General features: G+C 33.7%; 1 protein-coding gene and 2 long non-coding RNA genes across 3 annotated transcripts; all 3 read right to left on the bottom strand.

Annotated features, from left to right (window-relative positions):
* Positions 1–19774: 19774 nt before the first annotated feature.
* LOC140006249 (uncharacterized) lies at positions 19775–22824 on the bottom strand. Its single transcript, XR_011813884.1, has 2 exons — positions 22594–22824; positions 19775–20001 (listed from the first exon to the last, which is right to left on the bottom strand). It is a non-coding gene; the product is annotated as an uncharacterized lncRNA (long non-coding RNA).
* Positions 22825–27873: 5049 nt separating this feature from the next.
* On the bottom strand, positions 27874–30923 carry LOC140006248 (uncharacterized). Its single transcript, XR_011813883.1, has 2 exons — positions 30693–30923; positions 27874–28100 (listed from the first exon to the last, which is right to left on the bottom strand). It is a non-coding gene; the product is annotated as an uncharacterized lncRNA (long non-coding RNA).
* A 34877-nt stretch (positions 30924–65800) lies between these two features.
* LOC140006494 (large ribosomal subunit protein uL16-like) lies at positions 65801–68762 on the bottom strand. Its single transcript, XM_072048463.1, has 4 exons — positions 68553–68762; positions 67179–67680; positions 66630–66711; positions 65801–66017 (listed from the first exon to the last, which is right to left on the bottom strand). The coding sequence occupies exons 1-4, from the start codon at positions 68560–68562 to the stop codon at positions 65949–65951; spliced, it is 663 nt and encodes a 220-aa protein (XP_071904564.1). The 5' UTR covers positions 68563–68762; the 3' UTR covers positions 65801–65948.
* Between the last annotated feature and the right edge of the window lie 3327 nt (positions 68763–72089).

Here is a 72089-nt window from a genome sequence, read left to right as displayed (position 1 = left end):
AAAACCTCCAAGCATGATTCATTTGTGCAAGAAAAGTCTAAGGAGTATACATGATACATTTGGTAGGTGTTTAGCACCAAGAAATTCATTTGGTAAGGCCACAACGAGTCTCACATCTAATCTGTCCAAATCTAAGGTTTTCAAGAACAAGGCAGTCACCGTATTTTGATCATAACTCACTCAATTTAACTTGGATTTGGGCATGGTTGATACTGTTAGAAAATACATTCATAGGGATAAAATTTCACAGAAGAAAACGTTTTAAGTTTCAGCATGCAACTGGCTCGAAATTAAGCCTAGAGTTGCAGCATCATCAAATCATTTCGGCAGAACGGAGAAACAGGGCAGCTAAATTCAGAAGAGTGGTGCGGTTCACACACATGGAACCAGAACGTGCATTATATACCGTTGGAAAGATGGGTATGTCTAGTTTCAAATGTCGCTAACGACACTTGATTTCGATGTCGGAGTACGGAGTTATGGACGAAATACGAACACTGGTCTGGTTACGACGGCAACCGTTTCCAGATTACCAGCTTTGGGAAATAAATTCTTTTGATCAACCAAAACTCAACATTTTTCAATGAAAATTTGTACACAACTTCTACAACATATAAACAACACAATCAAGCCATTAAATCCTCAAATTTCTGCATTAAAGTGGCCGAACAAAGCAGGGGCAAAATGGTCAGATTTGGCCTTTGCACCCAACGTGAGTTTCCAGCAATTTTCCTTCAACAAACCACTAACTTAAACACTAATCCGACATTATAAACATCATCAAGCACAAAATCAGCAACAACACAAGAGTGGGAATTCATAGAGCCCACTTTTCCAATTTCTCCAACATCAACCACAACCCATATGCAAATTCAAGCTTATAAGTGTAATTTAACTTCCATAGGACAAGTTTAAGGTATTAGATCATTACCTACTTTGATGGTTGGTCAAGACAGAAGTTTCGGCCCTTTGAAGCTTGAAGAAAACCGTGGATAGCTCCTTTCTTTTGCAGCTAGATGGACTTCCCAAGTGTTGAGCTAAGTGTAGTTAAATTTTGGTTGAATTTGGTGGAGGTTTGAGCAAGATTTGGAGGTGAAATTTTCAAAATTTGAAGGTGTTTTGCTTCAGCTGTTGCTCGGCCAGAATGAGAGGAAAAGAGGGATGTTTTGATCTGATTCATTTGCGTACAAATGAAGTTTGACGTCTAATATTTTAAGGGCACAAAAATCAACCGCAAAAGGTGCGTATACACGCGCGTTTTATGCTCGATTCCTCTTAAGTTTGTTGCACTAGTGCACTAAATCTCTAGGGCACTTACATTCATATAAATATTATTCATTCTTAATTGTCCCAAAATAATGGTCGAAAGTCCCTCAATTAAGCGCGCACGTGAAAACACGTATTTCCAATTTAGGTGCAATAAAATGAAACCTTCGAGAAATTCTTATAACGATCATACCACTAACTATCACTTGAGTACTTAAACCTAAATTTACCTATTTTAGGACCATTGTACATATCCCCAAATTTTCGAGCTTAGTGTACTCTCAATTGGCTAAAGTGTTTAGACACGTTTTCACTTTTTCACTAAACAAACTTCTAAGAAAATAATTTTTGAAACGAGATACTTTAAAAATATAACGAAACTATAAAACCATGTACTTAGGTCTAATAAGGATAGAAAATAATATTCGGGGCAAAAATCCAAATAGATAATTAATTGAGCCAAAATTAGGGGTTTTTTAAAATAATAATTTTACGAGTCCTCACGTGAATTGAGTATTAATTCCTCCATTAACCTTTCTTAATCTATTATTGATCGTTCTTAATTCTCCAATATTAATACACTCCCGATTCAAGTATAGCCTAGAAAAAAAACGTGCACCCGTCGTTCCGGACTAAACAAATTTTCGAAAAGCGAATTTTTCAACAAAACGCTTTAAAAATATAAAGAGGCATCATTCCATATAAATGGATTTAAAATGGTCGAAATAAATAATTCGAAGAAAATGAGTGAATAATCATTTAAATATTCCAGTAATATTCTATAAAAATAAGAAAATTTTCGGGTCCTCACAAAGCTTTTGGGAGATATTTCATACACATATCCACCAACATATATCAAGCATTATTGCAGCAAAATAACATCAAAATTTTGAAATTAACAAGAGAGGAACAACCAGCAAATTTCGGCCAGCAAGCATTTCTCATCCTCTAGCTTTCTTTTTCAACTTTCAACTAGAACTACACTATATCTCATCAAAGCAAGTAACAAACAAGCAATTAAACACATAAAATTCTCAAGGCCTCTACCTATCAAGCCACCTCAAGTCCACTACCTAATGTCAAGGTTTTTGTGAACCCATCAACAACCCAACAACTAAACTAACTAAACTAACTTACTACTAAGATTTGAGAGGAAAAGTTGAGGGTTTCTTGGATGAATACCTTGCTGCCAAGATGAAGACTAAACACTAGGAGATAAGCCCTCAAATCACGAAAGTTTCTTCCTTGTTCAAGTCCTCTTCCCAGCTTGTATGAAGAACCAATGAAAGAAGTAAGTGTGGAGAGTTTTCTTGGAGCAGCAATGGAAGAAGCTAGCTGAATTTTTTGGGGAGAAAATGGGTGAAGGAGGATCGGCCAAGAGGAGTGGAGAGGAAGAAAGGTTTGGTAGTAGTTGGGTGATTTGATGGAGTGACAAGGTGAATGACATAAAGGTGTTTGAATACTCCAAAAGTCAATAACCGATTAGTGAGCAATTAGTGCTCCTAATCGAGTTTAATATAACTCACTCACCTCTAAACCCTCCATTAAATTTTCTTAATCTACAATTGATCATCCTAAATTCTCCAAGATTAATGTACTTTCAGATCGAATTTGCCTCAAAAAACGTGCAATCGCTATTTCTCGCTAAACGAGCCGCAGAAAATTAAATTCGCTAACTAAACGTTTTAAAAACATAAATGAGACATTGTTCCATGTAAATGGATTTAAAATGAATGAAATAAATTTATTCATAGTAAACGAGTGAATAAATAATTAAATAAACCAGTAAAATAAAATAAAGTAAGAAAATTTGAAAACTCAGGTCCTCACAGGATTGAATATTTTTAAAAGATGGTAATGGCATTGATGGAAAATTTCATAAAGAAAAATCATTTTTGTTTAAGATAGGTTCAATTTCAACTAATTTCAAATTTTATAATTCATCATCATCAACATGAATTTAGAGACTTCCTATATCCTTTTTGATCTGGTATTGTAAATCATTTGTCATACTTTTCTTATGGAGTTGTATATATCAAAGGAATTACTTATCTCATAGTGCATAAGTACAGTACAGTACATACCTCACAATTTTTTTTTTTATAGATATTTCATTTAAAGTTTTGTTTCACTCATTATTGTCGTTTAGAAGATCAAGTGCAGTACATGCTGCTTTGAAAGTCGATTATACAACCTCATCAATAGTTCTAATATGTTAAAAATTGTGAAATCCACGAACTTTATGAAATAACTTTCGTAAATAATAGTGTTCACTATAATGCGGATCTGTATATAACAGCCTTCTAATTCACTTGTTGTCAAATGTGGATCCCCATTGTTGTATTATTTTTTTTCAGATCTACTTATATAACAACTCCACAAAGGTCAAATTTCTACTCAAAAGATCTTTTCTGTCGGTTTCGAGCCATTTGGTCAACATTATTTTATGTATATTTTTATGATCAAAAACATTATAAAGATGATCATCATCATTGAAAATCAAATTAATGATCAAGAAGATGATACCGCAATCTAATCACAAAGGGATACTATCTTTACATTTTGAAAACAAATATCCTTCAGTATGATTCAATTAGTAATAAAAATCAACAATTGATATATTGTTTAATATTATCAGCACTTTTATAATGACTATGTTCACCTTTGTTTAAGAGTACAATATTATTCTCAATATATACATCTACTCTAACATCTCCTTTATTTATGTACTTGTATAGATGATCAGTGATTTCTGATCGTATAATTTTGTTATATTGATATGGTCATCGAACATGATAACCAAATTTTGATTATAAGAAACAACTCATCAGTTGTCAAATGTGAAATCATTGATAGTCACCCTCTTAGATGGATCATCTTGACGTCTGTATGATAAAAATTTATTTTCATCAATGATAGTTTTATTATATAATCTTTTTAAATTTGATTTAGAATACTTCTCATTCACCATACACGAAACATTTGGATTAATATCATCATAAGATCTATGTAACATACACTTGATAATTGTATCATACGAAAGAATAATTTTTCATTTAAATCTAATTCAAACAATCGATGTTATTTATAAGTGAAAAGATTTCTCTGTGCCACTAATTCCATACTAAAAAAACCCTCTATAATTTTGTTGGTATGATTGCATTATAATGTCATATGCTTTCAGTAGGTTCTCATTCAATTTAACATAAAAATTATCGAACAAATACAGTTCTGATATACATTCATAATCAAATTCTTCTCCTCTAAATTTACTCACAGAAAATTGAGCATTTTTAAAAGACGATATGGGCATTGGTGAAAAATCTCGTAGAAAGAAATCATTTTTGTTTGAGATAACTTCATTTTAACTAATTTTAAATTTTATAATTCTTCATTGTTAACACGAATTTTGAGGTTTTCTATATTCTTTCTGATCTAGTATTGTAAATCATTTGTTATACTTTTCTTGTAGCGTTATAGATATTAAAGGAATTATTTATCTCATCGTGTATAAGTATAGTACATTACATGCTTCACAATTTTTTTATAGATGCTTCAGTTAAAGTTTTATTTCACTTATTATTGTCATCTAGAAGATAAAATGCAGTACATATTGTCTTAAAAATCGGATATATAACCCCATAAATAGTTCTAATATGTTATAAACTTTAAATTCCACTAACTTTATAAAATAACATTAAAAAATAATAGCGTTCATTAGAATGTGAATTTATATATAGCAACTTTCTAATTCACTTGCTGTCAAATTTGGACTCTCATTGTTGCATATTTTGTTTTCAAATCCACCTATTTGAGAACTCCATAAAGATCAAATTTCTAATTAAAATATTTTTTTGTTGGTCTCAAGTCATTTGGTTAACATTGTTTCATGTATATTTTCATGATCAAGAATATCATAAAGATGATCATCAATATTGAAAATCAAATTGATGATCAAGAAGATGATACTGCAATCTAATCACAAAAGAATACTATCTTTATATTTCGAAATCAAATATCTTTCAGTATGATTCAATCGATAATAAATACCGACAATCAAGGTATTGTTTAATCCCGTCAACACTTTTATAATGACTATGTTCACCTTCATTTGGGAGTACAACGTTATTCTCAATATGCACATCTATTCTATCATTTTCCTTATTTATGTACTTGTACAGATATTTAGTGATTTCTGATCGTACAACTTTATTGTATCAATATAGCCATTGAACATGATAACCAAATCTCGATTATAAGAACAACTCATCGGTTGTCAAATGTGAAACCATTAATGGTCCTCTTAGATGGATTATCTTGATGCCTGTATGACAAAAATTCATTTTCATTAATGGCAGTTTTATTATAAAATCTTTTTGGATGTAATTTAAAACATTTTTCATTCACCATACACGGAACACTTGGATAAGTATCATCATAAGATCCATGTAACATACACTTGATAATTGTATAAACAAGTGGATCAATATTTTTGTCTGGTATTTCGACACAAATGATATCATCATTTTATTCTGAAATTAGTGACTGATCATCTAAAATTAATGTAAGATGGATATGAGTATATAGCAAATCACATATTTGAAACTCAACAACAAATATGATTTTTAGTATATAAAAATATGATAACATTGAAAAAAATCATAATTTAAAATTAAGCAGAATTTTTACATACAAGTACTTTTTCAAATAGATGATTTATTTTCAAAACATCCATCATTTTTTCGTCTTATTTTGAAAACTCGAATAATAGTATCAGGTCTATTTTCAACATTTTGTCTCAATATTCGTGTTAACTTTGATTTACTTTCTACCCAATTCAAATTGTAGGTAAATGTGATGATAAAATCTGAATTTTTTACTGTCACACAAATTGTCATTGTATCATTAAAATGTCATACCATATCTCAGAATCTACCTAAAAATAATAATGGTAGAATAATTTCTTTTTCAATTGCTAATGCATCTATATCTCCGGCAATAGTAGTATCTTCTATGTCTTGATATATATCAACACTCAACGCGGATTGATGAATTTCATAAAATTTAACCTATTTTTAATTGTTACATAATAGTCAAAGACAAATTGTTGGAATAGTTTGGCACATTTCAAAAATATATATCCCTCATTATATCGAAAATATGAATGCAAAAAGTATTGAATTTACGTAATGAGAAATTTTCTTTTCCTTTTAAAAAGAGTTGAAAAGTTTATTCCATAATGTCATTCATCTATTCCATAGGAAAATAGTAAAGGATATTGTAGTTACATGTATGATGGCTGTCTCCTTGATTCTTTTTCTGATTTTCATCTCGAGTGATGAGTACAATAGTACAATGTGTAACATGACCACTGTCCTCATCTATAATCAAAGCAGCAACTTCATTTGCAGTTGATTGGATGTACTGTCTATCGGTTCAAGTACAAATTAAGTATACTTGCAGATTGGAAACACTTTAGTTTCGGAGTATATTTCTCGCACTCCAAAAAAACTTGTACATATAGATTGATCTCATCGAGCATATTCTATAATCTCTCAACTACTAATGCCTCAACTCTAGTTTATATTTCAAGAACATAAGAACCATGAATTTAAGAGTTTAATAAGACTAACAATTCTTAATAGTAAAAAAAAATGAGAATAAAAGTTACATTAAAAGAATTCGAAATGCAAAATTAATGAATACATTCATGTGATCGATATATCAAATTGGAATGATCCTAATATTGAGAACATGGTGTTTGATGTAGCTAAAGAATGGGGATTAATAAAAATTTTAATTGTGGGATTTCTACTAAGGCACTTCAAATTTAGGAATGCAGCTCGTGAATTTTTTGAATTGCCACCTACTAAGAAATTGAAATATACCAAAATCAACTCTCCAAGAAGAAATATTTCTCTTTGAACAAGCTTTTCCTCAGAAATTGAAAATATTCACGAGTGGAATGACAAACTTACATTTATATATGTTTTTGATGAAAAGATCCAGTGATTTTGGTCTCCAATTTGTAGGAAAGAAGTGTTGAAATATATAAAATTATGCAAAGTACTTGTCAAAAAAATTGCTAAAAATTCTCCTAAGACTGTTAAATACAAAAGAGATTGATAAAAAAAATACGTCAATTTAAACTATTATCCTAAATATTTCCAACCTGAATTTGCTATTGATATAGGCCATCACTCCAACATATCAATTATCATCATCATTCCTCAAAATATGATAAGAGGTTTTTAGGTTTGAAAATCAGAAAGTGATCCATGAATACATGTCTTTGCAATAAATTGAGTCTTGATAATAAATGTTGGTGATGCTCTAAAAATCATGATAATGGACGCTATAGGAGTTGGTGACTGTTACCAAAGGTCACAATAGCATTTTAATGCAATTTTTTATAGATACAATATCTTGTGCAATTATCGGACCTTTTGAAAAAGTGCTTAAGAGCACTGGAGAAGAACTACCCATAAAGAGTGTTTCTACTTGAAGTATGCAGCACATTTTTATTCAAAAGTTCATCATGAAAAAGATGATATTCAATTTGCGCTGATATGAGATTTTGTATTTTGATGTTATATTGTATTATCGAGTGTTTACATCGCATACTCAAGAACAAATCATGTAGTTTATATTCCAAGAACGTAAGGACCATGAATTTATAAGTTTAATAAGACTAACAATTTTTAATAGTAAAAAAAAGAATGAGAATAAAAGTTACATTAAAAGAATTCAAAATACAAAATTAATGATATGTTTTAAACATAAAAGAGAAGACTCGAATTTACCATCATCATGACCATTAGATGGTGGCGTTGGTATAAGAAGAACTTCAGTAGTTGTTGAGTGATTATATATACCATCTAACATTATATCATATAAATAGGTAATTTAAAAATCTGCCGTCGTAAAAAAGTTTAATTGTAGGATAACCTCGAAAATATAATTAGATTTGCATTTATCATGATCATTCAAAATCGTTGGTGAAATTGATGGCTGTTGAACATGAGAAGAGGCATTGTAATCATTACGTTGATCCAGAAATGCATTAAAATATACTCCATCCGTCCCATTGATAGTGTCATACTTTCCTTTTTTATCCGTCCCAAAATGATTGTCACTTACTAAAATTGGCAATGAAAACTCTCACACATTTCCGCTCCATACCCTTCAATGTGACAGCCTTTTCTTATCTTTTAGTGGGCCCAATTATGCACTTCCCAAGTACCAACACTGCACTTGATAGATCGTGATTCTCACATGAAATGCAAACAACAATCGTGCATGACACTTTCCTCTAAAGTAGTGTGGAGACTTTTTATTCTTTTGGGTCCCACATGTCTTATCACAACTTATGACCCCTTTATCATTCAATCACGTATGGAAACATTGAAAGTCAAGGGGTATTGCCGGAACTTAAACACAAATCATTTAAAAGTCTTGCACTATTGATAAAAATTACAAGTTTCGAAGAGCGACACAAATTCTGGGACGGAGGGAGTATATTAAACTAAAAAGCAATATTATTGTATCATTTTTAAAGTGTGATGATGTAACATATTCTACAAAGATATAAATCAAAGAAATACAATAGTTAAAGAAAAAATTGCATTAGTAATTAGATATACAATTGTATCGTGATCAAATGAATATAAAATTAACATGATATCATAGATAGTAGTTATGAATATAGATTGAGAGATATCCTGTCCAGATAGAGGGTTTCTTATGAAATATCAATTTTATATCCATATAGATTGGTGAATTCGTCTTGTTGCCAAAAGTCCAACTTCTGCTCTGTTTTATGTCTTTCATTTCGTTTCTCTCCATTCAATCACCTCTACTACTGACCTAACTTCCTCAACAATATTTGCACTTTGTTGACGCTGTTCAAATAGACTCTTACAAGAGGAAAAGAAAAAGGTGATAGATATTAACGGCTTGATAAGTTAGTGACAAGTACCATTCTAGTTTTGTAAATTTCAATTGCCGATTTGAAAAAGACAACAATTGCTTTGAATTCAAATAATATCAAAGCACTAATAAACGAAGGTCATGGTATCAATAACTTGTCTGAAATAGACTTTAAAATTTTGTCATAGAAATTCATTTTACCACCTGAAAAACGGTTTAATGTTGACAATATTTTAAAAGAATACATACATGTGATTGATATATCAAATTGGAATGATCATAATATTGAGAACATGGTGTTTGATATAGCTAAAGAATGGGGATTAATCCAAATTGTTAATCATGGGATTTCTATTGAGGCACTTTCAAATTTAGGAATGCAGCTCGTGAATTCTTTGAATTGCCACCAATTAAGAAATTGAAATACACCAAAATCAATTCTCCAAGAAAAAATATTTCTCTTCAAACAAGTTTTCTCTCAGAAATTGAAAAGATTTACGAGTGGAATGACAAACTTATGTTTATGTATGTTTTTGATGAAAAGGTTCAAAAGTTTTGATTTCCAATTTGTAGGAAAGAAGTGTTGAAATATATAAAATCATGCGAAGAACTTGTCAAAAAAACTACTAAAAATTATTCTGAAATTGTTGAATACGAAAGAGATTGATAAAAAAAATACTTAATGCTTTTGGGCGCAGAAAAAATTAATTTAAATTATTATCTTAAATGTCCCCAATCTGAATTTGCCATTGACATAGGCCATCACTCCGACATATCAACTGTCACCATCATTCCTCAAAGTGTGATAAGAAGTTTTTGGGTTTGAAAATCAGAAAATGATACATAGATACATGTCTTTCCAATAAATGAAGTCTTGATGATAAATGTTGTTGATGCTCCAAAAATCATGATAATGGACACTGTAGGAGTAGCGAACATTTGTAACTATTACTAAAGATCTTAATAACATTTCAATGCAATTTTTTAAAGATACAATATCTTGTACAACTATCGTACCTTTTGAAGAAGTGCTTGAGAGTATTGGAGAAGAATCACTCTATAAAGAGTATCTTTACTCGAAGTATGCAACACATTTCTATTCAAAAGGTTATCGTGGAAAAGACGATATTCAATTTGCGCTGATATGAAATTTTTTTACTTTGATGTTATATTGTGTTATTGGGTGTTGCATCGCATATTGAAGAATAAATCATCTAGTTTATATTTCAAGAACATAAGAACCGTGAATTTACGAGTTTAATAAAACTAACAATTTTTTATAGTAAAAAAAAGAATGAGAATAAAACTTACATTAAAAGAATTCGAAATACAAAATTAATGATATGTATTAAACATAAAAGAGAATGCTCGAATTTACCATCATCATGACTATTAGATGATAACGTTGGTATAAGGAGAACTTCAACAGTTGTTGAATTATTGTGTATACCATCTAACATTATGTCATATAAATAGGCGATTTAACAATATGCTATCGTAAAATATATAATTGTATGATAATCTCAAACATATAATTAGATTTGCATTTACCATGATCATGCAAAATCATTGGTGAAATTGATAGCTGTTGAATTTGAGAAGAGGCAGCGTGTTCATTACTTTGATCCAGAAATGCATTAAAATATATATTAAACTAAGAAACAATAATTATTATAACGTTTTTAAAGTGTGAAGATGTAACATATTCTATAAAGATATAAATTAAAGAAACACAATAGTTAAAGAAAAATTGCATTAGTAGTTAGATATACAATTGTATCGTGATCAAATGAAATAACATCATATCATAGACAGTAGTTATGAATATAGATTGAGAGATATACTGTCCAGATAGAGGGTTTCTTATGAAATATCAACTTTATATCCAGATAGATTGATGAATTCGTCTTGTTGCCAAAAGTTCAACTTCTAATATGTTTTATGTCTTTCGTTTCGTTTCTCTCCATTGGACCATCTCTACTACCGACCTAACTTTTCAACAATATCTGCACTTTGTTGACGCTGGTCCAAATAGGCTCTTGCAAGTGAAAAAGAAAAAGGTGATAGATATTGACGGTTTGATAAACTAATGGCAAGTATCATTCTAGTTTCATAAATTTCAATGGCCGATTTCAAAAGGACAACAATTGCCTTGAATTCAAATAGTATCAAAGCACTAATAAACGAAGGTCATGGTGTCAATAACTTGTCTGAAACGGACTTTAAAATTTTGTCATAGAAATTCATTCTGCCACCTGAAAAACGATTTAATGTTGACAATATTTAAAAAAAATATATACATGTGATCGATATATCAAATTGAAATGATCCTAATATTGAGAACATGGTGTGTGATGTTATTGAAGAATGGAGATTAATTTAAATTGTTAATCATGAGATTTCTACTGAGGCACTTTCAAATTTAGGAATGCAGCTCTTGAATTTTTTGAATTGCCACCAACTAAGAATTTGAAATATACCAAAATCAACTTTTCAAGAAAAAATATTTCTCTTCGAACAAGATTTCTCTCAAAAATTGAAAAGATTTATGAGTGACATGATAAACTTATGTTTATGTATATTTTTCATGAAAAGGCCCGGGGGTTTTGGTTTTCAATTTGAAAGAAAGAAGTCTTCAAATATATAAAATCATGCAAAGTACTTGTTAAAAAACTACTAAAAATTCTCCTGAAATTGTTGAATACGAAAGAGATTGATAAAAAAAAACACTTAATGCTTATGGGTGCTGAAAGAGTCAATTTAAATTATTATCCTAAATGTCCTCAACCTGAATTTGTTATTGATATAGGCCATCACTCCGACATATCAACTATCGCCATCATTCCTCAAAGATTGATAAGAGATTTTTGGGTTTGAAAATCAGAAAGTGATCCATGGATACATGTTTTTCCAATAAATGAAGTTTTGATGATAAATGTTGGAGATACTCCAAAAATCATGATAATGGATGCTATAGGAATATCGAGCATTTGTGACTGCTACCAAAGATCACAATAACATTTCAATGCAATTTTTTGTAGGTACAATATCTTGTACAATTATCGGACCTTTCGAAGAAATGTCTGAGAACATTGGAGAAGAAATCATTCTATAAAGAGTGTCTCTACTCGAAGTATGCAACACATTTCTATTCAAAAGGTCATCGTGGAAAAGACGATATTCAATTTGCTCTGATATGAGATTTTTTACTTTGACGTTATATTGTGTTATTGGGTGTTGTATCGCATATTAAATAATAAATCATGTAGTTTATATTTCAAGAACATAAGAACCGTTAATTTACGAGTTTAATAAAACTAACAATTTTTTATAGTAAAAAAAAAGAATGAGAATAAAACTTACATTAAAAGAATTCGAAATACAAAGTTAATGATATGTATTAAACATAAAAGAGAAGGCTCGAATTTACCATCATCATGACCATTAGATGGTAATGTTGGTATAAGGAGAACTTCAACAGTTGTTGAGTTATTGTGTATACCATCTAACATTATGTCATATAAATAGGCGATTTAACAATATGCTATCATAAAAATGTATAATTGTATGATAATCTCAAACATATAATTAGATTTGCATTTACCATGATCATGCAAAATTATTGGTGAAATTGATAGCTGTTGAATTTGAGAAGAGACAGTGTGTTCATTACTTTGATCTAGAAATGCATTAAAATATATATTAAACTAAGAAACAATAATTATTATATCATTTTTAAAGTGTGAAGAAGTAACATATTCTATAAAGATATAAATTAAAGAAACACAATAGTTAAAGAAAAATTGCATTAGTAGTTAGATATACAATTGTATCGTGATCAAATGAAATAACATCATATCATAGACAGTAGTTATGAATATAGATTGAGAGATATACTGTCCAGATAGAGGGTTTCTTATGAAATATCAACTTTATATCCAGATAGATTGATGAATTCGTCTTGTTGCCAAAAGTCCAACTTCTACTATATTTTATGTCTTTTGTTTTGTTTCTCTCTATCGGACCATCTCTGCTACCGACCTAACTTTTCAACAATATCTGCACTTTGTTGACGTTGGTCCAAATAGGCTCTTGCAAGTGAAAAAAAAAAAGGTAATAGATATTGACGGCTTGATAGACTAGTGGCAAGTATCATTCTAATTTCATAAATTTTAATGGCCGATTTGAAAAAGACAACAATTTCTTTGAATTCAAGTAGTATCAAAGCACTAATAAACGAAGATTATGGTGTCAAGAACTTGTCTAAAATGGACCTTAAAATTCTGCCATAGAAATTCATTCTACCACCTGAAGAACGGTTTAATGTTGACAAACTTTAAAAGTATACATATATGTGATCGATATATCAAATTGAAATGATTCTAATATTGAGAACATGGTGTGTGATGTTATTGAAGAATGGAGATTGATTTAAATTGTTAATCATGAGATTTCTATTGAGACACTTTCAAATTTAGGAATATAGCTCGTGAATTTTTTGAATTGCCACCAACTAAGAATTTGAAATATACTAAAATCAACTCTCCAAGAAAAATATTTCTCTTATAACAAGCTTTCTCTCAAACATTAAAAAGATTCATGAGTGACATGACAAACTTATGTTTATTTATGTTTTTTATGAAAAGGTCCAGGGGTTTTGACTTCCAATTTGAAAGAAAAAAGTGTTCAAATATATAAAATCATGCAAAGTTTTTGTCGAAAAAACTACTAAAAATTCTCCTAAAGTGGTTGAATGCGAAAGAGATTGATAAAAAAACACTTAATGCTTATGGGTACAGAAAGAGTCAATTTAAATTATTATACAAAATGTCCCCAACCTGAATTTGCTATTGATATAGGCCTTTATTCTGACATATCAACTATCACCATCCTTCCTCAAGATGTGATAAGAGGTTTTTGGGTTTAAAAATCAGAAAATGATCCATGGATACATGTCTTTCCAATAAATGGAGTCTTGATGATAAATGTTGGTGATGTTCCAAAAATTATGATAATAGACGCTATAGCAATATCGATAATTTGTGACTGTTACCAAAGATCACAATAGGATTTTAATGCAATTTTTTGCATGTACAATATATTATGCAATTATTGGACCTTTTGAAGAGGTGCTTGAGAGCACTGGAGAAGAACCACTTTATAAAGAGTGTCTCTACTCGAAGTATGCTGCATATTTTCATTCAAAAGGTCATCGTGAAAAGGACAATATTCAATTTTCGCTTATATAAGATTCTGTATTTTGTTGTTATATTGTGTTATCGGGTATTTGCATCCCATATCGAAAAATAAATCATGTAGTTTATAATCCAAGAACATAAGGACCATGAATTTAAGAACTTAATAAGACTAACAATTTTTAATAGTAAAAAAATGAATGAGAATAAAAGTTACATTAAAAGAATTCAAAATACAAAATTAATGAATACATACATGTGATCAATATATCAAATTAGAATGATCCTAATATTAAGAATATGGTGTTTGATGTAGCTAAAGAATGGAAATTGATCCAAATTATTAATCATGGGATTTCAACTAATGCACTTTCAAGTTTAGGAGTGCAGCTCGTGAATTTTTTGAATTACCACCAACCAAGAAATTGAAATATACCAAAATCAACTCTGCAAAAAGAAATATTTCTCTTTGAACAAGCTTTATCCCAGAAATTGAAAAGATTCACGAGTGGACTGACAAACTTGCGTTTATGTATGTTTTTGATGAAAAAGTCCAGGGATTTTGGCTTCCAATTTGTAGAAAAGAAGTGTTGAAATATATAAAATCATGGAAATTACTTGTCAAAAAAACTATTAAAAATTCTCCTGAAACTATTGAATACGAAAGAGATTGATAAAAAAAAAATACTTAATGCTTATGGGTGAAGAAAGAGTCAATTTAAATTATTATCCTAAATGTCGCCAATTTGAATTTGCTATTGACATAGACCATCACGCCGACATATCAACTATCACCATCATTCCTCAAAGTGTGATAAGAGGTTTTTGGATTTGAAAATATGGATACATGTCTTTCCAATAAATGGGGTTTTGGTGATAAATGTTGATGATGCTGAAAAATCATGATAATGGACGCTATAGGAGTATTGAGCATTTTGTGACTGTTATCAAAAATCACAATAGGATCTCAATGCAATTTTTTGCAAGTAAAATACCTTGTGCAATTATTTGACCTTTTGAAGAAGTGCTTGAGAGCACTGAAGAAGAACCACTCTATAAAGAGCTTCTCTACTCGAAGTATGCAATACATTTCTATTCAAAAGTTCATCGTGGAAAAGGCAATATTCAATTTACGCTGATATGAGATTCTGTACTTTGATGTTATATTGTGTTATCGGGTGTTTGCATCGCATATTGAAAAATAAATCATGTAGTTTATAATCCAAGAACATAAGAACCATGAATTTAAGAACTTGATAATACTAACAATTTTTAATAGTAAAAAAAAGAATGAGAATAAAAGTTACATTAAAAAATTTCGAAATACAAAATTGATGAATACATACATGTGATTGATATATAAAATTGGAATGATCATAATATTGAGAACATGGTGTTTGATGTAGCTAAAGAATGGGGATTATTCCAAATTGTTAATCATGGGATTTCTACTGAGGCACTTTCAAATTTAGGAATGCAGCTCGTGAATTTTTTGAATTGCCACCAACTAAGAAATTGAAATATATCAAAATCAACTCCCCAAGAAGAAATATTTCTCTTCGAATAAGTTTTCTCTCAGAAACTGAAAAGATTCATGAGTGGAATGACAAACTTACATTTATATATGTTTTGATGAAAAGATCCAGGGGTTTTGGCTTCCAATTTGAAAGAAAAAAGTGTTCAAATATATAAAATCATTCAAAGTTTTTGTCGAAAAAACTACTAAAAATTCTCCTGAAACGGTTGAATGCGAAAGAGATTGATAAAAAAAACACTTAATGCTTATGGGTACAGACAGAGTCAATTTAAATTATTATACAAAATGTCCCCCAACCTGAATTTGCTATTGACATAAACCATCACTCCCACATATTAACTATCACCATCCTTCCTCAAGATGTGATAAGAGGTTTTTGAGTTTGAAAATCAGAAAGTTATCCATGGATACATGTCTTTCCAATAAATAGAGTTTTGGTGATAAATGTTGGTGATGCTCCAAAAATCATGATAATAGACGTTATAGCAATATCGAGCATTTGTGACTGTTACCAAATATCACAATAGGATTTCAAAACAATTTTTGCAGGTACAATATATTACGCAATTATTGGACCTTTTGAAGAGGTGCTTGAGAGTACTAGAGAAGAACCACTCTATAAAGAGTGTCTCTACTTGAAGTATGCTTCATATTTCTATTCAAAAGTTCATCGTGAAAAAGATTATATTTAATTTGCGCTGATATGAGATTTTGTACTTTGATATTATATTGTGTTATCAGGTTTTTGCATCGCATATTGAAGAATAAATTATGTAGTTTATATTCCAAGAACATAAGGACCATGAATTTAAGAGCTTAATAAGACTAATAATTTTTAATAGTAAAAAAAGAATGAGAATATAAGCTATATTAAAAGAATTTGAAATACAAAATTAATATGTCTTAAAAATAAAAGAGAAGGCTTGAATTTACCATCATCATGGCCATTAGATGGTGACACTGGTATACGAAGAACTTCAATAGTTGTTGAGATATTATGTATACCATCTAACATGATGTCGTATAAATAGGTGATTTAACAATATGTTGTGACAAAAAAGTATAATTGCAGGATAACCTCGAAAATATAATTAAGTTTGCATTTACCATGATCATGCAAAATCAATGGTGAAGTTGATGGCTGTTGAACTTGAGAAGAGGCAGTGTATTCATTACTTTGATCCAGAAATGTATCAAAAAATATATTAAACTAAGAAGTAATAATTGTTGTATCATTTTTAAAGTATGATGATGTAATATATTCTATAAAGATGTAAACCAAAGAAGTACAATAGTTAAAGAAAAATTGCATTAGTAGTTATATATACAATTGTGTCGTGATCAAATGAATATTACATAACAATATAGTTGTTGTTAGTTTTCATAACTTATAAAGTAACCCCACATAATTATATTTTACTATATGTACAAATTAAAATATAAATGGGAGAAAATTCACATAATTAAAACAATAAAATAAGCAATAATTAGTTGCATACGTATTCACTTGTGAATTTGTATCATAATTAAAGTGAGATAAATTATTGTTCAGGTACTGTGAATGTTATCATACAAAACAAAAGTGTATGCAAAGATTTATAAATATATTTACAAAAATATGTTTTGCTACATATATTAATTAAAGTGTAAATGGGAGAAAGTTTGCATAATTGAAGCAATCAAATAAACAAAAATTTGTTGCATATGTATTCACTTGTAAATTTTTTATCATAATTAAAGTGAGATAAATTATTGCTTAGGTGCTATGGATGTTATCATACAAAGCAAAAGTGTATGAAAATATTTAAAAAGTAAAGGAAAGTATTTTAGATTGACAAAATATAGTTACTTCCATGATGAAGCATAGTATGTGAATTTAGTAATAAGAATTGTGAATCTTAATTTAATATGTCTGACAGAAAAAGTTAGTATTATTGCATTATTGTCACATGATACATAATATGAGTTTGCCACGTATTGATCATGTCAATTAGGTAAACAAATTTTGCTTTCAATTATTTGAAATATTTAAATTGAGAAAGTTAATTTTTTATGCAGCTTTTTTTAAATGAAATTAATATATAGGTATTAGAATTTGGAAAGATTTTTTTTTTTTTACCTTCTGTCATTTCTTACAATATATATACTATCATTTTTATTTGTCAATATAAACTTGTATACGAGTTTGCCACTTATTGAGCATGAGTGAAAATAAAAATTTTTCTAGGGGATGAATCATGCCATCTTTAGAATGATAAAAGATGAACCATAGTTTGAATTTATAGCACATTTAAATTTGACCCAAAATATAAAATAAAATTAAATAGAGTACCATCAACTATGATATTTGATAGAAAAGAAGTTGAACGATGGGGGACAAAAAGCTTGGTTGAAGGATGGGTCCTCAGTGGATTGAACATTTTAAGGAGCAGTAGTACTTGTGTTTGTTTAATCCAAAATACACATGGATAGATGCGCAAAACTCTATGATTGAGATTTATAATTACCCATGATTTTGGTCTTTAATTGGACGGAACAAGAATTAAACACATCGGATTGAGGACCACATCTTTGTTTTGTAGTTGTTGCTTTAGCTTTGTTTTATGAACAAATATGCATGATTCAGTTAACAAACAGAAGTCATCATGGCATGGCATTGTTCAACTTAGAGGATTTTATTATCCTCTGTCAATAAATGCAATGATGGTTATATCCTAGTTTTTGCCATGAAATGTCAATAAAAGTGTTCATTCTCATTTTATAGCCAAAATTAGAACACCTATTAACGACGGCCTAAATGGTTGTTTTGGAGTATTTCTAACAAGTCTTTTAAGTTATTTAATTTTAGTACTTCTGTATTTGAGAGGAACATTCTTTTTTATGTATTTTGTACTATTATTATTCAACCAAAAATGTGTAATAGTTGGATACCTATAAATTTGAGTATTCCATAATTTGAAGAAGAAAAGTCAAGAAAATGTGACTGTTGCTAACATCTTTGTGAGTTATGAAGAAATAGAGAGATCTAGTTTGTTAGCATCATACTTGATATTTACTACTTCATTTGAAATTGACTATAAGCCTTTTTTTTTTTTATGGTCCAATCAGGCAAGTTTAACAAACAAAAAAGGACCAAATTTTTAAATACCTATTAGAATTGTTTGTGAATTACAATATAATATATACATTTTTAAAATTTTGAGATCATTTTGCCAAAAACTAAACTCGCTAAGTAAAATGTGATAAGAGTTAAAACAATCTATTTTTTTTAAGTCTTTTATATAGTCCACTCCAATTAGGCAAGTTCAACAAACAAAAAAGGGTCAAAGAAAAACATGTATCCAAGAGAAGAAAAAACATATTTTGACACATCATGAGAAATAAATAAATAAATGTATGCATAAAATATTTATTCAATAAAAATAAACTATATTTTAAGATTCCATGATAAATAAATAAATGTATGCATATCATGAATAATAAATAAGTTAAATTAAAGGACTCCAAAAATTGAATACAAAATATTTGCACACAGATGCCAATCATATTTGACAAATAAAAAAATGACAGGTAATTTGATGGCTTCGACATTTTAATAGGTGTATTTGCGATTTAATTTATTTCCTTTCATGTGAGATTTGTCTTTCTTGGAAGTGAACTTATTGAACCTTTTGGAGTACTTTAGTGAAATCACTGGGGTATAGACTGTGACGCCCCCACTTCTCCCAAAGGCGAACCAGAGGGTATCTGCGGGACGTCTGCCCAACTCTCGCCAGGACTCAAGCAGTATCCATTCGAGCTTAAAGCAAAATCATTCAATAACACTAGATAAGTAAAAAAGTGCGGAAAACTTCCAAACTTAACAATATACATAACGCTTATCCAATCATTACATTAAATTTTCAAAAAGTACATCAATACCCAAAATATACTACAACCGGGTACATCAAATATTCAAACCATATAGTAGGTTTCCGAAGTACAACCAATAAGAGGTCTAACCCAAAATATATTAAAACCCTAAGCCAGAAGTATATCAAAAGAGTTCCTCCAAGTACCATTCCATGCCAAATCCTGTTAAGGAAAACAAATCTACGGGGTGAGCAAAACGCTCGTGAGGCCAAGAACACACATGCAATCACATAGTCCAAACAACAAGCCTAATTAACAGGTCAAATAATAAAGTACAAGTAATTGCCAAATCAAATGAAATGTAAACAGAAACAATTCAAGGATATGGTAGCTCTCAGGAGCTAAGTTCCACTTGCATTGCCAGGGTTATTCGTATACCTTCCCGCGATGACTCTCCGTCAACCGGGTTGGTATTTCCAATCCGTAGTTCTCCACTTACTTCCCTCCATCCATCATTTCACCCCCTCGGATCCGTAACCAACAGGCATGTAAAGGCGATACTATACCAGTATGCCTAGCAAGATCTCAAAAGATCAAGCTTCAGGTCCCAAGATTTACCAAGTTCTCCCGATCAAGACCTCACGATTGGCTGCGAGATTACGAGGTATAACCATTGGGTTTTAGGCGTCCCCACAAGTCAGGTTTTCAGAAACAAATCAAGTTTTAGTCGATGAGATTTCTCTGCACTCGACTTTAGGTCATGTACATGTAAAATCCATCAATTTCATGTAATTCATGTAGCAGGTCATGTATTGATCCAGGTAAAGGAGATAAAGTGCTGTAAAGTACACGCTTTTCCCAACAAGTACAGTTCAAGTAACAATAGGTTCAAGTAGAGTTCATGTAGGCAACAAATCTCAAGCGAAGTGCAAGTGAACATGCACTTGGCACTCACCAATACAAGTAATGAGGAAGAAATGTCCCTCGGAGCTTTAGGCGTTCACTGTAGGATCCTCTTGAAGGTTCTCGTGTGCGCCTGAGCAAATAATAATGGACTATCATTCACAAACCCCTACTATTAAAGAAGATCGTACCATAGTACAATCTTAGAAAGTCTAGTGAAACGAGCCTAAATTATCCTAAATCGAGACTCTCTAGTGGGGTTTCAAAATACAAGAGAAATTTAGTTTCATCTTGGAAATCGAGTGTAAATCATTCAGGTAATATCGAAGGAATAAGGAGTACTTGAAAACTCCATTTCCTTGAAATTCGGAAAATTTCAGTTTTGATATGATACATTAGGAAAATCGTATCTCACGTTTTACAAGTCAAAAATTGGAAAACTTGGTACCGTTGGAAACCTCTTCCAAGGTACTAAAAGTTCCTAGAATACACTTTTCTAAGATTCCAAATGAAAAACATTCAAAAACAAGCTCAAAGTCTCTGTTTTGGTTCCTAAGGCAGATTTAGGTTGGTTTTTGGCCAACTTTGAAAATTCGGCAAAATTCACTTGATTGGAACTAGCTTTTGAAATTTGGAACTCTTTTAGAGTCGCAATCCAAATTTACAGCAAAACAAGCGGAATGAGAAACGGAGTTTTGAGTACTAAGATATGGCAACTCGAAGTTACCAAAATTTCCTTGTGAAACATAGGTTTTTCAAACTCAAGTCATGAACTTTGGTAATTTATTTGAGCCATGAAACGGCCTCGGAATAACACCATAATTAGCAGTATAATACTACCATATAAGGGTTGTCTAAATTTCATGGAGAAATAACTTCGGAATGGTGGTCAACCAAACAACCAAAGTTTCGAAAATCCTAAGGCAAAACTGTCTTGAGCTTTTTGTTTTCCATTCCAACCATTTGGCCAAGGAAAAATCCTTCAAAACATGATTCATTTGTATAGGAAAAGCCTAAGGAACATTCATGGTACATTTGGTAGGTGTTTTAACTCCAAAAACTCAATTGGCAAGTCCATACCAAGTCTAACATTAATTCTGCCCAAGATTAACGGTTTTCAAAGACAGAGCAGGTTTCGTATTTTGATCATAAATCATTCAATTCAACTCGGAATTGAGCATGGTTGGTGGCTTTGGAAAATACATTTATAAAGCTATAATTTCACAGAAGAAATCATTCTGAAATTCAGCACATAACTAGCTCAAATTCGAGCCTCAAGTTGTAACTTCTGAACTTCATTCCAGGAAAACAGAGAAACAGGACTGTCATTTTTAAACGGTTGGTACGGGGTACTCGGGTGGAATCAGGGGTTGAATTTTATACCAAATGAAAGCTGGGAATGTCTAGTTTCCAGTGCCGCAAACGGCACTCGATTCCGATATCGGAGCGATAAATTATAGCCGAAACAAACTGGCTGTCTAGTAGTGACGGGAATCATTTCCCAGTTTTGGCAGATTCTAAAACTCAACATGCACTCACCCAAATCACGTAAAATTTTGAGAAAACTTTAAACATAACCTATATTTCATGTTTTCATCAGAATCAAGTCAATTGGAATTCAATAAAATACACTAAAATGCATGAAATTAGCAGGGCAGAATCGGCAACATCACATGCAGCTCCTCATTTGATTTCCTTTTCATTTTTGCCACTTAACTCTACTAAATTAGCACTTAATCAACACAATCAGCATCCAATCCTAGCTAATCAGATCATCCAAGTCATTGTGGGATTTCATAGAGCCCACTCACCAATTTCTCAACAATTTAATGCTGCCCATGAGAATTCAAGAGCTCGTGAGTGTAATTTAGCTTCCATAAACCAAGAATTAAGTAGTGGATCATTACTTACTTTCTTAGAGAGCCAAGACAGAGATTTTTTGTCACTTTGAGCTGGAGAAAAACCGTGTGAGTTAGCTCTATTCCTAGCTGATCTTGATCACCAAATGATTTGAGAGTTGCATGTGAAATTTGGAGGAAATTGAGCAAGGAATTGAGGAGAGAGGGTGGAGGAATTTTCTGGTTTAGCTTTCCCTTGGCTGCTCGGCTGTTTGTGCGTAGGAGAGGAATGAAATGCAGATGATATGAGCTTCTAATGGTAAGCTTATACGTGTGGCTCAATTGCACTTAAGCTGTCCACTAACTTAGTGCACATCCACGTGCGTTTCGGCTCGATTCCTCGCGAGTTTATTTCACTAGTGCACTAAACCTCTAATACACTTGCATTCATATTATTATTATTCATTCTTAATAGTCCCAAAATAATGGCCTAAGGTTCCTCAATTACTCGCGTGCGTAAAACGCGTATTTCCAATTTAAGCGCGAGATAATGAAATTTCTAAGAAATTCCTATAACGGCAATATAACTAACTAACCTTTGAACACTTAAATATAAAAATACCTATTTTGAGATTAATGCACAAGTCTCCAATTTTTCCAAGCTAATTGTATTCTCGAATCGATTATTTATTCCAGTCGCGTATTTACTATTTTCACTAAACGAGTTTCCAAAAAATTAATTTTTGAAACAAGTCACTTTAAAAATATAATGAAGCTATAATTCCATATATTTAGGTCTAATAAGGATAGAAAATAATATTCGGGGCAAAAATCCAAATAGATAATTAATTGAGCCAAAATTAGGGGTTTAAAAAATAATAATTTTACGAGTCCTCACGTGAATTGAGTATTAATTCTTCAATTAACCTTTTTTAATCTATTATTGATCGTTCTTAATTCTCCAATATTAATACACTCCCGATTCAAGTATAGCCTAGAAAAACGTGCACCCGTCGTTCCGGACTAAACAAACTTTCGAAAAGCTAATTTTTCAACAAAACGCTTTAAACATATAAAGAGGCGTCGTTCCATATAAATGGATTTAAAATGGTCGAAATAAATAATTCGGAGAAAATGAGTGAATAATCATTTAAATATTCCAGTATATTCTATAAAAATAAGAAAATTTTCGAGTCCTCACATCCTCCCCTCCTTGAAAGGAATTTCGTCCTCGAAATTCATGCTTAGAACAATATCATTCCCTACATGGTTAAGCCTATCGGATCAATCATTGACTTACGTTTTCCAACTCACTCCAAATCATGAGTTGATTACTTTCTTCCGGGAGATTTTAACTTTCAGAAGGCATATACAATCACCTCATCATATATTATTAATATACATTCTAAACCATCCTTTGAACTATCTGTATAAATCACAAAATCACCTCATCCGCTCGGTAAAGCCAACTCAAGTGCACTGATTAAACGATTTTCACCTTCAAATTCTTCCTCACATTTAGAATCTCAAATAACTTGCCAAGTCTCGTATCCTTAGAAGTCCCTGATCAAACCAAGGTAATATTCGACTACCTCTAAGAACTCCAAATTTCGGTAGGATTTTCTAGTTATTTCCTCTTAAACAGCTTCCACTTAAACTGAGTTAACAACAATTTCTTCCTTAGATATTATATAACTTAGAAAGGCTATTTCTTCCCATCGAATTCACATTTATTGAACTTAACAAAAGTTAGCGTTCTCTCGGGGTTTGTAAAACTACCATCAGGTATTTTTTCATGATCTTCTCAAACTTTAGGGTATATCAATACATCATCAATAAATGCCATCACAGATTAATTCTATGACGATTTAAAACCTTAATGCATTAATACAATAATTGCTACTAATACACTAGTCAACCCAATTGGCATAACTGAAAATTCAAGCATCCCCATCTTGAATTGAAAGTGGTTTTAAGCACATCAGTTTCTAGGATTCCCGGTTGGTAGTAACTCTACTTTAAATCCCTTATTCGCTGCTCCTGACCCTTAATTATAATTCTCGTTTATGTGAGGCTATGGAGTATTTGTTCTTAATAGTCTCATCGTTCAAATCTCAATAATCTATGTATATATAGCCTCAAGCGTCCATTCCAAATATAACATCCGGTCCTTAATCGTTAGGCTCATTCAAGCCATCAAATATTTCCTTTCACTCACCCAAATCTCACAACTTTTAATATCTCAAATTGGCGATCAAACATTGGATCCCATCTTCAATCCTAAGCTCTCGACTTTTTTTTTTTTTTTCTTCCCAGAATTCAGCCAATTTAGTTTGGAATTCCAACTTCTTGTGAAGAACTTCTATTTCTATACGCATCTCTTCCAAACTTTTCATTCATCCATTTTCTTAATCCTGACTGTTAGCCTATCAACAGCTCAAGCATCTAAATAAGTAGCAAATCAGAATTTGAAGCTCAACTATCCACAACCTGTAAATTCTCACGCATCTAAGTCATCCAGGTATATTTACTCTTCCCTCTCCTCGAATGATACTTAAGAAAATTCACATACACGACTAAAGTAATACCTCTTGATATAATGATATGTACTTCCATTCTAAGGTCTTACTCACGTGTGTAGTGAAACCATAAATTACACGCCATATGAAACAAGTTCCAAACCCTAACAAAAAAAAACTGTTACGCACTAGCAGGACCAAAATCCCTTTCCTCAAAATTTTGTCTAAATCAAACCAATCATGACTTACAAGATAAGGTCAAGACTTTTGATGTATTTTGAATGTATCTGTGGTAAAATGTGATTCAAAATTTTCAAAATTAGAGTTAAAGATACAAATTTTCTTCACGACCCAAAACTAAATTTTCTTAGTAAGAGATTTCAAATAATGTTTAACCACAATCATCAATACATATTTAAAATCTCTCAAATAGATTTAAGAATATTAATCATGCAACTTAATGCATGATTTTTAAAACATATACATAATAATCATAACATATACATGGAGGGTGTTCCAACACTTTTCCTCAAAGTTTCGAGTTAAATCTATGTTCGAGTAAGGCGTATATTTTAGAAAATACCTTTAAGAAAGATAGGTAAACATGTAGGTTCATATTCGCATAACCTATGATCCAATACCTTTACCGCCCTTTTATCCAACCAAGAGTTAACTCTACTGGTACATAAAACCCGATCATTTCTAATATCTGATTCATAACAAATAGGCATTCATGTTCCTAAAAAAGATTCGAACTTGAACTCTATCTGATTTTGAGTCTCAAACGAGTTCAAAATGTGTATACATATATATATAAATTTTGTGAAAAGTAAAACAAGTGAATCTGGGTATAGTATTAGTCAAGTAAAATTGAAAGCGCTTTTGTTCAAGTAGAACAAATTGGTAATGAGTTCAAGTCATCTCACCAAACCCATGAAATACTTTTGGAGTTCAAACTTTCACAAAAGTTGAAACATGGCCACAGGACCAATCATAATATACGTATAAAGCAGCTATTAAAATTTCATACAGGAAAATCTCACTAAGTTCCTAACTAGGTTAATCCATTATACACTGGTAGATCTAATCTTCTGGTTTATTCTCGATTCATATTCAGTACTAGGATCTCATTAAATTATATAAGACTATCCATCAATTTTTCTCACGAGTACAAGGTTGTCTAAGCCCTCGGCCACGACCCCTTTTTCCTATTCCTGCTACCATACTTAATAGGAGTCTATAAGCGCAAGAAAAGGAATAATTAATCATAAAAGAACTTAATGCATATACAAGTTGCAAAAATATTTAGAATCAAGACATGATTCTTTACATGTATCGGAGGTTATAGTACGAGTTAAGAAGTCACAAAACAAGCCCAATATATCAAATACTGTATATAGGCAATTAAGGGTCACAAAATGTAGAAGTATATGCAAGCGGAATACAAAAGGTCTCACGGCGTGCACCACCCTTCCTAAGTCCTTAATTAAACCAAAGGGTCCGAATATCACTAATTCCAATCAGATCACATGCCTTTACGAAATTAGATCCAATCAAACCATAACACAAGCGGAAACCAAAGGTTATCCATTCGAAATTCAAAATCTTTAATAAGCAAACCACCAACCAGAGCACCATCATCTCCAAGAATAACCAGTCTTAGGGTTTTATAGTTAAAGCCTCAAGCTCCAAGTTCAAACCCAAGAAATAAGTACAACTTGCTAACTTACGTGTCAAATGGAAACCAAGTCAATTCACACTAACTGCGTGTTCTTGAATGCGGTTACTCTATATCTCAAAGTTCCCTCAATTCATACACCTAAAGATAGGCTCACCCTTCTTGAAAACCAAGAATTTTAAAACATAAGAAGAGTATTTAAAGTAACAAAAATCTTATCAAGTTCAAGATTTTCATTATAAAAACATAAGTTCGCCGTTCTTCCGAAAACTCAAGATATTTTTATTATTATTATTATTTTTTTTTTTGTAAAGCATAGACGAATTCAAGTGTGAGAATACACCAGTATACAATCAAGGGGGAAAATCTAGTTTAGAAAATTTTAACCTTGTATCAGCCCATCACATACAAAATTTCAACAAACTCATCAGTTATTCACAAATTTTTAAATTGAAATTCAAGTAAAATTCACATATTTACCAAAATCGAAGAATTACACATACTTAAAGCATATATATATTATTTCCAATCATCGTTTGAAAATAAAACTAGTACATCCCCATTTTTCCTTTAGAATTTCAAAGCATAAATTCTCTAGGAGGTAAATGAGCAAGAAAATGCATTTTATTCCTTTGAAACTCTTTTATCTGGGTTCACAATCACGATACATTGAGTTTGACCATCAAATCTCGGTCTCTTATCCTCTTTAGCCAGCACTAATAATTGCCTCACCTTCTTTCCACACTTACAAGTATAATAATAATTCAAATTCGTCCAATCTTTCACTACTAATCTCTCATCCCGTATTTTCCTTCAATATAACATCACCTAATTCCTCAATTTTTGTTTCTACAAGTCCCAAGTAAGAAACCCTCAAGTAACCAATTTCGTTAACCCGTAGGATACAATAGATCCTCTAGTTCACATAATATTCAAATTAATCCCACAATCAGGCATCCTAAACTTTAAGCCTAGGATACACTACAAGATCTAGAGCCTATGCTCTGATACCAACTGTGATGCCCCCACTTCCCCCTAAGGCGAACCAGAGGGTATCTGCGGGACGTCTGCCCAGCTCTCGCCAGGACTCAAGCAGTATCCATTCGAGCTTAAAGCAAAATCATTCAATAACACTAGATAAGTAAGAAAGTGCGGAAAACTTCCAAACTTAACAATATACATAACGCTTATCCAATCATTACATTAAATTTTCAAAAAGTACATCAATACCCAAAATATACTACAACCGGGTACATCAAATATTCAAACCATATAGTAGGTTTCCGAAGTACAACCAATAAGAGGTCTAACCCAAAATATATTAAAACCCTAAGCCAGAAGTATATCAAAAGAGTTCCTCCAAGTACCATTCCATGCCAAATCCTGTTAAGGAAAACAAATCTACGGGGTGAGCAAAACGCTCGTGAGGCCAAGAACACACATGCAATCACATAGTCCAAACAACAAGCCTAATTAACAGGTCAAATAATAAAGTACAAGTAATTGCCAAATCAAATGAAATGTAAACAGAAACAATTCAAGGATATGGTAGCTCTCAGGAGCTAAGTTCCACTTGCATTGCCAGGGTTATTCGTATACCTTCCCGCGATGACTCTCCGTCAACCGGGTTGGTATTTCCAATCCGTAGTTCTCCACTTACTTCCCTCCATCCATCATTTCACCCCCTCGGATCCGTAACCAACAGGCATGTAAAGGCGATACTATACCAGTATGCCTAGCAAGATCTCAAAAGATCAAGCTTCAGGTCCCAAGATTTACCAAGTTCTCCCGATCAAGACCTCACGATTGGCTGCGAGATTACGAGGTATAACCATTGGGTTTTAGGCGTCCCCACAAGTTAGGTTTTCAGAAACAAATCAAGTTTTAGTCGATGAGATTTCTCTGCACTCGACTTTAGGTCATGTACATGTAAAATCCATCAATTTCATGTAATTCATGTAGCAGGTCATGTATTGATCCAGGTAAAGGAGATAAAGTGCTGTAAAGTACACGCTTTTCCCAACAAGTACAGTTCAAGTAACAATAGGTTCAAGTAGAGTTCATGTAGGCAACAAATCTCAAGCGAAGTGCAAGTGAACATGCACTTGGCACTCACCAATACAAGTAATGAGGAAGAAATATCCCTCGGAGCTTTAGGCGTTCACTGTAGGATCCTCTTGAAGGTTCTCGTGTGCGCCTGAGCAAATAATAATGGACTATCATTCACAAACCCCTACTATTAAAGAAGATCGTACCATAGTACAATCTTAGAAAGTCTAGTGAAACGAGCCTAAATTATCCTAAATCGAGACTCTCTAGTGGGGTTTCAAAATACAAGAGAAATTTAGTTTCATCTTGGAAATCGAGTGTAAATCATTCAGGTAATATCGAAGGAATAAGGAGTACTTGAAAACTCCATTTCCTTGAAATTCGGAAAATTTCAGTTTTGATATGATACATTAGGAAAATCGTATCTCACGTTTTACAAGTCAAAAATTGGAAAACTTGGTACCGTTGGAAACCTCTTCCAAGGTACTAAAAGTTCCTAGAATACACTTTTCTAAGATTCCAAATGAAAAACATTCAAAAACAAGCTCAAAGTCTCTGTTTTGGTTCCTAAGGCAGATTTAGGTTGGTTTTTGGCCAACTTTGAAAATTCGGCAAAATTCACTTGATTGGAACTAGCTTTTGAAATTTGGAACTCTTTTAGAGTCGCAATCCAAATTTACAGCAAAACAAGCGGAATGAGAAACGGAGTTTTGAGTACTAAGATATGGCAACTCGAAGTTACCAAAATTTCCTTGTGAAACATAGGTTTTTCAAACTCAAGTCATGAACTTTGGTAATTTATTTGAGCCATGAAACGGCCTCGGAATAACACCATAATTAGCAGTATAATACTACCATATAAGGGTTGTCTAAATTTCATGGAGAAATAACTTCGGAATGGTGGTCAACCAAACAACCAAAGTTTCGAAAATCCTAAGGCAAAACTGTCTTGAGCTTTTTGTTTTCCATTCCAACCATTTGGCCAAGGAAAAATCCTTCAAAACATGATTCATTTGTATAGGAAAAGCCTAAGGAACATTCATGGTACATTTGGTAGGTGTTTTAACTCCAAAAACTCAATTGGCAAGTCCATACCAAGTCTAACATTAATTCTGCCCAAGATTAACGGTTTTCAAAGACAGAGCAGGTTTCGTATTTTGATCATAAATCATTCAATTCAACTCGGAATTGAGCATGGTTGGTGGCTTTGGAAAATACATTTATAAAGCTATAATTTCACAGAAGAAATCATTCTGAAATTCAGCACATAACTAGCTCAAATTCGAGCCTCAAGTTGTAACTTCTGAACTTCATTCCAGGAAAACAGAGAAACAGGACTGTCATTTTTAAACGGTTGGTACGGGGTACTCGGGTGGAATCAGGGGTTGAATTTTATACCAAATGAAAGCTGGGAATGTCTAGTTTCCAGTGCCGCAAACGGCACTCGATTCCGATATCGGAGCGATAAATTATAGCCGAAACAAACTGGCTGTCTAGTAGTGACGGGAATCATTTCCCAGTTTTGGCAGATTCTAAAACTCAACATGCACTCACCCAAATCACGTAAAATTTTGAGGAAACTTTAAACATAACCTATATTTCATGTTTTCATCAGAATCAAGTCAATTGGAATTCAATAAAATACACTAAAATGCATGAAATTAGCAGGGCAGAATCGGCAACATCACATGCAGCTCCTCATTTGATTTCCTTTTCATTTTTGCCACTTAACTCTACTAAATTAGCACTTAATCAACACAATCAGCATCCAATCCTAGCTAATCAGATCATCCAAGTCATTGTGGGATTTCATAGAGCCCACTCACCAATTTCTTAACAATTTAATGCTGCCCATGAGAATTCAAGAGCTCGTGAGTGTAATTTAGCTTCCATAAACCAAGAATTAAGTAGTGGATCATTACTTACTTTCTTAGAGAGCCAAGACAGAGATTTTTTGTCACTTTGAGCTGGAGAAAAACCGTGTGAGTTAGCTCTATTCCTAGCTGATCTTGATCACCAAATGATTTGAGAGTTGCATGTGAAATTTGGAGGAAATTGAGCAAGGAATTGAGGAGAGAGGGTGGAGGAATTTTCTGGTTTAGCTTTCCCTTGGCTGCTCGGCTGTTTGTGCGTAGGAGAGGAATGAAATGCAGATGATATGAGCTTCTAATGGTAAGCTTATACGTGTGGCTCAATTGCACTTAAGCTGTCCACTAACTTAGTGCACATCCACGTGCGTTTCGGCTCGATTCCTCGCGAGTTTATTTCACTAGTGCACTAAACCTCTAATACACTTGCATTCATATTATTATTATTCATTCTTAATAGTCCCAAAATAATGGCCTAAGGTTCCTCAATTACTCGCGTGCGTAAAACGCGTATTTCCAATTTAAGCGCGAGATAATGAAATTTCTAAGAAATTCCTATAACGGCAATATAACTAACTAACCTTTGAACACTTAAATATAAAAATACCTATTTTGAGATTAATGCACAAGTCTCCAATTTTTCCAAGCTAATTGTATTCTCGAATCGATTATTTATTCCAGTCGCGTATTTACTATTTTCACTAAACGAGTTTCCAAAAAATTAATTTTTGAAACAAGTCACTTTAAAAATATAATGAAGCTATAATTCCATATATTTAGGTCTAATAAGGATAGAAAATAATATTCGGGGCAAAAATCCAAATAGATAATTAATTGAGCCAAAATTAGGGGTTTAAAAAATAATAATTTTACGAGTCCTCACGTGAATTGAGTATTAATTCTTCAATTAACCTTTCTTAATCTATTATTGATCGTTCTTAATTCTCCAATATTAATACACTCCCGATTCAAGTATAGCCTAGAAAAACGTGCACCCGTCGTTCCGGACTAAACAAACTTTCGAAAAGCTAATTTTTCAACAAAACGCTTTAAACATATAAAGAGGCGTCGTTCCATATAAATGGATTTAAAATGGTCGAAATAAATAATTCGGAGAAAATGAGTGAATAATCATTTAAATATTCCAGTATATTCTATAAAAATAAGAAAATTTTCGAGTCCTCACATAGACTCCATTTTATGATCAATTATTTTTACCTTTGAAATCTTGCAAGTTTGAAATTGAGATGCTGTTGAAATGCTTGTAGGTGGGATTCGTCCATGGTGAGAGTATGATACATATTCTTATTTTTTTTGTCACTGTATTTGGTTTGTGTGGACGACAAATGAAAATAAAATGATTTAGGGGTCATCAGCTTTGTGAATGATTATGAGAGTAAGATATGTAGAAATGTGGGAATTGTAATTCAAATGGACTTCTAAAATTTTGGGTATGTGATTTTTGCTTAGTAGTAGTTCCTTAAATGATCAGTTAGTTATTATCAGTCGTGGTAATTGTCAGATGTGATTTTGGGATTGTGATTTTGTAGGTTAATGGGTCATGTATATTGAAAAGTCAGAAGGAATAAGGATTACTGAATTAATTTTTTTTAACGGCAAACCTCGTACACATGGGTGGGATGCCAGCCCCAATTTATCTATTCAGGCCCATCTCAAATACATTCAAATTCAAGAAACAAGAGAAACCTAGCGAACTATCCTCCGAAAGCTTGGGAGTCCCAATAGATCAAGTCGAACTTCACCTCGAACCAAACCTAGCAGCTCGGCAAAGCTATGAAATAAACATTCATACTGCGACGCAACACCATGATTTGCTAACCTATCAGCTAGCCTATTCACCTCCCTAAAGCAATGAGAGATACCTTGAAAATGATTTCAAAATCGAAGAAGCTCCTGCAATTCCCTCTGCAGCCACCATGGGCAAGTGCAAGTACCCTAAATCATCTGAACTAGAACAAGAGAATCCGACTCAATATGCAAATCCAAGAAGCCCTGAGAGAGACACTGTTGGACTCTAAACACCATCGCCTTGAGTTCTAGATGTAAGCTTGTCAATGAGCCAAAGAAGCAAGAATATCCAAACATGAAATGCCCATTACAATCACATACCAATCCCCCTCCTCCACTCATCCCCAGGTTCCCTCTAGAGCAGCCATCGGTATTCAACTAGTACCCCACTATGGAAGCAATCCACTTGACCGGTCTTATCAAGATAACCCTTGGCTGACCAGCCAAAAAACAATGAAAGCCCTCCCAAGAGATAGAAGAGCACGACAATGCTGGAAAATGCTCCTGAAAAAGCTCTTGCACATGGGTGAGAATCCAACCAGCAATCCTATTCCATCCCAAACTTCGCCCTTCAAAGACCACACCATTCCTTGCCCTCCACAACTCCCAACAAATCAGCAAAGGGAGAACTCGATAAACAAATGCTAAGTATGAATTTTTTGAGGGTCAAATCCACCAAAATAGCACCATATGTCGAATAGTGCTAATTGAGGATAATTCTCCAGCCTGAACCTCAAAAGCCTTCAACACTTGCCGTGCAACTTCACCTGTGCAGGATACATGATTCAAATACTCTTCTTGAGACTCTTGGTAACAAACACACCTAGAGGGTCCCTGAACTCCAAAATTTCTCAACTGTTCCGCAAACGGAAACTTACAAAGTAGTAATCTAAGCATGAAAAAGGATATCTTGATCGGGAGGGCCTTATGCCACGTACTTGCAGCCAACCAAGAAGAATTCAAGGCCTGCCTAACAATGGAGTAAGCAAAGGAGACCAAAAACTCACCACTAAGAATCAATGTCCACACCATCCTATCGTCCCCATGTATAGCAGGTGGCACAATGCCAATTACTTGCACAACAACCTCTGGTTCCAAAAACTGACATAGCATTCGGCTATTCCACTCACTCTCCTCTACAAAATTAGCCACACTATGTTCATGAAAAATCTCCACCAGCTGGCACAATGCTCCTGAGCCCATCCAATTATCATGCCAAAAGTCAATAATCAAACCCTCGTGAATAATCCAGCCAATGTATTCCTCCGCTAGATTCTGCACTGACCGCATCCTTCGCCAAGTATAAGAACATACCGAGCCCTCCTCTGCTAGGCAAGGATGCATCCCTCCACAATATTTTAAAGACATGAACTCTACCCAAAGAGAGCGTTTTCTCCTAAATATCCGCCAAAGCTTCAACAAAAAGGCATTGACAACATCCTTAAGGCTCTGAAAACCTAATCCCCTCTCATTGCAAGGCCTACAAAGGTCAAGCCATTTCATCCAATAAAACTTGGCACCAAATTCCGACGTCCCCATAACAATGCTACAATTAAGTTTTCTAGCTCCCGTAGTACCCCCAGAGGAGCTGAGGCAGCTACTAATATGTGGATCGAAATTGAAGAAAATGTGCTTTTAATTAGAACAATTCTACCCCCGAGCGACCACGATAAAATCCTACTGGCCACGGCACTGCAAATTTCTGCAAAGTATACCTTTTTCATTCTGCCAATATATAATGGGCACCCAAAGTATTTAATTGGAAAGGACTTTTGTTGAAACCCAGTCACCTGTAATATCAAAATTTTCTGTGGAAGGGGTGAACTAGGGCTCACCAGATAGCAGCTCTTTTGGTGATTAACCTTCTGACCCGAAACTGCACAATAATCCCTCAAGACACTCATCACTATTTGTAGAGACGACTTCAAGCCACTATAAAAGATGATCACATCATTTGCATAGGCTAAATGTGTAATAGCTAGACAACCATCAGGTACTTTAAAGGGATTAAAATGCCTCTGCATGACCACCCCATTCAAAGATCTAGATAAGTTGGTGAAATTGGATCCTCTTGTCTCAACCCCCGTGTGGATTTAAAAAACCCTTGCGGTGAACCATTTATAAGCACTGAGAACCACACATTAGAAATTAACCATTAAATCATATCAATTCAAACCTCATTAAACCCAAAACGATGCAGGACTGGAAGTCAAAAACCCCACGACACTCTGTCATACACCTTTATGATATCCAATTCCACCACCACATTGCCTCGCTGATTGGCATTCTTTATACTAGTTAGCAACTCCTGGGCCAGTAGGAAATTATCAGAAATCTACCTTCCCTTAACAAAACCACTCTGTTGCAGAGAAATAATACGAGGAAGAATCATAGCCAAATGATGACTTTATTAATGAAATTGCACAAGCTAATAGGGCGATATTGTGTAAAATCTTGAGGGTATTGCACTTTTGGGATCAAGACAATTGACATCGCGGTAATACTTTTCGGCAACTCCGTCCCACAGAAAAAACTAGATATTGCTCGAAGCACATCCTCGGCTACCACTTCCCATGCAAAAGTAAAAAATTTTCTTGTGAAACCATCGAGACCCGCCGCACTCTCCTCATCCATGGAAAAGACAACAACTTTTAATTCTTTTAACGATAGGATCTCCGTCAACCTTGAGTTATCTTGTTTAGTCACAAGTTTTGGAATAACATTCAACAAGTCCCACGAAAGCAGACAAGGCTCTGCCGTGAATAACTCTTCAAAGAAGGAAACCGCTTCATTACAGATCTGTGGTTTCGACTCTGCCCAATTGCCATCGACTTTTCAAATGTGATGAATAATAGCCTTGCATCTCTTCTAGGCCACCACTGTATGGAAGTGCTTCGAATTCCTGTCACCATCCCTAAACCACTTCACGCTTGCCTTCTACTTCCAAAAACCTTCTTCCAATGTGAATGTATGTCGGAGCTTTGAGTGGGCTGACTGCAAGCTCAACAGAGACTGTTCTGTAGGATCATTGTCATATGAAATTTCAACCTCCAAAACCAACCTCTCAGCATACCTAATAGCCTTTAAGATGTCCGCAAATGACTCCTTGGACCAACACTTAATGGCCAGCTTAACATTCTGTAGCTTAGCAGAAGGTTGGTTTTGGTTAGCTTAAGGTTGGATTACTAAATTAAAATAAATTTGAAATTGCAGGAAAAAGGGATTTGAATAGTTAAATTTTAGAGTTGTGATTTTATTGATGAGTGGGTCACGTAAATTGGAAAGTGAGAAGGGATAAGGATTACTAAATTACAATAAATCTAAATTGTAGGAAAAAGAGATTTAGATTTTTGAGACTTGTGGAGGCTTCTCATGAAAAAGCTGCCTCTAATACATATTGATATAGATTTCTTAGGCGAAAGCAAAGAAGTTTTTCTCTGCCACTTTAGATAGGGCCAAGAGAACGGCGGATAATGCCTCAATCTAGTCCCTCATCCTAGCCTATTTAAATGTAAATATAAATATTGTATGACATGACATAAATTTAATTGGTTGTAATAAAAGTATGAAATTGGAACATTAATTTACTTGATTTTTATGTTTTATGTACTACATTGCATGTTGTTTATGAACAAGTAATACCTATAGGTTTAGGTTGAATATGGAATCAGAAATGGAGAAACAAATTCAAAAGATCAAAGTATTTTTAAACTTGATTTCACTGTACATTTTTGTCTAATAATTCAAAAAGAATAATTAGTAAAGTTGTTATCAGTGTTACATAATAAAGGAAATTAAAAAACAAAAAATCATAGACAACGTTACGAATGCCAATAGTTAGGGTAAAACTCGAAACTTCTAGTTACCCAACCTGATAGTTAATTCGATTAGATGACTGTGGGGTTAAATCCGTTAGGATTTGGTATTACTGAAGGGTTATCGATGGAAAATCCGAAAGGATTAGATAAGAGAATTTTAAAAACCCAATACTCTATATACATATACATATACACACACACTTACATGGAAATAAACTCGCTGACAAAATAAAAATTATATTTTAATAAACTCCATAGTTGGCTTTGGTTGTGCCTGAAGGAGCAAGAGCTAAAGAGTTATATATTATGCACCTAAATCGAGTATATAAATACACATACACACACACACAAACAGTTGTTTGAATCTTTTTTTGCGGACATTTGCTGAAATTGCTAAAATCCAGAGACATAATTTAATCAAGTGTTTCAAATAGAGACAATTGTGATTAAAAATAAAATAATGTTAATTCAACCCTTCATAAAATGTTAGATTTTCTCACTCGGGTTCTATGGCTCTATCCAAATTTAAGACTCAAAGTAATATGTTGATTTAACATGATATGCATATTGATTTTAGTTTGATAAAAGCTGATTCTCTTTTCTTAAACTATTCAGATAGGGGGGTAAAGAATACCTAATAGGTAATCTGAACTCGCTAGCAAGAGGGTTTGATAATAGGAATGAAAACTAGTACTGTTACCTGATAGGGTTTGGTAAAAGTCTTAAATAAGAGGGTTAGGATTTGGTAAGATGTATTTTTTAAGGTAATTAACCCACTGCCATCCCTAAGTAGTATCGTAGGGTAGTTTGGAGTGTGGGAGGGATGTCGTCAAACTCTGAAACCATAATATAACATTGATCTGCCTTATAATACAGCCATAAAACCACAAAAGTACTAAAGATCAAAGCAACTAATACAATTAAATATAGCAATTAATTTCAACCATAAATATAAACATCCATAACTAGTTAGTTTAACATAAGCATTCCCAAGATCTACCTGAATACAAATTCAATACATCAAGTTCTTATGTAATTGAACTTTAACCCTACAAAAGATTGCAAACCATACTTACCCAAACAGCAAAATAATAATAATAATAATAATAATAATAATAATAATAAATAAATAAATAAAATAAAAATGAATTGAAAAACATGGCTCTAAAGTTCAATTGCCACTACTACACATATATGTGTTAATTCTAGCACAAAAAATCATATCGAGGAGGTTATTTCAACTTTGCAATTATGATGATCAAGAAATAAGAAGTAAGGAGAATATAGGAGCAAAACTACAAAACCTATTCTAACTGCAATGCCAAAACATAACTCAACTCTATTTTCTAAAATTAACTTTGATACTGATTCCAATATAGTTACCAAAATAATAAATCCCATTCTAAGACTACTAAACTTTTAAATAGTTTGGCTTAATTATCCCAATATTGCCTTCCTTAAACTAAACTTTTGATGTTATTATCTCCAATGTATGCAACAATATGGTTGACATGCAACTTCAATTTATAATTGGTACCCATCTTCATATTTATGCATGAAAGTGGACTATCTGCATACAATTTTGCTACTAATTCTCTTTGATAAAAAAAATTCCTCCTTATTGACCCATTCATGATTAGAGCCAAAATTCACACATTTTTCAACTAATAAATTATGTCTTTCTTTTTGCCAACAATTTTCACCACAAAATTTTTCAATAAATCCATCCACTCTATGGATGTTTTCATGCACATCTTCATTCAAGTCAAAACTTTCATTGACAAATTCTCTTCATCAATCACTTCAAATAATGTATGCAAATCAAAATCTTCAACTATATTAAAATTTTCACATGTACTTTCTCCACCATCAATAAACACGTCTTCTTTCAAATTAACTTTCCAAGTGAAACTAATTTTTGATTTATGATTAGACTCATATTCATATTGTATCAAAATATAGAAGAAATCTGACCAAAACTACTGAAGTGATTGAGAGTAAACAATAAGCCTCTTGTAAAACTCTTCAACCATTGATTTTCACATTATATTGAAAAACAATTTGGCCTTCCTTTTCTTAGTTTCTTTTGAAGAACTAGAGCATAAACTTATTTCAAGAAATTCACCCAAACCACACTTTTTAAGATATTTTTGCATTACTCTTAACCATTCAAAATTTTCTTCATACATACTCAATGTGTGCAAAATTTTACATTTTCCATCATTGAGAAAATCTCTATGCATGGCAACTCAAAATGATTTACATACCTTCACAAATATTTTTTCTTCCCAACTTGAATTTCTTGGCTTCCCTGACTTCAGCCTTGATCAAACTTCATTGTGGGAACAATCACAATCAATAATTGGGTAGGTCTTTTTCTCTGATCTCTGCACAATACAATTATTTGACATGATTTTCTTATCACTGCCAATACCAACAACATCACGACAAAGTCTAGATTTGTGACGCCCCCACTTCTCCCTAAGGCGAACCAAAGGGTATCCGCGGGACGCTTGCCCAACTCTCACCAGGACTCATGCAATTCCATTCAAGCTTATTACCAGTCTACACAACACAAGTAAATAACTTAAATACAGTAAATGCGGAAGCGTTCAAGCATAACAATCGTCATCCATTATCCAACCCGCATATCGGGTGTTCAAAGTACATCTTAAATCCCAAATATACATCACGCCCCAAAAGTTACATTTCAAATCCAAAAGTACAATCCAAAACCAAGGCATAGCCAAAACATAATAGAAACCCTAAACAAAAGTACATCAGGAGGGTTCTCCAATACATCTCCGAGTTCAATCCTGTTAAGGAAAACAAATCTAACGGGGTGAGCAAAAACGCTCGTGAGGCCAAGAACACACATGCAGGCACATAGTTCAGGTAACAAGCCCAAGTAACAGTTCAAGTGATAACTTGCAAGTAATTAATAATGCCAACAAAATGTAAACAGAAGCAATTCAAAGATATGGTAGCTCTCAGGAGCTAAGTTCCACTTGCGTTGCCAGTTCATTCGTATATCTTCCCGCGATGACTCTCTGTCAACCGGGTTGATATTTTCAAACCGTAGATCACCACTTACTTCTCATCCGTCCACCCTACACCACTTCGGGCCCGCACGACATTTATAAGGCTATACTCCACGAGTATGCCAAGCAAGATCTCTCAAATAGATCAAGCTTATCATGTGATTCTCATGGCTCACCAAGGTTCCCGACCAAGCCCATGCCGGCTCGAGTTCCAAGGTCGGCCTATGAGTTTGGGCGTCCCCCATGTATCATGTAAGTATCGAGGAGATTCACTCCAACGACGTATGCAGTCATAGCATACCATGTCATGTAATAAAGCATTCGACAGGTTTAAGCATGTATTTCAGGTCATGTAAATCAGGCAAAACATGTTAAGCATGAGTCATTTGTTTTAAATGAGAACGAGTGCGATAAAGTACACACTCGACTCCATTTTTCAAAACCAAGTAGGCTAAGCATGTAATCAGGTAAGCCAAGTATGAATCAAACCCATAGAGTTCAAGTAGCCATACACTTGACACTCACCGAGCAAATCAAGAAGAAATATTTTCTGGAAGTTCAAGTGTTCACTGTAGGATCCTCTTGAAGGTCCTCGAGTGCACCTGAGCAAAATATAATGTATTATCATTCACGTGCCCCAATTATCAAGGAAGATTGTATGTTAGTACAATCTAGGAAAATTTCATGAAAACGAACCTCAATTACTCATAAATCGAGATTCAATTAGAGTTTCTTAAAGTACAAGAGCGATCGAGTTTTCATTTCGGGAAATCAAGTATAAAATGTTCAAGTAATATCGAAGGAATAAGGAGTGCTTGAAAACTCCCTTCCTTTGGAATTCGGAAAATTTTCGGTTTTGATACGATATTTTGAAAAATCGTATCTCACATTCTACTTGTCAAAAATTGTAAAACATGGTACCGTTGGAAACCTCTTTGAAAGTACTAAAAGTTCTTAGAAGACACTTTTCCATGATTCTAAATGGAAGACATTCAAAAATGGGCTCAAAGTTACTGTTTCAGGGTACTTAAGGTTGTGTTGGGGTTGGTTTTTCGCTAACTTTGGAAATTCGGAAAAATTCACACGTTGTGAGCTAGCCTCTGAAATCTACAACTCAATTAGAGTTGCAAGTAATGTTTTTAACAGAAAAAGTTGATCAAGAATCGGAGTTTCGAGCACCGAGATACGGTAGCTCAAAGTTAGGGAAAAATTCAAAACTGGTGAACAAATTTCCAGATTTGAGCTTCCAACTTTGGTACTTTAGTTAGGTATCGAAATGGACTTGGATTGGTACAAAATTTGGCAGTATAATACTCCTATATAAAGAGTATCTCCCTATCAAATTTCATGGAAAAATACCTTCGGGAAGGTAGTCACTCAAACAACCAAAATTTCGAAAATACTAAGACAAAACTGCCTTGAACCTTTTGTTTTCCATTTCAAACATTTGGTCAAGGAAAAATTCCTCAAACATGGCTCATTAGCATAGGAAAAGCCTAAGGAATATTCATGGTATATTTGGTAAGTGTTTAGCACCAAAATATTCAGTTAGCAAGTCTATACCAAGTCTTGCATCAAATCTGTCCAAAAGTCAGGGTTTTCAAGAGCAGGGCAGGTTCCGTATTTTGATCACAAATCACTCAAATTAACTCGGAATTGGGCATGGTTTATGGAGTTGGAAAACAAATTCATAGAGCTATAATTTCACAGAAGAAATCATTTTGAAATTTGGCACACAACTAGCTCGAATTCGAGCCACAAGTTGCAGCCTCAGCATTTCGTTCCAGTAAAACAGAGAAACAGAACAGCCGACTTTAAATGGTTGGTTCGGCTCACATACATGGAACCAGAACGTGCATTTTATACCATTGGAAAGTTGGAATGTCTAGTTTCAAATGCCGCTGATGGCACTCGATTTCGACGTCGGAGCACAAAGTTATGGCTGAAACACGAAAACTGGTCAGAGCATTACGGAAACAGTTCCAGATTTACTAGCTTTGTGAAATCGATTCATTTGACCCACCAAACCTCAATATTTTTCAATGAAATTTTTTACACCATCTATACAACATATAAACATCATATATAAGTCATTAGAACCCCAAAATTCCGCAGAAATAGATACGTTCAAAGCAGGGGCAGAATTGGAACTTTTTCTCTCATGCATTTCTTGAAGTTCATACTACTAATACACCATTAATCTACCATTTTGAGCACTAAACCAACATTAAATTCATCATCAATCATCACATCAGCCATCAAGACAAAGGGTGGGAGTTCATAGAGCCCAACTTCCAAATTTTCCAATAATAACAACCACCCATATGAATACAAGAGCTTAAAGGTGTTAATAAACCTCCATAAACCAAGATTAAAGTGTCGGATCATTACCTACTCTAGTTGATGACCAAGGCAGTGATTTTCAGTCCCCTATGCTCTAGAAAAACCGTGAGTTTTAGCTCCTTTTTGCAATTCAAAGTGGTGTCCAAGAGTAGATCTAAGTGTGTATGAAATTTGGTAGAATTTGGATGAAGATTGGTGAGGTTTTTGTGAGAAGAAATTTTGAAACTTGGAGGTTGAGGGAGAGAGAGGCTGGCCGGCTATCTTTGGAGAGGAGAGAGAGAGTGTTGATCTAATTTGGCTTCCAAGAGAAGCTTCGTTTGTGTGGCCCATAATCGTGCAAAAGTCAACCCTCACTAGTGCGCGTACGCGCGCGATTCGGGCTCGATTCCTTTCGAGTTTATTTCACTAGTGCACTAAACCTCTAATGCACTTATATTCATATAAATATTATTCACTCTTAATTGTCCCAAAATAATGGTCTAAAGTCCCTCAATTAAGCGCGCGCGTGAAAACGCGTATTTCTAATTTAGGCGCACTAAAGTGAAACCTTCAAGAAATTCTTGTAACGATCGTACCACTAACCATCACTTGAGTACTTAAACCTAAAATTACCTATTTTAGGACCATTGTACATGTCTCCAAATTTCCGAGCTTATTGTACTCCCAATTGGTTAAATTTTCCAAACGCGTTTTCACTTTTTCACTAAACAAGCTTCTAAGAAAATAATTTTTGAAACGAGACACTTTAAAAATATAACGAAGCTATAATACCACGTACTTAGGTCTAATAAGGCTAGAAAATATTATTCGTGGCAAAAATCCAAATAAATAATTAATTAAGCCAAAATTAGGGATTTAAAAATAATAGATTTTCGAGTCCTCACAAGATTTCTATCCAATTAGGGTCAATTTTTCCCTTAATCAACGAACGAGTACCCGAAGACCAATTTCTCTTGGTCTAATTCTTCAATATACAAGTACTCTACCTAGGCCTTTCAATTGGGCCATATAAGCTAGACTTTCATAAATTCAGGTTTAACTCATTTAATTTGTAACACTTTTGGGTTTCGAGCCATGAGATTCGAGTTAATAAATATGAAGATTATACTCAACTCACAAAATATTCAGATTTTGAACCTTATTCGGGTTTAGCTCAATCTCACTTCTTATTCCTCAATTTTCTTAATATAATTACTATAACTATGAAGTTGTAAAACTAATTTAACATTCACAGGACTACAACATTAAAACTAAATATGAACAAGTAATAGTTCTTAAAAAGTACATAAACCGAGAATTTTTCAACAATATTTATATTTAATTCATTTAAAGTACATGGACAATGGTAATAAAACATGTGGTCATAAGTCAATACATCTTCAGAGGGTGGAATTTCTTCATAGCCTGGTAACTTGAATTCAAACATGCTTGATAATTTTTGTTTCTGCTAGAAATTCTAGGCCAAAAAGAAATCAATAAATATTATGTAAATACAAAAATCTACTCAATCAATAAGAAAACTTAGAACTTCAATTATGCATTACCAATATGGGCTCTCAAGAAAGTTAGTAGAGATGTTTTAAGATATATTTTTGTGTTTTGTAATTTGTATATATTTAGTATTTAGTAATAATATTTTTGGATATATAATTATATATAATATCAAAATATAAATATTATATATATTATTATATATAAGAGATAATTAAAGGGCTGGGCCTATATTGAGTTTGAGCCCAATGAGGCTTGAGCTTGGCTTATATTCAATTCGAGCATAATTTTTAGGTCCAAACTCAGACCGACTCATTAAATGGTTGAACTTATCGGGCTTTTTCTCGAGTTAAACAAGTTGAGTTCGGGTTGGCTCAACTCCATTAACAGTCCTAACTCTATCACAAACTCCAAGCACCATAAACACTCCAAATCAAACTCTTGAATCAAGAGATCTAATATCACTTGGTAACACAAAATCACATAACGGAAGTTATTTCAACATTGCAATTCTAATAATCAAGAAACAAGAAGGAGAGTATAAGAGCAAAACTATTAGTTGATTAATCACAGAAGTGAGAAGGAAGGTACTGAAAGAATTAAAGACTATTATACTATTAACACCATTTTTCCTCTATTAGAAGCATCGGACTTCAAGTCCTTAAATAGAGAAACATAATCATGCAATCGATTCTAATTGTATAAAACTTGGCTCAACTCTATTTTCTAAACTAACATTGATGCTAATTCCAATATAATTACCAAATAATAAATCCAATTCTAAAACTACTAAACTTCTAAATAGTTTGGTTTAATTATTCTAACAGTTAATATGGTAGTTGTGCGTACTTTGTATTAATAGTCATCTTTAGCCTTACAAATATGAATAAGACCACAGTTAATCAAGTTTACGTACCATTACATTAAATCTTTGTGCAAATTACCAATATGTTTTTCATTCTCCTTTATATAAATCAAGCTTTCTGCCCGTTTAATGCATATCATCACATTTTTCAGAAATGTTACAAACATTTGATGTAAAAATGTTTAAAAGCAGTTACAAAGTTTACAGACTTAGAGACAGCTTCATTATAGCATCAAAGTGATATCTTGCAAAAAGATAGACTGACTGTTTCCTAAGAAATATATATTCTTAGAAACCAAAGAAGTTAGTAATCCACCTTGAAGCTTTCTTACACCAAAGATAAAACTCATTAATAATATGTACATTTGGTGAGATGGCTAAACATCATAATTCTACATTGTAATCTTTGTCTCACACAAAAAGAATAAATAAATTAACATATGCTGTGACACCTCACATTTTTTTTATTTTAAATTCTTAGCATATAAATTTAAAATTTGTTGAAATTTGGAGGCTAATTTTACTTTGCTAGTTGTAAATTCCCTTTCAAGACTGCAAATTAAATTAATTAGTAGTGGGTGGTGATTTTCACGTGAGTAGATGAAAAGTAATAGTCCATTTTGTAATTGATTTCCACTAAGTAAAGTCAATAGCAAAGCAATAAATTAGGCAATAAAATTGAGATGAATTGTTGGAATAAGTACACATTTAGCAAACTAGATAAAGATGAATCATTTGGTCTTGTAACTGATAACTTCAAGACTACATCATTAACAAGGCTCCACAGAAATAAATAACTCTAGATTTAGTATATAAGAGATAAGAATGAATAAACGAGGAGTTTAGAATGTTAAATAGTGGTAAAGATATATATTAAAAAAAAGTAACATTCTAGAAGTAGTACCATAAAACTACTTAGTATGAATAGCTAATATGAGCTATGTACTAAATTAAAGATTGAAATGTGAGGCATTTGTTTTGATGTTGTAATTATTTTGTCATCACATCCATGGTAAATATTTCAACTTCCCTTGCACACTTTTTGTGCAATTATCGGATATTTTACCTTTTTTGCTTTGTATGTCAAATTCGTCATTGATTTGCTGGAGCTTGATTGAAAATTAAGGAAGCGGTAAGTTTAATTTTGCCACTCCAGCCTAAGCAAAATTCTACGAGATGATTGGAAAGAATCTATGCAACCAAGTAGTTTTGCAAAATTACCCACTGAAAACGAACATCCACGTTTGCCCAGAGACCATGGCTCCTAATAGTGCGGCATTAGAGAGAGACAACACACACCCCACGCGCTCATATATATTATATAATATATGCGTGTCTGTATGCAAATATCTTTTTTCCTTCATTTCTTTTTTTTTTTTCTTTTTTCCTGTTTAGGACATTGTTGTTGACGCTGCTCTGTACCTGTACCAAGATGATTTGAGACAGGTCCAAGCCCAAAAGCAAATGGGCAGTCTCATCCTGATCCTGGGGCAGTGGGGGAACAATGATTGGACTTGCTGGTTATTGACCAGGGGAATGAGTGCAAAACTAAAGTTACAGCTATTGGCCCATGGAGAGGTTCCCCTCTTCTATGCCTCCCCTCTTCTTTCTGATTTCAGGATCATTATGGAGAGCTTCCAAACTTTGTATCGTTAGCCATGTTTTTCGTAAAGCTAACAACTGCGCGGACCATTTGGTAAAATTGAGCACGAAGCTTGCGAAGAATTTGTTTTGTACCCCCGTGCCCTTAAATAGTCTTTTGAATGCTGATTGTAGGATCTATTCTTGTCCGGCTTGTAAACACTTAAACTTTATTTATTGTCTATCCCTTTTCCTATTAAAAAAAAAAAAAGCTATTGGTCTATTGCCCTTTTAGAGGAAAAAAAAATAAGAAAAAAGGAAAAAGAAAAGCAGAGTATGATAATAGTCCTTTGTCTTGTTCACTCTTATTTTAGTAGTGCAGGTATTAATGCGAAGGAATATTTTTCTCGTTTGTTTCTTTGTTACGGGGCAATTCACCGCATAGGTGGACCACAAACTTTATCTTGAGAGGATGAATTTTGACGTGTCTAAAATTCAGCACATCACATAAGAATATCTACAAATTTTTGCGGTGGCAAAATTTTTAATTTATAAAGGATAGTATTGAAAATTTTTAACTTTTTGAAAGAAGAATATAGATTTCTAGAACTTGGGAAGGGCGGGGCCCGTGCCGACCTGCCTCTTTGAATCTTTGCCGCCCACCTTTCTCTAGTTACAACCACATGTCATTTGCAGCATCTTTACAGATTATCCACAAATATCATGAGCTAACATCAATAGGGGATAAATATCAGAAGTGATTCATTAGTACCAACTAGATAAATCATCAAGTGCCAGCTAAATGGAAAGAAGTTACTGTGAGGAATGCATGATTTGGTTACAAGAAGACAAATGTCCCAGAAGTTGCACAATATTTGCTTAACTGTCTCTGGTGAAAAGACATATTTATCCGGATAAACAGATGAAAGAAATTGTAAAAATTATTACCATTGTAAATCACAGCCGAAATAAAACTTAAAGAAAAATTTAATTTGACAATTCTTTAATCATCCTTTTTTTTTTTTTTTTTTGCTCTTTGTCAAAATTTGCCCATACTTCAATACATATCGAATTACCTTCATCGAGTTGTAAGGTTGTAAAGCTTTTACAAAATTTTAGATTGTTTATCTAAGAGTGGGATGTCAAACCAAGTTTTATTAATAAAGAAAATAAAATGACATAAAAGAGGAATCCATAGGCCTAGCCTCCGTCACATGAGAAAAAAAAACACTAAAAAAGAAGTATTGCACCCTTACATTATAAAATCGAATATAAGAAAGCGGACTAACTTAAATTAAGAGTTTAAAGTACAAAGTGATCAAAATTAAAGTTTAAGATGCAAAGTGAAAAAGTGGTACAAATTGAAGGGTGCAAAGTGAAGTTAGTGCAAGAAAAACTATAACCATCCAAACCGCCAATGACGCTAAGCTTACATAGAAATATTTAGCCTACTTATAATGATAATCAATTTTTATTCTAGTTTCAGTTCCATTATCATGGCTTTTGTGTTGTTAATTCCTCCTTCAAGTTGGTTGTAAAAGGAGAGAACTAAAAAATTTTTCAAGAACTATTTAAAACCATTTTGGTTAATTCCACTTTGTCCCCTCAACACAATATTCAAAAATTCACTTCAATTCTTAAACTTTAAAATGAGACAATTAAATTCCTAAACTACAAAATCCATTTCAATTACGTACAATCGATGACGAAATCTAGAAAATTAACGTATATTAATTAGCACACGCCCCGCTTGTGCGGTTATGCAAGTGTTATGAACCACAAAAAATAGGGATATAAAGGTAATTTTGGCCCCTTTATTTTTTTCCCAAAAGATCCTTTTCCCCTTCAGCTTCATCTCGTCCTTTTTCGTTCCTACCCTTTTTCCTATTCTTCTCCTCCTTTCAACCGGTTTCTCAACTTTTCCAGCCACACACACCTCAACAAACCCTCTATTAAACTGCTAGATGTTGAAAGAAAAAGGCAGTAAGCTTGGGCCAAAGATCTCTAACCTAGCGCTCTGATACCAACTGTGACGCCCCCACTTCTCCCTAAGGCGAACCAAAGGGTATCCGCGGGACGCCTGCCCAGCTCTGGCCAGAACTCATGCAATTCCATTCAAGCTTATTACCAGTCTACACAACACAAGTAAATAACTTAAATACAGTAAATGCGGAAGCGTTCAAGCATAACAATCATCATCCATTATCCAACCCGCATATCGGGTGTTCAAAATACATCTTAAATCCCAAATATACATCACGCCCCAAAAGTTACATTTCAAATCCAAAAGTACAATCCAAAACTAAGGCATATCCAAAATATAATATAAACCCTAAACAAAAGTACATCAGGAGGGTTCTCCAATACATCTCCAAGTTCAATCCTATTAAGAAAAACAAATCTAACGGGGTGAGCAAAAACTCTCGTGAGGCCAAGAACACACATGCAGGCACATAGTTCAGGTAACAAGCCCAAGTAACAGTTCAAGTGATAACTTGCAAGTAATTAATAATGCCAACAAAATGTAAACAGAAGCAATTCAAGGATATGGTAGCTCTCAGGAGCTAAGTTTCACTTGTGTTGCCAGTTCATCCGTATATCTTCCCGCGATGACTCTCCGTCAACCGGGTTGATATTTCCAAACCGTAGATCACCACTTACTTCTCATCCGTCCACCCTACACCGCTTCGGGCCCGCACGACATTTATAAGGCTATACTCCATGAGTATGCCAAGCAAGATCTCTCAAATAGATCAAACTTATCATGTGATTCTCATGGCTCACCAAGGTTCCCGACCAAGCCCATGCCGGCTCGAGTTCCAAAGTCGGCCTATGAGTTTGGGCGTCCCCCATGTATCATGTAAGTGTCGAGGAGATTCACTCCAACGACGTATGCAGCCATAGTATACCATGTCATGTAATAAAGCATTCGACCGGTTTAAGCATGTATTTCAGGTCATGTAAATCAGGCAAAACTTGTTAAGCATGAGTCATTTGTTTCAAATGAGAACGAGTGCGATAAAGTACATACTCGACTCCATTTTTCAAAACCAAGTAGGCTAAGCATGTAATCAGGTAAGTCAAGCATGAATCAAGCCCATAGAGTTCAAGTAGCCATACACTTGACACTCACCGAACAAATCAAGAAGAAATATTTTCTGGAAGTTCAAGTGTTCATTGTAGGATCCTCTTGAAGGTCCTCGAGTGCACCTGAGCAAAATATAATGTATTATCATTCACGTGCCCCAATTATCAAGGAAGATTGTATGTTAGTACAATCTAAGAAAATTTCATGAAAATCAACCTCAATTACTCGTAAATCGAGATTCAATTAGAGTTTCTTAAAGTACAAGAGCGATCGAGCTTTAATTTCGGAAAATCAAGTATAAAATGTTAAAGTAATATCGAAGGAATAAGGAGTGCTTGAAAACTCCCTTCCTTTGGAATTCGGAAAATTTTCGATTTTGATACGATATTTTAAAAAAACGTATCTCACATTTTACATGTCAAAAATTGTAAAACTTGGTACCGTTAGAAACCTCTTTGAAAGCACTAAAAGTTCTTATAAGACACTTTTCCATGATTCTAAATGGAAGACATTCAAAAATGGGCTCAAAGTTACTATTTCAGGGTACTTAAGGTTGTGTTGGGGTTGGTTTTTTGCTAACTTTGGAAATTCGGAAAAATTCACACGTTGTGAGCTAGCCTCTGAAATCTATAACTCAATTAGAGTTGCAAGTAATGTTTTTAACAGAGAAAGTTGATCAAGAATCGGAGTTTCGAGCACCGAAATACGGTAGCTTAAAATTAGGGAAAAATTCAAAACTGGTGAACAAATTTCCAGATTTGAGCCTCCAACTTTGGCACTTTAGTTAGGTATCGAAATGGATTTGGATTGGTACAAAATTTAGCAGTATAATACTCCAATATAAAGAGTATCTCCCTATCAAATTTCATGGAAAAATACCTTCGGGAAGGCTGTCACTCAAACAACCAAAGTTTTGAAAATACTAAGACAAAACTGCCTTGAACCTTTTGTTTTCCATTTCAACCATTTGGTCAAGGAAAAATTCCTCAAACATGGCTCATTAGCGTAGGTAAAGCCTAAGGAATATTCATGGTGCATTTGGTAAGTGTTTAGCACCAAAATATTTAGTTAGCAAGTCTATACCAAGTCTTGCATCAAATCTGTCCAAAAGTCAGGGTTTTCAAGAGTAGGGCAGGTTCCGTATTTTTATCACAAATCACTCAAATTAACTCAGAATTGGGCATGGTTTATGGCGTTGGAAAACAGATTCATAGAGCTATAATTTCACAGAAGAAGTCATTTTGAAATTCGGCACACAACTAGCTCGAATTTGAGCCACAAATTGCAGCCTCAGCATTTCGTTCCAGGAAAATAGAGAAACAGAACAGCCGACTTTAAATAGTTGGTTCGGCTCAGATACATGGAACCAGAACATGTATTTTATACCGTCAGAAAGGTAGGAATGCCTAGTTTGAAATACCACTGACGGCACTCGATTTCGATGTCGGAGCACAAAGTTATGGCCGAAACACGAAAACTGGTCAGAGCATTACGGAAACAGTTCCAGATTTACTAGCTTTGTGAAATCGATTCATTTGACCCACCAAACCTCAATATTTTTCAATGAAATTTTTTACACCATCTATACAACATATAAACATCATATATAAGTCATTACAACCCCAAAATTCTGCAGAAATGGATATGTTCAAAGCAGGGGCAGAATTGGAACTTTTCCTCTCATGCATTTCTTGAAGTTCATACTACTAATACACCATTAATCTACCATTTTGAGCGCTAAACCAAGATTAAATTCATCATCAATCATCACATCAGCCATCAAGACAAAGGGTGGGAGTTCATTGAGCCCACCTTCCAAATTTTTCAATAATAACAACCACCCATATGAATACAAGAGTTTAAAGGTGTTAATCAACCTCCATAAACTAAGATTAAAGTGTCGGATCATTACCTACTCTAGTTGATGACCAAGGCAGTGATTTTCGGTCCCCTATGCTCCAGATAAACAGTGAGTTTTAGCTCCTTTCTGCAGCTCAAAGTGGTGTCCAAGAGTAGGTCTAAGTGTGTATGAAATTTGGTAGAATTTGGATGAAGATTGGTGAGGTTTTTGTGAGAAGAAATTTTGGAACTTGGAGGTTGAGGGAGAGAGAGGCTGGCCGGCTATCTTGGGAGAGGAGAGAGAGAGTGTTGATCTAATTTGGCTTCCAAGAGAAGCTTCATTTGTGTGGCCCATAATTGGGCAAAAGTCAACTCTCACTAGTGCGCGTACGCGCGCGATTCGGGCTCGATTCCTTTCGAATTTATTTCACTAGTGCACTAAACCTCTAATGTACTTATATTCATATAAATATTATTCACTCTTAATTGTCCCAAAATAATGGTCTAAAATCCCTCAATTAAGCGCGGGCGTGAAAACGGGTATTTCCAATTTAGGCGCGATAAAGTGAAACCATCAAGAAATTCTTGTAACGATCGTACCACTAACCATCACTTGAGTACTTAAACCTAAAATTACCTATTTTAGAACCATTGTACATGTCTCCAAATTTCCGAGCTTATTGTACTCCCAATTGGTTAAATTTTCCAAACGCGTTTTCACTTTTTCACTAAACAAACGTCTAAGAAACTAATTTTTGAAACGAGATACTTTAAAAATATAACGAAACTATAATACCATGTACTTAGGTCTAATAAGATTAGAAAATATTATTCGTGACAAAAATCCAAATAAATAATTAATTAAGCCAAAATTAGGGATTTAAAAATAATAGATTTTCGAGTCCTCACATCCTCTCCCCCTTAAGAGAATTTCGTCCTCGAAATTTTACTTTGATTGGTGAACAGGTCTGGATACTTTTCTCGAATTACTTCTTCGACCTCCCAAGTTGCTTCCTCCAACCCATGGTTCTTTCAAAATACTTTTACTAATGGTATCTGTTTATTTCTCAATTCTTTCACCTTCCTATCCAGAAGGTTAACCGGTTTCTCCTCATAGGTCAAAGTCTCATCAATCTCAACATTTTCCGGTCGTATGACGTGAGAAGGGTCAGGATGGTACTTCTTAAGCATAAATATATGAAATACATTATGGATTCGAGATAAACTCGGCGGTAATTCAAGCTTATAGGCTACACTCCCTACGCGTTGGTTAATCTTGTAAGGTCCCACAAACCTTGGTTGTAACTTCTTTCCCTTTCCAGACATCAAACTTGCTTTCAAGGGCGTGATTCTGAGAAATACCAAATCTCCAACAGTAAACTCCAAATCTTTTTTTCGATTATCGGCGTAACTCTTTTGGCGGCTCTGAGCGGTCTGATTTCTTTGGCGTACCAACTTTACTTTCTCATTTGCTTCTTCAATCCAAGACACTGTAGTCGGATTTAAGATTTTTCGTTCACCTATTTCATCCAAACAAATCGAAAACCTACATTTTCGACCATAAAGTGCCTCATACGGGGCCATCTGAATAGAAGAATGGAAACTATTGTTGTAGGCAAATTCTACTAAAGTAAAAAACTTACTCCAACTCTCCCCAAAATCCAGAACGCAATTCTTAACATATCCTCAAGGGTCTGAATGTTCCTTTCAGACTGTCCATCGGTCCGGGGATGATAAGCAGTACTAAAATTCAATTTAGTTCCTAACACTTCTTGCATCTTTTGCCAGAATCTCGAAACAAATCTTGGATCCCTATCAGACACGATACTTACAGGTATTCCATGCAACCTGATGATCTCATCCAAATACAACCTGACCAGCATCTCTAACGGGTATTTCATATTAATCGGTAGAAAAAGAGCCGACTTGGTCAATCTATCCACTATTACCCAAATCGCATCATGGTCCCTCTGAGTTCTTGGTAAGCCCGATACAAAATCTATGTTGATATTCTCCCATTTCCACTCAGGTATTTCTAGAGGTTGCAAAAGTCCCGATAGTTTCTGATGCCCGGCTTTAACCTATTAACAAATGAAGCATGTTTGAACAAATTGAGCAATCTCTTTCTTCATATTCTCCCACCAGTAAAGACTCTTCAAGTTCTGGTACATTTTATTCCCTTCAGGAAGTACCGTAAACTTTGATCGGTGCGTCTCTTCTAAAATTTTCTTCTTAAGTTCTTCATCTTTTGGCACTACTATCCGATTCCGAAATCTCAATATTTTATTGAATTCCAAATTAAAATCCGTCTTGTCTCCCATTCTAGCCTTTTTCACCTATTTTTGCACTTCAGTGTCCTTTGTTATCGATGGAAAATCCGAAAGGATTAGATAAGAGAATTTTAAAAACCCAATACTCTATATACATATACATATACACACACACTTACATGGAAATAAACTCGCTGACAAAATAAAAATTATATTTTAATAAACTCCATAGTTGGCTTTGGTTGTGCCTGAAGGAGCAAGAGCTAAAGAGTTATATATTATGCACCTAAATCGAGTATATAAATACACATACACACACACACAAACAGTTGTTTGAATCTTTTTTTGCGGACATTTGCTGAAATTGCTAAAATCCAGAGACATAATTTAATCAAGTGTTTCAAATAGAGACAATTGTGATTAAAAATAAAATAATGTTAATTCAACCCTTCATAAAATGTTAGATTTTCTCACTCGGGTTCTATGGCTCTATCCAAATTTAAGACTCAAAGTAATATGTTGATTTAACATGATATGCATATTGATTTTAGTTTGATAAAAGCTGATTCTCTTTTCTTAAACTATTCAGATAGGGGGGTAAAGAATACCTAATAGGTAATCTGAACTCGCTAGCAAGAGGGTTTGATAATAGGAATGAAAACTAGTACTGTTACCTGATAGGGTTTGGTAAAAGTCTTAAATAAGAGGGTTAGGATTTGGTAAGATGTATTTTTTAAGGTAATTAACCCACTGCCATCCCTAAGTAGTATCGTAGGGTAGTTTGGAGTGTGGGAGGGATGTCGTCAAACTCTGAAACCATAATATAACATTGATCTGCCTTATAATACAGCCATAAAACCACAAAAGTACTAAAGATCAAAGCAACTAATACAATTAAATATAGCAATTAATTTCAACCATAAATATAAACATCCATAACTAGTTAGTTTAACATAAGCATTCCCAAGATCTACCTGAATACAAATTCAATACATCAAGTTCTTATGTAATTGAACTTTAACCCTACAAAAGATTGCAAACCATACTTACCCAAACAGCAAAATAATAATAATAATAATAATAATAATAATAATAATAAATAAATAAATAAAATAAAAATGAATTGAAAAACATGGCTCTAAAGTTCAATTGCCACTACTACACATATATGTGTTAATTCTAGCACAAAAAATCATATCGAGGAGGTTATTTCAACTTTGCAATTATGATGATCAAGAAATAAGAAGTAAGGAGAATATAGGAGCAAAACTACAAAACCTATTCTAACTGCAATGCCAAAACATAACTCAACTCTATTTTCTAAAATTAACTTTGATACTGATTCCAATATAGTTACCAAAATAATAAATCCCATTCTAAGACTACTAAACTTTTAAATAGTTTGGCTTAATTATCCCAATATTGCCTTCCTTAAACTAAACTTTTGATGTTATTATCTCCAATGTATGCAACAATATGGTTGACATGCAACTTCAATTTATAATTGGTACCCATCTTCATATTTATGCATGAAAGTGGACTATCTGCATACAATTTTGCTACTAATTCTCTTTGATAAAAAAAATTCCTCCTTATTGACCCATTCATGATTAGAGCCAAAATTCACACATTTTTCAACTAATAAATTATGTCTTTCTTTTTGCCAACAATTTTCACCACAAAATTTTTCAATAAATCCATCCACTCTATGGATGTTTTCATGCACATCTTCATTCAAGTCAAAACTTTCATTGACAAATTCTCTTCATCAATCACTTCAAATAATGTATGCAAATCAAAATCTTCAACTATATTAAAATTTTCACATGTACTTTCTCCACCATCAATAAACACGTCTTCTTTCAAATTAACTTTCCAAGTGAAACTAATTTTTGATTTATGATTAGACTCATATTCATATTGTATCAAAATATAGAAGAAATCTGACCAAAACTACTGAAGTGATTGAGAGTAAACAATAAGCCTCTTGTAAAACTCTTCAACCATTGATTTTCACATTATATTGAAAAACAATTTGGCCTTCCTTTTCTTAGTTTCTTTTGAAGAACTAGAGCATAAACTTATTTCAAGAAATTCACCCAAACCACACTTTTTAAGATATTTTTGCATTACTCTTAACCATTCAAAATTTTCTTCATACATACTCAATGTGTGCAAAATTTTACATTTTCCATCATTGAGAAAATCTCTATGCATGGCAACTCAAAATGATTTACATACCTTCACAAATATTTTTTCTTCCCAACTTGAATTTCTTGGCTTCCCTGACTTCAGCCTTGATCAAACTTCATTGTGGGAACAATCACAATCAATAATTGGGTAGGTCTTTTTCTCTGATCTCTGCACAATACAATTATTTGACATGATTTTCTTATCACTGCCAATACCAACAACATCACGACAAAGTCTAGATTTGTGACGCCCCCACTTCTCCCTAAGGCGAACCAAAGGGTATCCGCGGGACGCTTGCCCAACTCTCACCAGGACTCATGCAATTCCATTCAAGCTTATTACCAGTCTACACAACACAAGTAAATAACTTAAATACAGTAAATGCGGAAGCGTTCAAGCATAACAATCGTCATCCATTATCCAACCCGCATATCGGGTGTTCAAAGTACATCTTAAATCCCAAATATACATCACGCCCCAAAAGTTACATTTCAAATCCAAAAGTACAATCCAAAACCAAGGCATAGCCAAAACATAATAGAAACCCTAAACAAAAGTACATCAGGAGGGTTCTCCAATACATCTCCGAGTTCAATCCTGTTAAGGAAAACAAATCTAACGGGGTGAGCAAAAACGCTCGTGAGGCCAAGAACACACATGCAGGCACATAGTTCAGGTAACAAGCCCAAGTAACAGTTCAAGTGATAACTTGCAAGTAATTAATAATGCCAACAAAATGTAAACAGAAGCAATTCAAAGATATGGTAGCTCTCAGGAGCTAAGTTCCACTTGCGTTGCCAGTTCATTCGTATATCTTCCCGCGATGACTCTCTGTCAACCGGGTTGATATTTTCAAACCGTAGATCACCACTTACTTCTCATCCGTCCACCCTACACCACTTCGGGCCCGCACGACATTTATAAGGCTATACTCCACGAGTATGCCAAGCAAGATCTCTCAAATAGATCAAGCTTATCATGTGATTCTCATGGCTCACCAAGGTTCCCGACCAAGCCCATGCCGGCTCGAGTTCCAAGGTCGGCCTATGAGTTTGGGCGTCCCCCATGTATCATGTAAGTATCGAGGAGATTCACTCCAACGACGTATGCAGTCATAGCATACCATGTCATGTAATAAAGCATTCGACAGGTTTAAGCATGTATTTCAGGTCATGTAAATCAGGCAAAACATGTTAAGCATGAGTCATTTGTTTTAAATGAGAACGAGTGCGATAAAGTACACACTCGACTCCATTTTTCAAAACCAAGTAGGCTAAGCATGTAATCAGGTAAGCCAAGTATGAATCAAACCCATAGAGTTCAAGTAGCCATACACTTGACACTCACCGAGCAAATCAAGAAGAAATATTTTCTGGAAGTTCAAGTGTTCACTGTAGGATCCTCTTGAAGGTCCTCGAGTGCACCTGAGCAAAATATAATGTATTATCATTCACGTGCCCCAATTATCAAGGAAGATTGTATGTTAGTACAATCTAGGAAAATTTCATGAAAACGAACCTCAATTACTCATAAATCGAGATTCAATTAGAGTTTCTTAAAGTACAAGAGCGATCGAGTTTTCATTTCGGGAAATCAAGTATAAAATGTTCAAGTAATATCGAAGGAATAAGGAGTGCTTGAAAACTCCCTTCCTTTGGAATTCGGAAAATTTTCGGTTTTGATACGATATTTTGAAAAATCGTATCTCACATTCTACTTGTCAAAAATTGTAAAACATGGTACCGTTGGAAACCTCTTTGAAAGTACTAAAAGTTCTTAGAAGACACTTTTCCATGATTCTAAATGGAAGACATTCAAAAATGGGCTCAAAGTTACTGTTTCAGGGTACTTAAGGTTGTGTTGGGGTTGGTTTTTCGCTAACTTTGGAAATTCGGAAAAATTCACACGTTGTGAGCTAGCCTCTGAAATCTACAACTCAATTAGAGTTGCAAGTAATGTTTTTAACAGAAAAAGTTGATCAAGAATCGGAGTTTCGAGCACCGAGATACGGTAGCTCAAAGTTAGGGAAAAATTCAAAACTGGTGAACAAATTTCCAGATTTGAGCTTCCAACTTTGGTACTTTAGTTAGGTATCGAAATGGACTTGGATTGGTACAAAATTTGGCAGTATAATACTCCTATATAAAGAGTATCTCCCTATCAAATTTCATGGAAAAATACCTTCGGGAAGGTAGTCACTCAAACAACCAAAATTTCGAAAATACTAAGACAAAACTGCCTTGAACCTTTTGTTTTCCATTTCAAACATTTGGTCAAGGAAAAATTCCTCAAACATGGCTCATTAGCATAGGAAAAGCCTAAGGAATATTCATGGTATATTTGGTAAGTGTTTAGCACCAAAATATTCAGTTAGCAAGTCTATACCAAGTCTTGCATCAAATCTGTCCAAAAGTCAGGGTTTTCAAGAGCAGGGCAGGTTCCGTATTTTGATCACAAATCACTCAAATTAACTCGGAATTGGGCATGGTTTATGGAGTTGGAAAACAAATTCATAGAGCTATAATTTCACAGAAGAAATCATTTTGAAATTTGGCACACAACTAGCTCGAATTCGAGCCACAAGTTGCAGCCTCAGCATTTCGTTCCAGTAAAACAGAGAAACAGAACAGCCGACTTTAAATGGTTGGTTCGGCTCACATACATGGAACCAGAACGTGCATTTTATACCATTGGAAAGTTGGAATGTCTAGTTTCAAATGCCGCTGATGGCACTCGATTTCGACGTCGGAGCACAAAGTTATGGCTGAAACACGAAAACTGGTCAGAGCATTACGGAAACAGTTCCAGATTTACTAGCTTTGTGAAATCGATTCATTTGACCCACCAAACCTCAATATTTTTCAATGAAATTTTTTACACCATCTATACAACATATAAACATCATATATAAGTCATTAGAACCCCAAAATTCCGCAGAAATAGATACGTTCAAAGCAGGGGCAGAATTGGAACTTTTTCTCTCATGCATTTCTTGAAGTTCATACTACTAATACACCATTAATCTACCATTTTGAGCACTAAACCAACATTAAATTCATCATCAATCATCACATCAGCCATCAAGACAAAGGGTGGGAGTTCATAGAGCCCAACTTCCAAATTTTCCAATAATAACAACCACCCATATGAATACAAGAGCTTAAAGGTGTTAATAAACCTCCATAAACCAAGATTAAAGTGTCGGATCATTACCTACTCTAGTTGATGACCAAGGCAGTGATTTTCAGTCCCCTATGCTCTAGAAAAACCGTGAGTTTTAGCTCCTTTTTGCAATTCAAAGTGGTGTCCAAGAGTAGATCTAAGTGTGTATGAAATTTGGTAGAATTTGGATGAAGATTGGTGAGGTTTTTGTGAGAAGAAATTTTGAAACTTGGAGGTTGAGGGAGAGAGAGGCTGGCCGGCTATCTTTGGAGAGGAGAGAGAGAGTGTTGATCTAATTTGGCTTCCAAGAGAAGCTTCGTTTGTGTGGCCCATAATCGTGCAAAAGTCAACCCTCACTAGTGCGCGTACGCGCGCGATTCGGGCTCGATTCCTTTCGAGTTTATTTCACTAGTGCACTAAACCTCTAATGCACTTATATTCATATAAATATTATTCACTCTTAATTGTCCCAAAATAATGGTCTAAAGTCCCTCAATTAAGCGCGCGCGTGAAAACGCGTATTTCTAATTTAGGCGCACTAAAGTGAAACCTTCAAGAAATTCTTGTAACGATCGTACCACTAACCATCACTTGAGTACTTAAACCTAAAATTACCTATTTTAGGACCATTGTACATGTCTCCAAATTTCCGAGCTTATTGTACTCCCAATTGGTTAAATTTTCCAAACGCGTTTTCACTTTTTCACTAAACAAGCTTCTAAGAAAATAATTTTTGAAACGAGACACTTTAAAAATATAACGAAGCTATAATACCACGTACTTAGGTCTAATAAGGCTAGAAAATATTATTCGTGGCAAAAATCCAAATAAATAATTAATTAAGCCAAAATTAGGGATTTAAAAATAATAGATTTTCGAGTCCTCACAAGATTTCTATCCAATTAGGGTCAATTTTTCCCTTAATCAACGAACGAGTACCCGAAGACCAATTTCTCTTGGTCTAATTCTTCAATATACAAGTACTCTACCTAGGCCTTTCAATTGGGCCATATAAGCTAGACTTTCATAAATTCAGGTTTAACTCATTTAATTTGTAACACTTTTGGGTTTCGAGCCATGAGATTCGAGTTAATAAATATGAAGATTATACTCAACTCACAAAATATTCAGATTTTGAACCTTATTCGGGTTTAGCTCAATCTCACTTCTTATTCCTCAATTTTCTTAATATAATTACTATAACTATGAAGTTGTAAAACTAATTTAACATTCACAGGACTACAACATTAAAACTAAATATGAACAAGTAATAGTTCTTAAAAAGTACATAAACCGAGAATTTTTCAACAATATTTATATTTAATTCATTTAAAGTACATGGACAATGGTAATAAAACATGTGGTCATAAGTCAATACATCTTCAGAGGGTGGAATTTCTTCATAGCCTGGTAACTTGAATTCAAACATGCTTGATAATTTTTGTTTCTGCTAGAAATTCTAGGCCAAAAAGAAATCAATAAATATTATGTAAATACAAAAATCTACTCAATCAATAAGAAAACTTAGAACTTCAATTATGCATTACCAATATGGGCTCTCAAGAAAGTTAGTAGAGATGTTTTAAGATATATTTTTGTGTTTTGTAATTTGTATATATTTAGTATTTAGTAATAATATTTTTGGATATATAATTATATATAATATCAAAATATAAATATTATATATATTATTATATATAAGAGATAATTAAAGGGCTGGGCCTATATTGAGTTTGAGCCCAATGAGGCTTGAGCTTGGCTTATATTCAATTCGAGCATAATTTTTAGGTCCAAACTCAGACCGACTCATTAAATGGTTGAACTTATCGGGCTTTTTCTCGAGTTAAACAAGTTGAGTTCGGGTTGGCTCAACTCCATTAACAGTCCTAACTCTATCACAAACTCCAAGCACCATAAACACTCCAAATCAAACTCTTGAATCAAGAGATCTAATATCACTTGGTAACACAAAATCACATAACGGAAGTTATTTCAACATTGCAATTCTAATAATCAAGAAACAAGAAGGAGAGTATAAGAGCAAAACTATTAGTTGATTAATCACAGAAGTGAGAAGGAAGGTACTGAAAGAATTAAAGACTATTATACTATTAACACCATTTTTCCTCTATTAGAAGCATCGGACTTCAAGTCCTTAAATAGAGAAACATAATCATGCAATCGATTCTAATTGTATAAAACTTGGCTCAACTCTATTTTCTAAACTAACATTGATGCTAATTCCAATATAATTACCAAATAATAAATCCAATTCTAAAACTACTAAACTTCTAAATAGTTTGGTTTAATTATTCTAACAGTTAATATGGTAGTTGTGCGTACTTTGTATTAATAGTCATCTTTAGCCTTACAAATATGAATAAGACCACAGTTAATCAAGTTTACGTACCATTACATTAAATCTTTGTGCAAATTACCAATATGTTTTTCATTCTCCTTTATATAAATCAAGCTTTCTGCCCGTTTAATGCATATCATCACATTTTTCAGAAATGTTACAAACATTTGATGTAAAAATGTTTAAAAGCAGTTACAAAGTTTACAGACTTAGAGACAGCTTCATTATAGCATCAAAGTGATATCTTGCAAAAAGATAGACTGACTGTTTCCTAAGAAATATATATTCTTAGAAACCAAAGAAGTTAGTAATCCACCTTGAAGCTTTCTTACACCAAAGATAAAACTCATTAATAATATGTACATTTGGTGAGATGGCTAAACATCATAATTCTACATTGTAATCTTTGTCTCACACAAAAAGAATAAATAAATTAACATATGCTGTGACACCTCACATTTTTTTTATTTTAAATTCTTAGCATATAAATTTAAAATTTGTTGAAATTTGGAGGCTAATTTTACTTTGCTAGTTGTAAATTCCCTTTCAAGACTGCAAATTAAATTAATTAGTAGTGGGTGGTGATTTTCACGTGAGTAGATGAAAAGTAATAGTCCATTTTGTAATTGATTTCCACTAAGTAAAGTCAATAGCAAAGCAATAAATTAGGCAATAAAATTGAGATGAATTGTTGGAATAAGTACACATTTAGCAAACTAGATAAAGATGAATCATTTGGTCTTGTAACTGATAACTTCAAGACTACATCATTAACAAGGCTCCACAGAAATAAATAACTCTAGATTTAGTATATAAGAGATAAGAATGAATAAACGAGGAGTTTAGAATGTTAAATAGTGGTAAAGATATATATTAAAAAAAAGTAACATTCTAGAAGTAGTACCATAAAACTACTTAGTATGAATAGCTAATATGAGCTATGTACTAAATTAAAGATTGAAATGTGAGGCATTTGTTTTGATGTTGTAATTATTTTGTCATCACATCCATGGTAAATATTTCAACTTCCCTTGCACACTTTTTGTGCAATTATCGGATATTTTACCTTTTTTGCTTTGTATGTCAAATTCGTCATTGATTTGCTGGAGCTTGATTGAAAATTAAGGAAGCGGTAAGTTTAATTTTGCCACTCCAGCCTAAGCAAAATTCTACGAGATGATTGGAAAGAATCTATGCAACCAAGTAGTTTTGCAAAATTACCCACTGAAAACGAACATCCACGTTTGCCCAGAGACCATGGCTCCTAATAGTGCGGCATTAGAGAGAGACAACACACACCCCACGCGCTCATATATATTATATAATATATGCGTGTCTGTATGCAAATATCTTTTTTCCTTCATTTCTTTTTTTTTTTTCTTTTTTCCTGTTTAGGACATTGTTGTTGACGCTGCTCTGTACCTGTACCAAGATGATTTGAGACAGGTCCAAGCCCAAAAGCAAATGGGCAGTCTCATCCTGATCCTGGGGCAGTGGGGGAACAATGATTGGACTTGCTGGTTATTGACCAGGGGAATGAGTGCAAAACTAAAGTTACAGCTATTGGCCCATGGAGAGGTTCCCCTCTTCTATGCCTCCCCTCTTCTTTCTGATTTCAGGATCATTATGGAGAGCTTCCAAACTTTGTATCGTTAGCCATGTTTTTCGTAAAGCTAACAACTGCGCGGACCATTTGGTAAAATTGAGCACGAAGCTTGCGAAGAATTTGTTTTGTACCCCCGTGCCCTTAAATAGTCTTTTGAATGCTGATTGTAGGATCTATTCTTGTCCGGCTTGTAAACACTTAAACTTTATTTATTGTCTATCCCTTTTCCTATTAAAAAAAAAAAAAGCTATTGGTCTATTGCCCTTTTAGAGGAAAAAAAAATAAGAAAAAAGGAAAAAGAAAAGCAGAGTATGATAATAGTCCTTTGTCTTGTTCACTCTTATTTTAGTAGTGCAGGTATTAATGCGAAGGAATATTTTTCTCGTTTGTTTCTTTGTTACGGGGCAATTCACCGCATAGGTGGACCACAAACTTTATCTTGAGAGGATGAATTTTGACGTGTCTAAAATTCAGCACATCACATAAGAATATCTACAAATTTTTGCGGTGGCAAAATTTTTAATTTATAAAGGATAGTATTGAAAATTTTTAACTTTTTGAAAGAAGAATATAGATTTCTAGAACTTGGGAAGGGCGGGGCCCGTGCCGACCTGCCTCTTTGAATCTTTGCCGCCCACCTTTCTCTAGTTACAACCACATGTCATTTGCAGCATCTTTACAGATTATCCACAAATATCATGAGCTAACATCAATAGGGGATAAATATCAGAAGTGATTCATTAGTACCAACTAGATAAATCATCAAGTGCCAGCTAAATGGAAAGAAGTTACTGTGAGGAATGCATGATTTGGTTACAAGAAGACAAATGTCCCAGAAGTTGCACAATATTTGCTTAACTGTCTCTGGTGAAAAGACATATTTATCCGGATAAACAGATGAAAGAAATTGTAAAAATTATTACCATTGTAAATCACAGCCGAAATAAAACTTAAAGAAAAATTTAATTTGACAATTCTTTAATCATCCTTTTTTTTTTTTTTTTTTGCTCTTTGTCAAAATTTGCCCATACTTCAATACATATCGAATTACCTTCATCGAGTTGTAAGGTTGTAAAGCTTTTACAAAATTTTAGATTGTTTATCTAAGAGTGGGATGTCAAACCAAGTTTTATTAATAAAGAAAATAAAATGACATAAAAGAGGAATCCATAGGCCTAGCCTCCGTCACATGAGAAAAAAAAACACTAAAAAAGAAGTATTGCACCCTTACATTATAAAATCGAATATAAGAAAGCGGACTAACTTCACTTGTACTTCTAAACTTGTATTACTTTCTCAATTTGCACTACAAATTTCAATTTTAAACACATTGCACCCTAAATGCTCAATTTTGGATACTTTGCACCCTAATTAAGTTCATGAATTTAAATCCAATGAATGACAATTTCAACAAAATTAACAAAATAGAGGATCCAATAAATCAATGATAATATACCCAAAGTGGTCAAAAAGTAACAAGATATTATAGAAAAAATAAAATAATAATTTTTCATTAATTTGCATAATCTTTTATTTCATTAATTTTGTTGACAATATTAGTGATTGAAACCATACAAATTAATAAAAATATGCTGAAAGTTGTAAAAAAAAAAAAAACAAAGGTATCACAATTAGAACAAAATAGTACATTGTAATTAATTTTTAACATCCTTTATCTCATTAATTTTGCAAATATATTTATTGATTGGACTTAAATGATAAAAACTTGAAAGTTTAGAATCCAGAATGTTCAAAATTAAGAGTTTAAAGTACAAAGTGATCAAAATTAAAGTTTAAGATGCAAAGTGAAAAAGTGGTACAAATTGAAGGGTGCAAAGTGAAGTTAGTGCAAGAAAAACTATAACCATCCAAACCGCCAATGACGCTAAGCTTACATAGAAATATTTAGCCTACTTATAATGATAATCAATTTTTATTCTAGTTTCAGTTCCATTATCATGGCTTTTGTGTTGTTAATTCCTCCTTCAAGTTGGTTGTAAAAGGAGAGAACTAAAAAATTTTTCAAGAACTATTTAAAACCATTTTGGTTAATTCCACTTTGTCCCCTCAACACAATATTCAAAAATTCACTTCAATTCTTAAACTTTAAAATGAGACAATTAAATTCCTAAACTACAAAATCCATTTCAATTACGTACAATCGATGACGAAATCTAGAAAATTAACGTATATTAATTAGCACACGCCCCGCTTGTGCGGTTATGCAAGTGTTATGAACCACAAAAAATAGGGATATAAAGGTAATTTTGGCCCCTTTATTTTTTTCCCAAAAGATCCTTTTCCCCTTCAGCTTCATCTCGTCCTTTTTCGTTCCTACCCTTTTTCCTATTCTTCTCCTCCTTTCAACCGGTTTCTCAACTTTTCCAGCCACACACACCTCAACAAACCCTCTATTAAACTGCTAGATGTTGAAAGAAAAAGGCAGTAAGCTTGGGCCAAATATCACCATTCTTTCATGTATGCTCAATCTCCCATGAAAGCCATTCCCCTTTCTAAACTGATACCCCATGAGATCCATAGATCTAATTTGTTGCAACTCATCAAATTTCAATTTAATTAAAACACCATCAAATTTGAAGTTTACATTTGAAGGTTTTTGAGATTGATACTTTGTTGGAAAAAGAATCAGAAGGGATGGAAAGGATAATGGAAGGAGTGAAGAAGGTCTGAATGAAACCACCCAGAAATTGCCACTGTGGTTAAAGAACAATGGATTTGCTGCTGAAAAGAAGATAAGAACCTTGATTGTGGATATGAGGGATGAGTTCGTAGCACAACCATTCCCTAAAGCAAAGATCGAGATTGTGCGGGGCAAGGCGCATACGTTTGATGAATTGATGGTAGGTGAAACAGAGTAAAGAGATTATCCGGAGAATGAGGAGCAGAACTAAAAGATGATTCCTAGTGTCCTTCTCTCGTCTTCTCCTTTCTAAGGTTTGGTGATCCGTACAAATACCTAAATGGACAGAACAAAACATAGGGATCTGCCATGATATTAATTTGGATTTAACTAAAACATATCCCTCTATATTGAACTCTTAAAATTTCATCATAGAGTTGGGTCTAAAAGATTTTGTGGTTCAGAGTATTTGGGAACTTGCTGAATCATTGGTATCTATTATTCTTATTGGTAATTGTAGGGATTCAATTTTATGGCAATCAACTAAGGTTTTTGGCTTGCCAAAAAGGAAAAAAAGATGATACGTTTCCAGAAATGAAGAATAGCTAACCGGAGGATGTCATTTTGGGTCCTCTAGGCTGTACTAGCCACAATTTGTGATTAGATGCAATTTTTGTGTAAAGATAACTTCACTTGAAAAAGTGTTTGACAGAAGAAGAAGAATAGAAAAAAGGAAAAAAAGGATGAATGAGGAGAAAAATGGCAAAGTTACCTTTATGTCCCCTACTATTTGGTTTATAAAATTTACTCAGTCACACTAAAGGAGGTCTTCTAATACACCGCTAGTTTTTTGGATTCTATCATTGATTTTACTTAACCGAAATGGATTTTGTAGTTTAAGCATTTAAGTCTCCTATTTTGAAATTTAGGAACTGAAGTGAAATTTCAGCTGTAGTTTGAGGGGACAAAGTAGAATTAACCCAAACCATTTGGCTATCCAAACTGTTGAGTTTTGCATTATTTGGCTTTCTGCAATAATTAACACTAACACCCCACTCAGTAAAAGTTAAACACAAATATATATTTCTAAAAACACCAGCAAAAAGCTTAGATTACATGCCATTTCAAAAGCTTCAACTACCCAAATATAATCAAACATAATCAAGTTTGCAACCTCGTGATACCGTGTCGTTTATTCTATTGAATTCTTAAGCAGTCGCAGGCAAAAATGCTCGTCCAGGCTCCCTTTCAGACAGAGGTCCATGGCAAGTAAGGAACTGTAAAAGGCCAATGTATTAATCCTCTCATAAATTGAACAAGGTAAACCAGACTGAAATGAAAAGCTAATTTACAGCAAAGCCTTGCATAAATTTACATGAAGGAATCCAAACTTTATTACAACTGCATCAAGAAATTAATCACATTACTTTTCATCATGCCCAAATAAAAAGGAATTGAACAATGCAACTTAAGTTCATATGGTCAACTATTGAAGTTTGATCAATTCATATTTTAATCTTGACATATTTAGTGTTTTGTATGTGCTTCCAAATTCATGTCAGGCATGCTACAAATTTTAATGACAAGTGCAGCTGAGGATACTTTACTTTAGTGGTTAAAATTAATATCCAAATCTCTGTCGCTATTCGCTTTGTAAATCTCACACATCCCTTATTAAAATAACACAAATATTTTATAAAAAAAAATGTGTTAAAACTCGAAAGTAATTGAGGACTGTACTGTTAATTAACTAAAAATATAATTGCCATAATTGGTAAAATTGAAATGCAAGAGATTTGAGTTTATATTGTTCAAAGAATGTGGAATCAAAACTGAAACTTTCATAGAAGGGAACGTGAAGTGAAGCGGCTAATAGTGGTGGTGCAAACCTTGGCATTGACACCATCAGGTAGAATGCGGTTCTCCCGCTTGAATCTAATGTAGTCAGCACGCTTGAATTTAGTGAAACCCCTGCAATTCGGTATTGCAAAATGACTAAGGATACATTTTCTATGGTTCTTTGAAAAAGAAAAGTTAATTTGCAATCCACAGAACTTAAAAGCACAGCATATATAGTAACTAACAAAACAAAACAAAACTCCTGCGTACAATGAAATGGTAAATATTTAACTTGAAAATATGCGTAGGAGCCCTCGTTTGAACTTTAATTGAAGAGAGCAAACTGTGATTTTATCAAGCATCAATATAGTGAACTTTAATTGAGGATCACGGGCCTTGACACCAAATAGAGACAATTGCCCAAGATTGCGGGTGTACCATTACCACAAATGTAGACAGCGATACAACAAATTACAAAACGAAACTACTACTCAATAACGAAAAGTAATTCCAAATTAACTTTAAAAATGAATACGGAGGAAGAAAGACAGAAAATCTAATTGGGGTGCCAAGATTTGAAAGATGGATTGGAAAAATACCATTTCCCACTGACTATTATCTTCTGACGACCGGGAAACTTGAACTTTGCACGGCGCAAGGCCTCCTGAGCATGATTACAATTGGCATCTTTGCATCGGACTGAAAGCAAAATTTGACCAATTGCTACACGAGCAGCAGTGCCTAAAGGCTTACCAAAAGCTCCCCTCATGCCTGTTTGAAGCCTATCAGCTCCAGCACAGGACAGCATTTTATTGATGCGGAGTACATGGTAAGGGTGCACTCGGACCCTGAGATGGAAAGAATCCTTTCCAGCATATTTTGCCATGTACTTGTTACACGCGATGCGCGCAGCTTCCAGTGCCTCGCTAGAAACATTCTCCTTTTCCCAGCTGACCAAATGCACACAACAGGGAAACTCATCAACCCCTCTTTTCTTCATTCCAACATCATAAATCCTGATTTTTGGATCCGGTACTCCACGATTAAATCGAGATTTTGGATAAGGCTTGCCCTTTATCTGGCGATAACATCTTGCTGGTCCTGCATATTCCAAATATAAAACCAGAACCAAAACATAGTTTCAGTTTGATCAAAATGTTAACAAACTGAATTCATTGGATGGAAGCATGGTTGTCCAAATTTTCTTCAACTTTTTCTAGTTGCTGATATTTTATTACTCCGTATTGAAATTTCGACTTTTTAACAGTTTCCTCATAATCTTTGATAGGGTAAACTCCACATCCTAACATTATGTAAAAGAATCTCTTAATTTTCACAATCGCCTTGTTTAAAAAGTTACTAATTTATCATAATGGCAAGAGTATGATTCAAGAGATAAAACTGGATGCGAAGAATAAAGTGAATTAGTCACTTGAGAATGTAATTATGTTTATGTTAAACAATACAAGCACATCCAAGATAATCTAACATTACCAATATCCAATATCATACCATTTATCTGATTCCACCAAACAGAACGGTAGCATCTTGCAATAAAGTATTCAAAACTTAAATAATCCCAAAGGCTGAACACATGAGAAATTACTAGAAAACCACAATCAGAGTACCATATTTTGTCTCTATACCGTTAATCATTGTTGAAACCAAAAAAAAAAAAAAAAAAAACAAATAGGACCCATATTACGTACAGAAAAATCAACGTATGTGCTCTTTTCAGAATCCTACTTCAAACAGCGCAAGTATTTAAAAATTCTGAAGCTTTAAATTTTCAATTTTACAGAAATTAGAAGTTAAAAAACTTCTGCCTGAAATGAATTAAAAAGTTGCATAACCGGAAACACAAGGAAAGCTAAAAATGAGCAGATAAAATAAATAAAAGAGCAAAAAATATTAAACTTCAAGGTTCAGACTTAAAAAAAAGCATGCGAATTTGGGAAGAGAAGAACACTTACTTCTACCCATGGCTACTATTGCTTCTGATTTGCCAGTTTTGTTTCTACCTTTACTCAATGAACAAGCTGAAGGACGAGAAGGATCTATAATGCCGAGGAATCAAGAATTATATAAGTAGTATTCGGTGGGTCACGATGAGGAGCTACGTGGAGCTTCTTTTAAGCTCTAAAGTCTTCTTCTTCTATCAACTTCTTGAACCCGAGCAAAAGACAAACTTTTACACGGTTCTTTCTTTGGAATAATTTCATGAACCTCCCTTGTGGTTTTCAACAGTCTTATCTTGAACTCTTGAGACTTTCAAAATTATATGTAACTCCTCTAATGTTATAATTTTAGTAGCAAAAGCTACTCAACAGTCAAAAGTTTGAATGAATATTTCAAAATGGCTCATTGTGAAGTTAATTTTACTTTTCTATAAAATTATTAAAAAAAATTTAGAACATTCACAAAACCAGAAATCCACTTTCATCCTTCCTCTCTACCGTTCTAAAAGTTCATATTCCCATTTCTCAAATTATCTCCACTATCAGCCCCTAAATTCTAAAACCTCAAACTACTTAAAAAAAAGTAGTATTAAACCCAAAAAGCTTCACGGACTGCACTAATCAATTAAGACTCCCTATCCTCCAAATGTTGAAGTAACAACACAGGGCTCATCCTTCTTAAACCTTTAGCCTGCACCTTCTTCTATTCATCTTTACTCCAAGGAAAGCCAAAATTAATTTGTAAATATTTTTGAATTATGTTTAGGATATAATTGATTATTTCAAGAGTGAAACTTGTTTTGTTATTCATTAAACATCTAATTGTGTGAAAAGCATTCACATGCACAAGAAACGAATTGTCTAATTTCATGAAATATGTTAAGTTTATTATGGCAGTTTATTCGGCCAAGGAAGGTGAGTGTAATATCGAAACCTCCTTTAGAGTATTAGATGAAATTATTAGAAATCCAGGGCAGAGTTTTTCTAAAATTACCCCTTTATCTTTTTTATAATTTTAGCATAAAATAAGGTGTTGCTAGGTTTGTCTTGTATGGATTATTAGTCATATTTTGTAATGCCGATCTCAAGAAAAGTACAATGTAATTACAAGAAACCATGTCAAGTATAAATAATGTCAATCTTCTGATAAGCAATTCTGAATTATTGGTCACTTACTCTGTTATGAGGTTCACCAGTCCCTGTACCATTAACTAAACTAGGGAAGCTTCATCACTTTTAGAGCCCAATAATATAATAGATTACGAAATCCAAATCTTCTTCCGGCTAATACTTTAACGAGATTTTTGCTTAAAAATCAGTCTAATTTAATGGAAATTACCACTGCAATAGTATCAGAATTACAGCTCAGGCTTGTGTCAACTCTGCAATTGACTTGTTATCAAGTCATTGAAAACCTAAATACCTACATCTATTCAGTTCTTAGACAACATAACACAATCATTCAATTAGAAGTGCTCTTTATTCAAACCCATTAGGCATATCTGTTGCCAAAAAACGCTGATATAGAATTATTAGATACTAATCCGATGAAGCAATCGAAGACGAAAATACCAGTCCAACAAACAACAATTTAAGAGATTTAAATGTAGAGTTAAAAAAGGTAGACAAGCGAAAAATAAAGATTGTAAGTGCCCGGTGCAACCCAATGAGTACAAACAAATTCACAATGATGCACACAGATATATCAAATTTAAGCACAATAAAGAAAACTTAATTAAAGAGAAAGGATAAGAAATGCAAACCAAATATCAAACCAATAGCCTCTTCAATTGATGGCGATGCTAACCAAGATGTACAAGTGAAGGCTCACTCCTTCCTCACCCCAAACACACTTTGGTTGAGCCAAGGAGTTTTACAACAATTCTAGTTAACCCTCAACAACCTACACTTGAAAGATCACTCACCCAATTAAGAACTATTTTATACAAATGAGGCAACCTTCACCAAGGTTTTACCACTTCAAGTGATAGGTTCACCTTCACCAAGGTTTTACTTCTCCTAGAGAATAACCTTCACTTGAGCAACCTCACAACCCAACTTCCCCAACCCCTTATACAACCAACAAAGAATCTTTCTACTCAAAAATCTCACTTGTAAGCTTGTATATTGTGTTGGCAAAAGTCCCATGTCTTCTTGTGCTTTGGGGTGTTTATAGAAGGTGAGAAATGGCTCCAAAAGGCTCTCCAACGGTCAAATATTAAATGCTGTCAAAACTAGCCGTTGGCCTGTCGGACGTTCGAACCACCTGTCGGACGTCCGAACCCTGCGTCCAAACCACCTGTCGGACGTCCGAACCCTGCATCCGAACGTCGTCAGAGAGTCATCAAATCTTTGCGAAATTTCTCGGACGTCCGATGCGATTGATGTACATCCGAGGGGTGCGTCCGATCCTTCCGGACGTCCGATGCTTCCTCACGAGCGTCCGACAGAATATCCTTCCTGATGTTCTTCATCCTTTCGGACGTCCGATAGCTTCCTTTCGGACGTCCCACATGAGTGCCCTGTTTTTGCTTCTTCTTTTGTGCCACAAGAATCTGTTCTAACAAATTGCTCACATAAAAACATTAGCCCAAATCTACATTTTGGTTTGTTAATCATCAAAACCAAGGATTGATCGACCAAGGTCAACAATCTCCCCCTTTTTGATGATGACAAACAAAATGAAGATTTCTTTGATCAAATAAGTTCAAATAAAACTCCCCCTTAGAAAATGCCAACATACAAAGAAATTTCAATAAATCCTACTCCCCCTTTTGACATCAATCAAAAAGCAAACTCCCCCTTTATTTTCCAAATCAAGACCATATAGAATGACAAAACTGTCATGATACCAATTGTAAGTTTTTATAGGGTTCTTGGGAGTTAGTACAACATGATCTAGCAATCCACATGGATTTCATACCTTTTCTCATATTTTTCTTTACATAGCAATCATTTTGCATATGTCCAAATTGACAACAAAAGTGACACATGATAGAAGTATTTTGCACATAAGTGGATTTAATGCAACTAATTTTCTTACTTCTTATCATAGCAAACTTATTTGTGCCTTGAAAAGATTTGCTTTCTTTTGTTTGAGAAAACTTTTGTTTTTCATTTTGGAGAAACTCGTTCAAGTCATTAATTCTTTTCTTTAACAAATTTTGTTCCTCCAACATTTTTTCATAAAACTTTGTTTTCTCTTCCAACTTCCTTTTCAAATTATTTTTGCAATCAAAAACATTTTTTTGATTTTTTAAATCATCATTTTCCATTCTCAAACATTTGTTTTCCTGAAAAAGTTTGGAGTTTTCTTCCAACAAATCATTTATTTTTGTTTTCAAATCTTTATTTTTAGCATAAGATTTTCTCAAACTTTTATGCATTTTAATCATAAGAATTTTCACATCATCATCTTCATTATCTTCATCACAAGAAGACTGATAAGAATTTACCTCATCTTCTCCAAAGGCCATTAGTGCCATTTGTGCCAACTCTTCTTTTTCTCTTTTTGAATTGTATTCATCCCATGTAATTTTGCAATCTGCTCTT

This window comes from Coffea arabica, chromosome 5e, assembly GCF_036785885.1.
Source record: "Coffea arabica cultivar ET-39 chromosome 5e, Coffea Arabica ET-39 HiFi, whole genome shotgun sequence".
NCBI lineage: Eukaryota > Viridiplantae > Streptophyta > Magnoliopsida > Gentianales > Rubiaceae > Coffea > Coffea arabica.
This window is presented reverse-complemented; position numbering and strand designations above follow the sequence as displayed.

Bases quoted from the DNA above. Each gene is read 5' to 3' on its own strand.
- LOC140006494 (XM_072048463.1), bottom strand. The intron at 66,712-67,178 runs GTATTTTTCCAA...ACCGAATTGCAG, and splicing joins ATAATAGTCAGTGGGAAATG to GGGTTTCACTAAATTCAAGC. The intron at 66,018-66,629 runs GTTTGCACCACC...GGCCTTTTACAG, and splicing joins CTGATGGTGTCAATGCCAAG to TTCCTTACTTGCCATGGACC.